The following is a 72,089-nucleotide window of genomic DNA, read 5'->3' on the forward strand; positions in this document are numbered from 1 at the left end:
CTGCCCAGCGCATCATCGGTGGACCACTTCCTGCCATAAAGGACATCTACAGGAAGCGGTGTCTGAAGAGGGCTGGGAAAATCATCAAAGAACCCAGTCATCCAGCACACAGACTCTTCACCCCCCTGCCCTCTGGGAGGAGCTACAGGAGCCTCCGGACTAAGACCACCAGGTACCGGAACAGCTTCTTTCCAACAGCTGTCACACTCCTGAACTCTGCCTCCTGATACCTAAACAAATAACAATGGACTGTACCCTAACACACACAAATAACACACAGACTTAAACACCACCCAACACCACTTACCGGCACTTACATCTGTTGTATATACTGCCCATTATTGTATATACTGTGTAAATATTCTACCTGTTCATAAGTACATACTTACCCCCCTTCATATTTATAACCTGTTCATAGTACTTTATACCCCTTCATACTTATTCATAGTACTTTATACCCCTTCGTATTTATAACCTGTACATTCTTGTTTATAACCTGTATAACCCCCTTCATGTCTATACCCCCTCATATTTTTAACCTGTACATACTATACTTACTGTACATTGTAACATACATATTTATATTTCTGCTAAGCACTTCTGGATGGATGCAAACTGCATTTCGTTGCTTTGTACCTGCGACGTACGCAATGACAATAAAGTTGAATTCTATTCTATTCTATTTTCATGTCACTACCAAAAAACTGAGTTTTAGTCCATAGGTGGAGCCTTATTTTGACCTCACGGCTGCATCCCTGTCCATCATGGCCACATGGTGAGCTGTTAGATCCTGTTGTTTTCAAGTAAATGCCCCCCCAATGTCTGAAAATCAGTGTGGAACACTATGAACCATCACTTCCGAAACACACAATTTCTGCATATCAGTAAATGTTTTATGTTGTAGTAAAATATTATGATTTTATATGTGTAAAAATGTTGAAAGCTGTGTTTGCTAACCATGTACTTGATAGCAGTTTTGAGTTGCTCAACCTTGGCTAAAAGAATCTCTACCATGAGATTTGATCACTACTACTGGAATATGAGGTATCTGACCACCAAGATCATCATCTAAAAGGGTACATAGTTTTCTACAAGGATCATCAGCTTACCTTCTATCTGGACACAACTGTTTGACAGGCCCATACCTGGACCCTTTTTCAGAGTCAGGGGATGTTTTATGGCATCGCAGCAGGTCACATGAGAGCTGTGCAGCACCACAAAGGCAGCATACTAACTTTACATAGATAAAGACATACAGTTCATAGAAAACTAAACTCAGATTTTATTTTTATAATATCCATCCATCCATCCATCCATTTTCTAAGCCGCTTCTCCGTCAGGAGATTATAATATCTCATTCATGTAATAACAAGGGTAAAAACCAGTTTAAAGAAAGAGTCTGAGAGCTCTGCTGCATTCACACCTGCACACAGGAAAACCATTTAAAAGATAGTTCAGGTCTTGGTCACTTCCTTTATAAACACCACTAAAAATACAAACTAGCCACAGAGTGCAGCACTGCAGTCGTGATCCTGCAGAGAGAAACACAGCAGCTCAGTGTTTTACTGATGACTGTATAGATTAGAGATGTCTCAGAGTGATTATGATGATCTGATCTGCTTTGAGGAGCTGAACAGAGCAGATCAAGACGAGATGGTGGTGGTTGTGTATGAATGTGTAGATGCTGTTAGAGGCCGTGACCCAAACTCAGAGACGGAGGACACCAACACAAAGAGAATCCTACAGACAGGTAGGATAACACTGATGTACTTTATGGTACATATTCAGTAAGTATTCGTACTGTAGTTTTATTTGTATTGTGCTGTATGGGACGTATTCTTTGTGATCAACTTTAGGCTAGTTATGTAGCTTCTGTGTTTTTGGTCAATGTATAATCCTAATTTAATGGCCATCGTACAGGTGAACTTTGAGTTACTTTATCCATTTTAATGAACAAATTTTGGTTTGTCAGTGCTAGGCCTGTGCCTTAGACAGTTAATTGGCTTAAATAAAAAAATTAAAAAAAGTTTATTGATTTGCTACATGCCAAACTGTTGGTAAGCTCCTTGGTGGCAAGGCACCAAGGGTGGATGGGATTTGACCAGAAATGCTTAAGGCTGGATGTTGTGGGACTGCCTCTGCAATGTTGCATGGACCTCAGCAACTGTACAATTGGACTGGTAGACTGGGGTGGTGGTCCCTAATTCTAAGAAAGGGTACCGGGGGTGTTTGCCAGCTACTGGGGTATCACTTTGCTCAGCCTCCCTGGGAAAGTTTATGCCAAGGTGCTGGAAAGGAGACTCCTACTGATAGTTGAGCCTCAGACTGAGGAGGAACAATGCAGATTCCATACCAGCCTAGAACAATGGACCAGCTTTTCACCCTCACACAGATTGTGGAGAATGCATTGGACTTTGTCAACTCAATCTACATGTGTCTTGTAGACTTGAAGGCTTATGAATGTGTTCCCTGACATATCCTGTGGGAGGTCCTCTGGGAGTATGGGGTGCCAGGGCCACTACTCCAGGCCATTTGGTCTCTGTATAGCCTGAGTGAGAGCTGTGTCTGTATACTCTCACTCACACTCATTCAGTGTGAGAGCTGGACTCTGCCAGGATTGTGTCTCATCTCCATTCCTGTTTGTGATATTCATGAACAGGGTGTCAAGGTGTATCCAAGGTCAGCAGGTCATTATGTGTGGAGGCCAGAGGGTGTTGTCTCCACTATTTGCGGATGATGTCCTTTGGCCAGATAGTGAAGCTTCATTCGTTACTCTAGAAAACATCCAGTGTCCAGTGGTGGCATGCTTTATAACACTGCTACTGATGCTTGGCATTGAGCATAGTAATCATAGTGATTTTATGACACTCCCAGTGCACAGTTTTTTGCTGATGTTGCTTCCACATGCAGTCGAACTCTATATTGAGTGGTCCTACTCTGATTGCTTTATGGCTGAGCTGGTGTTGCTCCTAAACACTTCCATTTCACTATAACAGCATTTATAGTTGTCTGGGAACCAGTGACTGCTGTTGGCAGCCTCAGGCGACAGATGGAGGGAAAACAGGAGATGCAGGTGACTCCAGTGAGGTCACGAGAGCCTAGTCAGTGTTTACCTGGGCTTAAAACTTGATTACTTGTTATGACTGAAGCATCTCTGTATCTGTTCTCCATAGAGAGAAACACTGCAGGAAGCAGAAACCACAGACTGACTGCAGTGCATCTGGGGCTGCTGTGTGTTCTCCTGCTGACTGCCATCACACTGATATGGTTCATGTTCACTGCAGAGAGAAACGACTTACAGACCAGTTACCCCAACATGACCACAGACAGAGACCAGAGACAGAGAGAAAGAGAATTGGAGAGGAAGCTTTCTGAACTGGGTAAGTGATTAGTGACTGAATACAGCACCATGCTAACACGTGCCTAGCTTGCTGCAAACATCCCCCATCTTACTGGCCATCATTTCCGTATTTAAACCAGAACAGGCACAGCACTAGGGGGTCCCTTGTTAGCAGCCCTGAAAATGTTTGTTGACATTTTTCTATCAGTTATCTAAAGTTAATTAGCCTACCAGTTCATAAATCTTTTACACCTTGTATAAGATCTGCATTCACACAAATTACCTGTGTACCCGAGGCCATATTACAGAAACATCTTTTTGACTTAAGATTTGACAGATCAATTGTTTTTTTTACAATTTTGCAAGTCCTATTTTATATTATCTTGCAGCATCTTCTCAAGTTATGAAATCTTAAGCTACTCATTGTGCTAAACTGTGCTATTAGTCACTGCATAAAATGATAGAAACAGATGGTTAAAATAGACAATAAGACACCTCATGTTGTCTAGTTAGGATGTTTCTGTAATATAGTGTTCTCATCTGGATATAATGCATAAGACTATGAATTCAGTCCTAACTGGAGTTGTCATGTTGACTAAACAGATAAGATGAGAAGAAGAGTTGTTTGTGATAGAGGATGTTTGTGATGCAGCCGCTGGTATATACACATGCAGTGTGTTTAGTTTTGAAGAGCAAAAGTTGCTGCAGATTTGAAGGCTAGTCTGAGCCCATTTTCACACCTAGTTTGTTGGCTGAAGTCCACCCTAGAGTTAAGGGTTTTGTTCATTTGGTTCAGTTTATTTTTGCCCTGCAATGGTGGTTATTTTTGGTTTTTGACTGATCAGAAATTTGTCAGGGATATAAATGGTAGGTTTCTTTGGTGTTTTGTTTCAAGCTTTCATCATTATATAAATCCCAGATCTATCACTCATGTATTTTCATGCTCATTATAATGCACTAAAATAGACGTTAAGCATAGTAATAATAAATCTCACTCCATTTGTTACATCTTCTTTATGAACAATTGGTTTAATCACATGAGTTTGAATTTACCAATCAGGCGCAACCTACCAAAAATAACGTGTTTGATTGGCCTGTACCGAACAAGGCAGGTGTAAATTCTTAATGATTTTGCTTCATTTTGGTATCTTCTCTGCACTCATTCATCGGTAGATGACCCATTTCATATGTTTTACCACCAATGTAGAAAAACTCTGGCACTGCCCAGAGCAAAGATCATCATCATCATCATCATCATCATATGCGAATGCTACTAACAGTACAGGAGCTTTTACAAACAGTCCTTTAGACTGCTGACTCATATGGTGCAGGAGTGATGGTTAAATATGCAATGCCGCACAGTGAAAAGCCCACTGCAGAGAAGACCAGGCAGTGTAGCAGCACAGCATTATGAAGATCCTTCAATATAGATAACTTTGAGGTGTGGGTAGAGCTTTAGCGTAGCCACTCAGCAAGAAAATGGTAAAGCTCACTGATGGCTTATGAAGATTGTAATGCTGTGTGATTTCAAAAAGAGAGACCATAAGACCTATAGGGGCACCAGAAGGTCAAGCCTCAGAGCATGTCATAATCTGGGTCTCCTTCCCACCAGTTACTAATTATATTTTACAGATTCCTACTGATTATTTGAAAACAATGAAATTGCACTGAAATCACTTCAATTTGTCATACTACAGCCACATTGTTTTTATCTCGCTGAAAACATTCATTTCCAACTTTTGAACATGGATTCTAAACATGTGCTTTTGTATTTTGAGAGTGTTGGCTCAGAATGCGAGGTCATTACAAAAGCCATTTTATTAATGCACCTCAGTTATCCTGTCAGTCAGAGGAAAGAACAAAGTTTTCTTTATGAGCAGGTGAATCAGACTTGTGGGTAGTGTTTCAGCTGTGTTGCTTTGGTGATGCTTCCTGTGATGCTTCCTCTAGTGTTTTTTATGCTGGTTTGTCCAGTGTGATGTCTTCTTGTGAAGTTCTAGTGAAAGTCTACATATGTTACCAATTATGGGTCGTCATACTCAGCCAGCAGTGCTGGGATTGTTACTTGGAAAATGTATTATCGACTAGGTGTTAAAAATGCAAAACGGTACAAACAAAATAATACAATCTGATTATTTCTCATTGCTTTTGACCTTTTAAAACTGAAATAAAGACCAGATAAAAACGGTTTTCAACAACATGCCCTTTATTTAAAGCAAGACAAAAATGAATATTGTACTGTTTTAGAAAACAATATGAGGCCATGTATGAAGAACCTCTACACAATGATATGCATAACCCTGAATACTCATATAGGAAAATGTTCACTCGACCTGAGTCAGGATGTGGTCATAAAAAAAAAAGCTGCTGAAGGGTGTTGATTGGGTTGCAGGCAGGTCAGTTGTGGACATGTGGAGCAATGCTGTTGTAATATATGCAGAATGTGTTTTAGCATTGTCTTGCCAAAATAATCAAGGCCTTCCCTGAAAAAGATGTCTCGATGGCAGCATATGTTGCCAAAACATACATATATCATTCAGAATTAATGGTGCCTTCACAGATGTTCATGTCGCCCATACCATGTGCACTAGTGCACCCCATACCAAGGGGGCACTGATAACAAGCTAGGTGCTGGTCTTTAGCACAGAGGACACAGTGTCTATGATTTACAAAAAGAATTTAAGTTTTTGATTCATTGGACCACAGAACACTTCTCCACTTCCCCTCAGTCCATTTTAAATGAGCTTGGGCCCAGAGAAGGAAGCAGCATTTCTGGATTCTGTTCATACATGTTATGGGAAGGCAGGGAGGTGGACCCAAGTGAAAAAATTAAAACATGTGAGAAAGGGGGTCAAATACATTTGAGGCAATGAGGTGTGAATTTGGCACATTGTGGTCGAGGTGACCCAGAGCCAGGTCCGTGGAGTTACCATTCCACCACCAGGAAGCACAGGTGACAATGGCTTTGTGTTTTTTTTTTCCTTTGAGTAGTTTTGAAGCAATTGCTCTTTTTGGCTTTTTCCATCCCTCTCTCTTTCCATTTCTTTTTGTTTCAATACCCACCCTAGGCTAAGTACTGTACCGGTCACCCCTCTACAAGAAGTGTGACAAAGGACTGCTGTTTGCCACAGCCTTAAGTAGGGGTCCACAGGTGTGTCAGGTTGGGCCTGAAGTTATGGCACTTTGTCACTGTCGCAGGCTGGGCCACACAGGATACAGGATAGCAGTGAGCTAAAATTGTCAGTAAATTTCTGTAGTGTTATGACTGTTTTAACAAAATTGGAATGTTCTATTATTTGTTTTAATAAAATAGACATGAAAAGATATAGGGTCACTTAAATAAAAAATGATTAGTCTAAAGTCCAAGTTAGTTAAAAGCTTGAAATATGTTTTCAAACCTGACTTGTTAGAATGATCCATATATTTTAAGAAGTTGCAGTAGCTGCACTGTTTAAACTTGGGCACAATTTGCTGAAACACAAGCAGATTTATGCATCCAGAGTGAAAGTGTACGCAGAGTAATAGATTCTCTCTGAGCACAGAGGAGCCCTAATGTGTCTAATAGTGTGTAGTTTGATTGTAGGTAGGAAACATTGTGTTATTATGTGTTTGTCTCTTCCACCTAGTTATTGTACAGTACTGAGATGCAGAGTAGATGGCACAGTGCTGACCACTGGGTTAACAGATAACTAAACTGTTATTTACTTCAGCCCTCAGTTTGCAGCTTCCCAGTAGAGTATGAGCTCTAACAGAGCATGTGCTATCAGATACAGTACACATATATAACACAGTAAAACTGTTTAAAACCTCATTTGAATTTAACGGCAGATAGACAACAAGAGCAACTTAAGGCTACACTACGCTGGTGGAAATGCGTCATTTCATGCAATTTGCAAAAGAAAATTTTGTAACATGTTCTGCTATAGACCCCTTCCTTGAGGAGATGAATCTGATGATTGCAAGTCCTTTTGTGACGTGGAGCGAGGAGGCGGACGCACGTGCTGAGATAAGCGAGATTTATTAAGGGCAAATCCAAAATCAGGGTCGAGACAGTCCAGGGTCATAGAGCCAACACGGATAGATCGGGGGGGGGCAGACATCCCACATAGCATACAACACCAACAAAGCAAACAAAGAGTCAAACAAAGACCAGCAAAGACAAGGGGCAAACACGGGGCTTAAATACACAGGGAAAACGATGGACAGGTGGAAAACAGGTGAAGACAATCAGGGGCAGAGTCATGAAACAAAGGGGCTAAACCAAAACAAAACTGCACATGGGCTAAACCAAAACATGAACACATGGACAGGACTGGGAGGGGCCAATCGTGACACCTTTGAAAGAGAAACCAAAGAGAACTCTGTCAAAACTTGGAATAGTTCAACTTACCTTATAAGTAGATCTCTCTCATGAGCATGTGCGACTGAAGGCGGAGCTTTTTGAAAATGGCGGCAGGCCATTGCTAGCAAACTTTTCAGCTAATTTATTTCTATCCCGCTAGCTTAGTCTTAGACAGCATAAAAAATAAGTAACCATTTTTAGGTTTTTTCTTTTCTTTATTTCTTATCTAATTACTTTCAACAACTCCAACACTCTGGAGCACTGCGAAATATTCACCTATATAGACGACTGCTTTGATAGAGTTATCATGAGCAAGTCAAATAAGACACCATCCACAAAGAGGAGCCGCCCCGAAGAATCCCCAGGAGCGGCCACCCCACATACCAGCAGCACGGTGGAAGTTCTGGAGTCCATCAACAACAAGCTATCCAGATTTGAAGCGCGCCTGGGTCTAGTGGAAACACTCCACCAAGAGTTTCAGGCCTTGCGGGAGTCAGTGGAGTTCAGCCAGCAGCAGGTAGAATCACTCGTTGCAGAAAATGCGGTTCTTAGAGAGTCGGTGAAATCGCTCGCCGAGGGAATGACCGGGCTCTTGGAAGAAAATTTAAAAAATTAAAGAAACGGTCCTTGATCTCCAGTCCCGCAGCATGAGGGACAACCTAATATTTTCAGGAATCCCGGAGAAGGCAGACGAAGACCCGGTAAGTACAGTCAAGGCATTCATACAAACTCACCTAAAACTTCCAGAGGACACCGTTAAAAACATCGGCTTCCACCGCGTTCCCCGCCTGGGGGGTAAACGGCCGGATGCACGAAGACCCAGACCGATCGTGGCTAAGTTTGAACACTTCAAACATAAAGAGCTGTTAAAGAGCCGCGGCCGGGAACTGAGAACGGACTTTAGTATTAACGACCAGTTCCCCAAGGAGATCCTGGAGCGACGCAACGTCCTGTTCCCCATCTGTAAGAGTTTCATTCAAGAAGGCTGTCATTGCAGTGGATAAACTCTACGTTAACGGACAACTCTACCGCGACATTAATATCACACCATGGCTGTACTAATCAGGTGATCTGTATCAACATCGACGCCTTTATCCTAATACTTATAATATAATAATAATAATAATAATAATATCATATATCACTTTTCGACTAGTATAATAAGACATGTCTATGAAAGAATAATTAATGCCGGTTTAATAAGCAGAGTGCCTTAAATAATTTAAATGTATCAATCCAGACATTTGTCAGAATAAGAAAGTACTAAATTTCACATCATGGCGTGAAAAGGCAATAAAAATTTTAGAACATGTTATTAAAGATGGAAACTTTGTCACATTCCAGGAACTTATATCAGAATATGGAATAAACAACAGTAAATTTCTTGAATATCAACAATTGAAACTCATCATTCAAGAGAGATTTAATCCCAACCAACTAAATTTGGAAATATCAACATGGGTAACAATTTAATTTATGTACCCCTAAATTATTATCAAAACTTTTGATTATTGTTAAAATTTGATGACTCAATCTCCCTCCCGATAGCCAAATGGGAATGTGATCTTTCTATCAGTCTAGATCAAAGCTTTTGGACAGAAATATGTTCAAATATCTTCAAAATAAGTAAAAACCCCAACTTACAACTTATACAATACAAAGTCCTTCATAGCATATATTATATATCATAGCAAGAAACGGGTGAGGGATGACCTTCCCACCCTTCCACCCCCAGTGAAGTGTTGAGTGCAGGAGTTGGTGTATATGAATGTGGGGTAGTGTGTGATACTATGGTGTAGTTAAAATTGGGGGGACAGGTGTGGGGGCAAACATGGGCAGAGCCCCGGGCCACTGGTCTGCGGTGTCCGTCTACACCGTCCCCTCAAAAGCCCTAAATAGAGTAAGGGTGGTTTGTTGGTTTCACTGGGAAAAAGCATGTGCGACTGTGCCCCACTGCCCTCCCTCCCCCTCCACTCGCTGTTTTAGATGTCCTGGTTATGCACTCGTTGTGAAGTAGAGCTGCGAAATCAAATGGTTTTGTATGATGTGAGGACAGACTTGATTGCAGACTTGGATCTTGAGGGATTGCCAACTTCGATCTTGTTACCAGTGCCTTCTGAATTTTATACATTGTAACTTATTTGTATTATTTATTACATTACTTAGTCAGATGCTGCTTGACTGTGCCATTTGTAGCTTGTTTTTCATTGTGTTCCTATAATCCAGAGAGTTACAGCATGCAAACAGTTGTGTAATTGAGGGAACATACATATTAATGTGGCCACAAGAGGTCACCATAACTCACTGAGTTAAGCCAGGCATTACTGGGGTGTCTCCTGCTGTAGTGTTGTTTATAGCCATATATAGCTCCAACAGGAACTTCAGAGTGAACCATGCCTAGATTACAGTAGAGAGGGTTAGCCACAGGACGTTTAAAAGTTTAAAAGTAAAAAGTTTGGGAACAAGTGGAGTTTGAGTTTTTTGTTTGACTTAATTAATTAATTAATTACAGTGTTGCACTAATAATGCATTATTGTTATGAATGTGTTTTGGGCTCAACTCATATTCTGTCTGAACAGAGAGACTCATTAACCAACAGGAATGGATCTACTTCAACTCCAGTATTTACTACATCTCTACTGACAAGAAGAGCTGGGATGAGAGCAGACAGTTCTGCACAGAGAGAGGAGCAGACCTGGTGATCATAAACAGCAGAGAAGAACAGGTGAGAGTCTTGTGGGGTACATTTAAACAAAGCCTCTAGCATCATACTTTCTTGTTCGTTAATTGATTTTCTATACACCGATCAGGCATAACAGTATGACCACCTCACCTTGTCCATTTTATCAGCTCCACTTACTATATAGGTGCACTTTGTAGTTTCTACAATTACAGACTGTAGCCCATCTGTTTCTCTGCTTACTGTGTTTAGCCCACTTTTACCCTGTACTTCAGTGGTCAGGACCCCCATGGAAACTCACAGAGCAGGTACTATTTTGGTGGTGGACCATCCTCAGAACTGTTGCTGGAGTTTTATCAGTTCCACTTCCCTATACAGCAAGTGGAGCTGATGAAATGGACAGTGAGCATAGAAAGAAGGAGGTGGTCATTATGTTATGCCTGACCGGTGTGTGTGTGTATACACATACATACAGAAGTCCTGATAGGTAAGAGGAAAACTTTAAAGTGCATTCCTGAGGTGAAGTTCCACTTTATTCATTTTTTTATGCATCTAAAACATTTTCCACAAATTATTTCACAGTATTGCTTGGGGGAAATAAATAAATAAATAAATAAATAAATAATATATATATATATGTAATAATAATAATATATATTTATACACACACACATATACATATATACATACACACACACATATATATATATATACACACATATACATATATACACACACACACACACACACACACACACACACACATACACACACACACACACACATATATACATACATACACACACACACACACACACACATATATACATACATACACACACACACACACACACACACACACACACACACACACATATACACATACATATAAACTGCTCAAAAAAATAAAGGGAACACTCAAATAACACATCCTAGATCTGAATGAATGAAATATTCTCATTGAATACTTTGTTCTGTACAAAGTTGAATGTGCTGACAACAAAATCACACAAAAATCATCAATGGAAATCAAATTTATTAACCAATGGAGGCCTGGATTTGGAGTCACACACAAAATTAAAGTGGAAAAACACACGACAGGCTGATCCAACTTTGATGTAATGTCCTTAAAACAAGTCAGAATGAGGCTCAGTATTGTGTGTGGCCTCCACGTGCCTGTATGACCTACCCACAATGCCTGGGCATGCTTCTGATGAGTTGGTGGATGGTCTCCTGAGGGATCTCCTCCCAGACCTGGACTAAAGCATCCGCCAACTCCTGGACAGTCTGTGGTGATTCGTGGCGTTGGTGGATGGAGCGAGACATGATGTCCCAGATGTGCTCAATCAGATTCAGGTCTGGGGAACGGGCGGGCCAGTCCATAGCTTCAACGCCTTCATCTTGCAGGAACTGCTGACACACTCCAGCCACATGAGGTCTAGCATTGTCCTGCAGTAGGAGGAACCCAGGGCCAACCGCACCAGCATATGGTCTCACAAGGGGTCTGAGGTTCTCATCTCGGTACCTACTGGCAGTCAGGCTACCTCTGGGCTGTGCGGCCCTCCAAAGAAATGCCATCCCACACCATTACTGACCCACTGCCAAACCGGTCATGCTGAAGGATGTTGCAGGCAGCAGATCGCTCTCCACGGCGTCTCCAGACTCTGTCACGTGTGCTCATGTTCACATGTGTGAACCTGCTTTCATCTGTGAAGAGCACAGGGCATCAGTGGCGAATTTGCCAATCCTGGTGTTCTCTGGCAAATGCCAAGCGTTCCTGCACGGTGTTGGGCTGTGAGCACAACCCCCATCTGTGGACGTCGGGCCCTCATACCATCCTCATGGAGTCGGTTTCTAACCGTTTGTGCAGACACATGCACATTTATGGCCTGCTGGAGGTCATTTTGCAGGGCTCTGGCAGTGTTCCTCCTGTTCCTCCTTGCACAAAGGCAGAGGTAGCGGTCCTGCTGCTGAGTTGTTGCCCTCCTACGGCCTCCTCCACGTCTCCTGGTGTACTGGCCTGTCTCCTGGCAGCGCCTCCAGCCTCTGGACACTACGCTGACAGACACAGCAAACCTTCTTGCCACAGCTCGCATTGATGTGCCATCCTGGATGAGCTGCACTACCTGAGCCACTTGTGTGGGTTGTAGAGTCTGTTTCATGCTACCACGAGTGTGAAAGCACCACCAACATTCAAAAGTGACCAAAACATCAGCCAGAAAGCAGAAAGGTACTGAGAAGTGGTCTGTGGTCCCCACCTGCAGAACCACTCCTTTATTGAGTGTGTCTTGCTAATTGCCAATAATTTCCACCTGTTGTCTATTCCATTTTCACAACAGCAGTGAAATTGATTGTCAATCAGTGTTGCTTCCTAAGTGGACAGTTTGATTTCACAGAAGTTTGATTTACTTGGAGTTATATTGTGTTGTTTAAGTGTTCCCTTTATTTTTTTGAGCAGTGTATATATACATATACATTTATATACATACCTATATACATATACACACAAATGAGCTGTTTTTGTTTGTTACAGATGCATAAAACATGAATAAAGAGGAACTTCATCTCTGGAAAGCACTTTAAAGTTTTCCCCTTATCCTTCGGGTCTTTCGTACGTCTGTGTCTGCTTTAGTAAAAGGTCTTGATTAGACTGTGATAAGCTGTTAGATGTGCTGATGTTGTAATAGGCAGTTAAGTGTGAATTAAATGTGTTATAGTGGTCATCTCACTTCAACAGGACTTTATTTATAAGTTCAGAAGAGGTCATTGGGCTTGGATTGGTCTGACTTACAAAGAAAGTGAGAAAATCTGGAGATGGGTGGAAGGCTCAGCAACGACCATTACGTAAGAGATCACTGAACTGAACTGATGATGCAGTTTCTGACTCACTACTCACTGCTCTGATAAACACATTAGATACTCTGACTGTCTTTCAGGTTCTGGACTCGTGGGACAACTGGTTCAGGACTTTGTGTCATAACTGGCTATGGGTCTGATCCTATACTGAACTGGAATAATTATTACTGTGAGAGAGAGTATATCTGGATCTGTGAGAAGAGAGTATTTACTTAAACAATTTACTTAAATGTAAAATGAATAAAAACTAGCATATGAATCTTATTTTGAGCATTTTCTTAAAAACTCACTGATAAGATTGAAGGAGGCATGAACAAGCTGCAAGCTCAATACCACTGAAACTTTACCTTTAAATCTTCACATATTTGATCCTTTTTTTTTTACTACTCATCACTAACTTATTTATCAACAACTAAACAGTTGTCATAGGCGATTACTACTTTTTACCAGAACATTTCCCACGTAATGATTAGTCTGCTACCTTAGATGTGTTGAAGCTCTTCACTATAAAAGAAGAAATTTAAACACAATTTTACTCATTTTAAGAATTTGGTGTTTTGGAAGGTTTTTAAGACTATAAAGCTAGACGTCTGTCCCATTGCAAGGTGGAGCCTCCATGGATTGGACTTGTCCTTCCAGCAAATCCCACAGATGTTTGATCAGATTAAAATCTGGGGAATTCCGAGGCCTCTCCAACTCTTTAAACTCCAACATGTTCCACAAACCATTCCTGAACTGTGTCTGCAGGGTGGCTAGCTGGCTGTCCATTTGACATTTCAAGGCCTCTAATTTCTTGAACTTTGTGTCATGTTCCTCAAACCATTCCCGACCAATGTGTGCTAGCTGGCTGACAGTTTCTGACATTTATGGCCCGAGCTGGAGGCCTTACTCTAATACTCAGTTTGCCACTGTCCCAAGTACATTTTTCAATATATTTCAAATTCAAAGCATGTTCACATGCAAGCTCACTGCTACAAAAGCAACTGAAAGCTTGACCAAGGTAATGGCGGATGCTGAATGACTGCTAAGTAATGATTGGAGAGATCATTAAGTGGATGCTCAGGAAAGATTATAATAAAATTGATTTTATCTTGTTGAAAACATTTGTTCCTAACTTTTGAACAGTGATCCTAAAGATTTGTATGTATTTGTTTCAACATTTATGGCTGGGGATGTGAGGTCATTACACAGATGTTTTTGTATATACACAGTTAAATTCCCCTGTATGTCGGAGGAAACGAAGGTTTCATTTTTGAACAGATGTCTCAGACTTGTGGGGAGTGTTTCGCTGTTCACTCTGAGCGGTCATGACCACAAAAAGAAAACAAATCTTGTTGAAAGTGGTAATTTGGATTAGAAACACTGTCCTAGAAGGTCATGTAATGAGGGCAGTATTCAACAGTTTTAAGATGTATCATATAATGTATTACATATGTCCAAAAGTATCCAGACTCCCTTACTACGAGTGCACTTTGCTATGCTAACACAGACACACCCAGCTTGTACAGTACAATCTCCACAGAAAAAGCAATAACCAATACAATTGAATACAATGGAATATTCTGGAACAGCAGCACAGGAGCCATCGTGCCAAATGCCAAGTGTCAGTGGTAGAACGCCACAGCAATGTCCCTTACTAATGCTCTGACCCTTACTAATGCTGTTGTAGCTGAACACCATCAAATCCTCACAGCAATATTCCAACACATAGTGTGAAGCCCTTCCAGAAGAGTAGAGGCAGTAACTGCACCAAATGGACCAAACTCTCTATGAATACCCTTAATTTCAGAAGTAACATTGGATGGGTGCTGAATGCTGTAGAAGACATGAACACGGTTAGTGGGGGTGCCAGTGGGCTACAACAGCCACAAAATTTCAGAATTCTTTAACTTAAAAAAAATGTATTCTGGGAATATAGGATAGTTTCTTGTAAAATGCCTCTCAACATTGGAATTTTTATGAGGCTATTCAGCTTCTCATTGGCCAGGTTCTTGAATTTTTAACAAGAATCTGGCGAATGCGATACTGATTTCAACTTTGTGACTTGTGTTTTTCTTGTTGTAGATAAAAAGCATCAGGAATCCAGCCGAGTGCTTAGAAATGCAAATAACTCCATTTGTCTCTAAATCTAAATGTTTTGTGCCTTTTTGCTAGCTTTTAGCTAGATTGGTATCTGTGCTGCTATGGTGCTCGGCAGTCTACGCACCAACCTTCAGGGTTAAAGGGTGAATTAGCAGTTATATATTAACTCCAGTGTTTAAGGCCATTTATTATTAAAACTGTGTTTGAATGATCAGCAGGGCTTCATTTTACTGTAAAGGAGGATTATTTTATGTTTACTTTATTCTGCCGCGGAGCTGCAACAGGACATTAAAGGAGCAGCATCTTGCCGAACACTGGCCTAGTGCAAAGGCCGTCCCTGGACATAGACATGGAGAGCGTATACAGAAACTAAACTCAGACTGCATTGTAATACTCTACATTTAACACAGCCTGAGTTTAAGAACCAACCAAAGGAAAAGACACTGAGCACAAGAACTCTAGTCAAATATCAACCACACCCAGGAAGGCCGTTTTAAGACAGTTCTAAAAATTCACTTCCTTAACTGAAGCCATCAGAGTGATTATAAATCAACTGTACGGACAAAGAAGTGTAGCTGTACAGTAGCGATCTTATAGATAGAGACACAGTGAGTCTTTTATTAGATCAGAGATGTCTCAGAATGTTAATATCAGCGATCAGGAGCTGGACAGAGGAGAGCGAGTGGAGATGGTGGTTGATATCTATGAGAGTGCAGACACTGTTAGAGGCCATGAGCTCAACACAGAGATGGAGGACACCAGAACCAAGAAGATCATACAAACACAACATTCAGGTAGCAAAACGTTCAATTTTACAAATTTATTTTTAGAAATAATGATGATCTATCAAGTAACACAATTACAGCACAGATAACAATGTAAGTCGGTGTTGTACTTACTGGGAAATATTCATTGTGTCTGTAGCCTTTGTATTTATGGCCAATACAAAAAGGGTCCTAAAAGAAGGAAATAAGTCAAATTCTAATTTTACACTACAGGAATCAGATGCTACAAACTGACTGTAGTGTGTCTGGGGCTGCTGTGTGTTCTCCTGCTGGCTGCCGTCATAGTGCTATGGTTCAAGTTAACCACAGAGAGAGACCAGTTACAGGCCAGTAACACCAACCTGACTAGTGAAAGAGAACTGGGTAAGTGATTGTTCAACATGAGTTCTTTAAGTAAATGTGTTATTCAAATCTGAGAAGAGTGATGTCAAGCAACTAGTGGCGAAAGGATGAAGTTGAAATGAAATCTGTTGGTGTATGGATCTATAGCCTGATCCGCTAACTTAAAATGAGTGGAATTAGTTTATTTTGCCATTCAGATATGGAATAGAAATTTGACAGTGCATCATTTTGAAAATCAGTTTTAAATATAGCAGTACTGTTACACCACCTAACTCTAGTGATCAACATGTGCCTGGTACTCCTCCTGAGCCACCTAAAATGGTGTGAAATGCACCAGGATTTCAGTAGGTCACTGACCAGTTTGTTGTACCTACACTTGTTGTCCATTTAATCAGGTGCACTTTGTAGCTCTACAGTTACAGACTGTAGTCCATCTGTTTCTCTGCACACTTTGTTAGCCCCCTTTCAACCTGCTCTTCAATGGTCAGGAACCCCACAGAGTGGGTATTATTCAGGTGGTGGATCATTCTCACCAGTGACACTGACATGGTGGTGGCGTGTTAGAGTGAGTTGCACTGCTCTGAGTGGATTACAGTAGTGCTGCTGTTTAACACCTCAGTGTCACTACTGGACTGAGAATAGTCCACCAACCAAAAATATGCAGCCAACAGCATCCTGTGACCACTGTTGAAGGACTAAAGTTTGACTAACACAAACTGTGCAACAGCAGACGAGCTACTCTCTCTGACTTCACACCAACAAGGTGAGTGGACAGTGTTTGGACACAGTTTTAAAAAAAACTCCAGCACTGATCTCAGACCAGCATACCCGAACAAATACAACAAAAACAGCTCAAGTTAATGATGTGAGTCAGTGTAAACAACTTATAATGGTCGTGGTTGGCTTTAAAAAAAGGTAGCATAAAAGACTAAAGAGAGTTTGTGCTTCAAAATTAAATGGCCAGGAGGTAAAGTCCTGCATTCCTATTGGTCGGAAAGTATTTTCTACTTTTCTACAGACACATAGCAGAAAAGTGCAGCGCCTTGAAATACAGTTTCCAGAATTATTTTGCCAAGCATCGCTGAGAAGCTATGTCTTAATATTTCAACATTGAGTACCAAAAATTAGGGTAACAGTAATACAGCTTTGAATGGCAGTAGTAGTAGTGCGTGTCTGTACATTTTTTCCCCCCACAATTCCAACTAAAATTGAAGAAAATAAATAAATAAATAAATAAATAAATAAATAAATAAAAACAGTACTACAGAAATGCCAACAACTTCAGAAAGTCATCAAATCTTGACTAAGCAATGCCTGGCACGAGGAACAGGGATGAAACCCAAAAGGAAGCTGGAGTTGGCTAAGCCTAAACAACAAATGAGAGTGGCAGCATGGAACGTATTGAAAATGTATGAAACGGGAAGATCGTGTGAAGGAGATGAGACGTTATAGCGTGAACATTCTCGGCATCATTTTTGTAAACAGTGGGCACACTAGATTAAAATAGACTAGCTGAGTACTAAAACTAGCTCAGCTGACTAAGAACAGCCACTAGTTTCAACTGAATTTAGACAACAGAAACCAAAACGACTGAGCTGAACCAAGTTTGCAGAAAAGACAGCAAAATTATGGTGAATAAACAAAGCTGACTTCTTAATTCAAATTTTCTTTTCCACCTTAAATGGTGCAGCAGTTCCATCTGGATCATCAAGATGAAACAAGAAATTTGATTGACGCTAATGAATACAAGGCAACTTCGGCGCTTGTTTTACTTTTTTACCTTGTTTTATTCTCCAGCTGTTGTTGGCCACAGCCACACTGTACATAAGCGGAGTTTTCCTTTTGCCAACGGCTCGTTTGCAACCCAGCCCATGTCGGAGTCTTTCAGTTCTCCCAGCTCACACACACACACACACACACACACACACACACACACACACACACACAGCAAAACAAACTAAAATGTAATAAATAATAGAAAACAATCTAAAACTAACATGAAAAAAACATTTCTTAAAACATGTTACAAGATCACAATCCACAGCAGCTCATCATCATGAAAGTGACCCTCAGAACAATTTAAGTGTTAAGTCATTAATTCACTGTTAATCCTCGTTTATGAGTGAATGAATGTGTTTACTCTCAACATCACAGTAAATCTGCTCCACTGACTCCTCATCACTCCTCTGATACTCACACTACATACTCTCTCTTTCAGGCTCTGGGTATGTGGACAACTATACAGTCATGACTGGGTGTTCGTCTGATCCTGTACAGAACTGAAACAATTATGCCTGTAATGAATGGTATATTTGAATTTGTGAGAAAAGAGTATGTAATTAAATCACTTTTACAGATTTGTGTTCTGATGATATCTCTTGAGTTTCTGATGGAGAGAGGATGAAAGACTGTATAAAAACATCCCTTTTAAGAATCTGGCTTCCTTTCTGTAATTATTCCTTTGGGCCATTTTATCTTTCTATCTTAAACAAAAAGTGTTGAAAAAGAAGAAAAATGAAAAAGTCTTGTGTAATGAGTCCCACCCAGAGGGAAATTCAAATGTTTTTTTCCCCAAAAAGATAAACCAAGTGCACCACCAACACAGGCTTAAAGACAACCCAAATGCAGAAGTAATGAGACACTAGAACACAGACTAGGAGTTAAAGAGTACCCCCGGAGTGGGGATCGAACCCGGTCACTCTTACTTGAAGGCAAAAGAGGTGAAAAAGGCTGAACGGGAACCTGAAAATGGGAAATTTGAATTCCCACCTAAACAATACGACAAGAGGGAGAGCAGAGGCCTGCCAGGGAAATAGGCTATCATAACATGAAACATTCCAACTGAAGGTTCCTTAACTAATCATTTCTTTAATTTCACCCCAAGCAAAGACAGGGGGAATATAAGACTTTAACCCAACTCTTCATTTCTCTTTCTCTTTCTTTTTCTTTGAAGTACAACCAGAGCAGCAGCTTGAGAGAATGAGGATAGTTCTCAAGAAGAAAAACCCACGCATCTCTACCCAAAAAACCAGCCAAGTCATTTATAAGAACTTTCTATGAAGACTGAGCAAGACTGAAACTGAGCCTTGCTCTTAAATAGGCCGTCAGCATGTGTAGTGGATGTCCCCTGATTAGGATCAGTCCCACACCGCCCTCTGGTGGCCAGTGCTGGTCGAGCTCCAGGTCCTTACCCTTACACTATGTGCTTCAAAAGATCTTAAACCAAGTAGATATTGCGGCCAGATTTAAGAAACAATGTGATCCGATGTCATAATAATCGGAACTTGGCTGAAACTTATTTTAAGCTATGGTAAAACCTCACTTAATACAAAATCCCATGAAATGGGTGTTTGAACAAGCTCAATCTCAAACCAATACAAACTTGCTGAGCTTTTCCTAGATTATGGAAGTGTATAATAAACCATTGGGCCTACCGGTAGGCCACGTTAGGCCATTGAAGGGGTTAAAGCCACAGTGGAGTAGAAAGCTTCATAAACTCTGTTGGACACTATAATGATAAAGGTGAATTAAAGATACTGTAGTAAAACTCCAGCAAAAAGAAGCTTCTTCATATGAATCATGTGCCATGCATTTTATAGGCTCTCACAGCCCCGATTTGTAGCAAGCATTAATCTTGTTAAGGCTAAGCTGTTTATTATTAGAGTTGTGTATCTAACATATTTGCATTTACCATCTGCAGAGACACAGATATCAGCTTTTTCGGGAGAGATAACACTTAAGCTACACCCCTGGTGGCATAGCTGCACAGAGCAGTTAGATTTGGCAGGCTGTTCTAAGTAATCCAATTTCCTAGTCACCATTTGAACAGCTGTGTACAATGTTAGTCAGCATTAAGGCTTTTAAACAGCATTCTTCAGTTCAAGTCCTGAAGGGCCAGTGCTTGAAACCTAGTCTAGCAGTGAGACATGCAATAAAGAACTTGCCCAAGATAGGCTGAAATACTTTGCATTGTGATTCTAGAAACCCTAATAAAATCTGTATTTCTGAGTGGAATTATGTTTACAATGCTTGTAATTATGTTCTAAATATGGAATAGTGCATTAAAAGCTGTTAACAGTGCTAACCTGTAGCACATCTCACATACTCCCAATGAAATTCTTAGACACAGACGTATAACTTTATTTATTCATTTTGCTAAAGTATTTTTTACTGTACAACTCCTCTGAGAAGGCACTGAATTTCTAAAAATTTCAGAGTGTCTGTGAGATTTTGTGCCCATTCAATCAAAAGCAAGGGTAATGTTAATGCTATGGCATACAGAGATTTTAGAGAATATGCTTTTAACTTTCTGGCAACAATTTGCAAAAGAGCATTCCTAAGGTCAGACATTGGTGTTAGATGACAGGTCTTGCTCACAATTGCCATTCCAGTCCATCCCATAGATGCTCTGTGGGATTGAGGTCTTGGCTCTGTGCAGGCCACTGAATGAGTTTGGTAAGGAGGAACTCCAATCTCGTCTTTATGGCACACGCTTTGAACACTAAAGGTACATGCTGGAACAGGAAAGGGCCTTGCCCAAATTTTTGCCACAAAGTTGAAAGCATATAATTGTCTAAAATCTCTTTTCATGCTCTAGCATTAACATTACCCTTCACTGGAACTAAGGGGTCACTGTACACAGTGATCTTAGGCTTGTGTGTAGCTGCTTGGGATGGAAACCCATTTTGTGAAGCTCTATAGTTCTTATGCAGATGTTTCAAGGGGCAGTTTGGAATTCTGCAGTGACATCTTGTCACACTTCTCTCAGATTCCCTTCAGAACTCCATATCCCAGCATACTGGGGCGATTATGTGAGTGCTCCAACATAACCGGAGTCAGATTCGGACTCCAATTCCCAGAGGTCTACAGGAGATCATGTGACTAATGAACTTGACTCATGCTCCTATCAGCATTCACTCACCTGAGTTTTAATATGTTACACCTGTGTCTTAAGTCTTATTCAGTATATAAGTTAGTATTGTGCAGACGCAAGATATTGCATCTCTGATCATACTGAGCACTTTTGTTATGACGACGGTCATCTTGTGTACTCTGACCATTGTTAGGATTATCTGTATTCTGTCTCTTTGTCTTGCCCTTTGGAGTTTTCTGACTTGTGTTTTGACCCATGGACTGTTCACTGTTTTCGATTTTGCTCACTCCCTTGCTTGAGATTGAAAATCTCTTCTTATGATCTGCGCACCTCTGAATTCTACTGCAGTGTTAAAGCTATGCAACAGGATTTTTGCACGCTACATAGTGGTCCTGCTATGGGCTGAGCTATTGTTGCTCCTAGTTGCTTCCATTTCACAATAATAGCCCTCACAGTCATGTCAAGGCTGATCTAGTAGGGGGGGAAATTTCATAAACTGACTTGTGGCAAAGGTGGCTTCTTATAACACTGCCACATTTAAAGTCTCTGACCTCTTCACTGCACCATCACAATACACCTGTTCGCAATGGGTGTGGCTGAAACATCCGAACTTAATTAAGGCTTTCACGTGTTTTTCTATATGGTGTATGTTGATGAGGAATAACAACAAAAGAACCCAAGAAACTATGGATACATTCATCCATCTGTTTCCGTACATTAAGCCCATTAACAAGGTGTCACATATGAATAGATTGATTGGTGGCCCTTACCATGTTTTATTTGCTTCTGTGTAACTGTAACTGCCATATTGTACAGTGCTTGAAGATGCAGCAAATAAACAGTACTGGGTTCCAGCTCTTTCCATTCCAGTGACAGAGGTATTATATCAACCTTATGGTCTGGGTGCCCTCTATTTTGACAAAGCCTTGACAATCCAGCTCAGTCTCAACAGAATCGCAAACACTGGTGGAGAGCTGTCTTTTACAGTACTCTCATCAGTTCTTATAGATCAAAAGTTATGTTCAAGTCACTTCATGAAATTTAAGTGTGGAGTATTTGCATAAGCAAATTTTATGCTGGAAAAGTGCAACAACATCAAGAAAATCATTATCTGGGTTAAATCTTTTTCATCTTCTAGATGATCTGTGCTCATATTTTCAGGTAAAGTGGCACAATATGAAGTTCCAGTTTTACATTAGGTTTATGTCGCTTCTTCTTCTGTGAGTTTATTGACTGCTTGCAAAGTCAAAATGGTACCAACTTTACAATACTGTTTCATAGTTAATATGTAATTAAGCAACGTTATGTGCCAGCAATTCACATAGGTTTAGTTTTTCTTTTTATCGCCGACGCGAGCGGCAGCCTTCCAGCAGCTCTGTGGAGCGGTTCACCTAAAGTGAACTTTTTTCATTCCTTACTTTCCTTTTTCGTCTCTTACTACGTCGTAGTTTGTGTTATGTATCCCATGGATATGGATCGCCAGAATCTGCATAAGGGCTGCAGAAACTTTGTTTACTCCGCCGGCGTGATGCACCCCATTCCAACGGAGCTGAGGTGCAGCTTCAGGGGCTGCAGAGCCGGGGCTAAGCTAAAGGCTAAACAACTGGAGAATCGCTGGAGATACAAGCCTTGTATTCCTGCAGTGGTGATGGGCAACGTGAACTCGCTGGTCAACAAGACGGACGAGCTTGCAGCATTAGTGAGGAACCAGAGGATCTACCGGGAATGCAGTCTCTTCTGCTTTACAGAGACGTGGCTAACCGCTAACATCCCCGATGCTAATGTAAACATCCCCGGATTCGTCACGGTGAGGGCGGCAGAGACTGCGCGCACAGTGGCAAAGCTAAGGGCGGTGGGCTCGCTATCTTCATTAACAACAGATGGTGTAATCCTGGACATGTGACTGTTAAAGAGACTGTCTGCTGTCGGGATGTTGAACTGCTTGCGGTGAGTTTAAGACCATATTACATCCCGCGGGAGTTTTCACACGCCATTGTTGTTTGTGTGTACTTGCCCCCCCGAGCGGACGCGGAGGTGACGTGTGACATCATACATGCGACCATCGCTAGGCTTCAGACACAACACCCGGATGCCTTCGTTGCGCTGTCTGGTGACTTCAACCACGTCACGCTGGACTCCACACTGACCTCATTCACCCAGTATGTGGACTGTCCCACCAGGAAAAACAGGACAATTGACCTCCTGTATGCTAACATCAGTGATGCATACACGGCCATCCCTCTGCCCCCACTTGGAAAATCTGACCACAATCTGTTTTTCCTGCAGCCTCGGTACAAACCCTATGTGATGAGGCAACCATCAACAACACGCTCCTTCAGGAAGTGGTCTAAGGAGGCAGAGGAGACCCTGAGGGACTGCTTTGCATCCACAGACTGGATTGTGCTGCATGACTCTCACAGCAAGGACATTGAGGGTGTAACAGACTGCACAACTGACTATCTGAACTTTTGCATGGACACTGTGGTTCCTGTAAGAACTGTTTGCTGCTTTCCTAATAACAAGCCCTGGATTACAAGTGAGGTAAAGGACCTCTTAAACAAAAAGAAGAGGGCCTTTAAAGACAAGAACCAGGAGGAGCTGAGGAACGTTCAGCTCCCTCTTCTCAGTGCTGCACAGATCTCCCTCCCACAGACTGTCAGCACACCCAGTCCACCCCCCTCTGCCTGGTCCCTGTTCCCAAGAAACCTCACCACAGTGAGCTCAACGACTACAGGCCAGTTGCGTTGACGTCCCACACTATGAAGACCATGGAGCGAGTGCTTCTCCCTCTTCTCAGACCCCAGGTACAGCATGCACTGGACCCTCTCCAGTTTGCCTATCGGGAGAGGATTGGTGTCGAGGACGCCATCACCTACCTCCTCCACCGAACCTACTCTCAACTGTACAAGGGGAATAGTGCTGTGAGAATCATGTTTTTTGATTTCTCCAGTGCTTTTAATACCATCCAGCCCCCACTTCTCAGAGACAAGCTGGTGAAGATGCAGATGGATCCTCACCTGGTGCATTGGATCACGGACTCTCACCTGCAGACCACAGTACGTGAGGCTGACTGACGGTACGTCTGAGACTGTTGTCAGCAGCACTGGAGCACCACAGGGGACTGTGCTCTCCCCCTTCCTCTTCACTCTCTACACATCAGATTTCCAGTACAACTCTGAGATGTGCCATCTGCAGAAATTCTCGGATGACACTGCCATCGTTGGATGTGTCAATGGTGGTCAGGAGGAGGAGTACAGGAGACAGGTGGAGGAATTTGTTGCTTGGTGTCGACTGAACCAACTGCAGTTGAAATATCCAAGACCAAGGAGTTGGTGGTGGACTTCCGTAGGTCTGGACTACCCCTGCAGCCAGTCTCCATTGAGGGGTTTGATGTGGAGACGGTCAAGACCTACAAGTACCTTGGTCTGCATCTGGACAACAAACTGGACTGGTCAACAAACACGGACACCCTGTACAGGAAAGGACAGAGTCTATTTCCTGAGGAGACTGCGGTCCTTTAACATCTGTAAGAAGCTTCTGCAGATGTTCTACCACTCAATCGTGGCCAGCATTCTCTTCTACGCTGTGGTTTGCTGGGGAGGCAACATGAAGAGAAGAGATGCATCAAGGCTGGACAAGCTGGTCAGGAGGGCCGGGGCAGTGGTGGGAGTGGAGCTGGACTCTCTGGTTACAATAGCAGATAGGAGGACTTTGGATAAACTGCTTTCTATCATGAACAATGATAGTCACCCACTTCACACCATCATCATGAAGCAGAGGAGTGTGTTCAGTGGCAGACTGCTGTCGTCACAGAGCTGCACAACAGACAGACTCAGAAGATCATTCATTCCGAGAGCCATCAGACTCTTCAATTCCTCCCATCGGGGATGGGATGCTGCTGCTGACTGAGTTTAAACCAGTCACACTACATGGACATTATTCAACCGCTTAATTATTTATTCACAATTACACTTCCCCAACCTCTTTTACACTCAAGAACATTTACTCATGGTGTAAGGGGGAGCGAGGAGGCGGACGCACACGCTGAGATAAGCGAGATTTATTACGGGCAAATCCAGGGTCGTGGTCAATACAGTCCAGGGTCAATGAGCCGACACGTACACATTTAGGGTATGACATGATAAAGACTTGAATCAACACAAACAAAGACCAGGTACAAAGCTACAAAGGTACAAAGACTGGCAAACGCAAGGGGCAAACACAGGGCTTAAATACACGTAACAATGAGGGACAGGTGAAAACAATCAGGGGCGGAGTTACAAAACCAAAACACGAGCACATGGACAGGACTGGGACGAGCCAACCGTGACACATGGTGTGGCATTCATATATTCACTTTACAGAACAATATTTTTTACATGTACATATTAATAATTCTATGGCACATCAGTCACTTTTATAACCAATGTCGTTTGCACCTTGCACTTGGCTCTGTGAATTTATTTATTGGCTGTTAGCAAAATCTACTGCACTGCTCCATCTACAGATAGTTCTTTACCTTGTACAGAAAGTTTTTATACCCTTATATATTTTCTATTCTTCTGTGTTTAATAGATGTTGAATATGTTTCTTGCTGTATTGTGTTGTTGCTGCTGGATGCCTAAATTTCCTTCGGGATCAATAAAGTATCTATCTATCCATCTACCTTTTTCTCCCCAACCAGATCAAGGTGCAGCTGTGTGCACAATGGACCAATGGGGATATCGATTGCTTGGCTGTGCTCTTCTCTCCACCAATCCAAATGGCTGTTTTCTGCTGAGGGGTGGGCCTTGACAGATAAAGACTCACCTGTGGCCAGTCATGAGGGGGAGCATTTAGTGTGTCAGACTTGTGGCAAACGGTCCTACTTTAGCTGTGAAAATGTAGCCAGTAAGACTGGTCTCTTCTGTTCCCCTCTCTAGCTCTCTCTCCTTCTCTGTTTTCTCCCCTCTCCAGCGCGAGGTGTGGACAGGCAAGTTGGGCGTGCCTATACATATGCATACACAGTAGTGGTTGGATTTTTTTAGACACATCAGTTAAGGGTAAGGATTAGGTAAGGATTAGACTCGGCTAGGCAGGTTAGATTTGTTCCTTTGGTTCTCTTCTTAGGCACCGTCCACCCTTGTGGTTGGTTGGGCTCCATTAATGTTCTTGTATACTGAACAGTTAGTCAACCCTTTTTTTTTTTTTTTTAGATCTATACCCAGTTTCAGCTCAGCTTATTGCACAGTCCCTCTTTCTATATAAATAATGTTCTTGAATCATACACTTTAGCATGTGGGAAGCAAAGTAAAAGCCTTGAATGCAAACGCCACTACTGTGTACTTGTGTCCTTCCCTTCCATCTCCCATTACATGCCATGTTATTTCCCCTCTCCCCCTAGCTACATCTGAGGAGAACGTAACAAGCAGGAACAAATGAGTAGTGCTGCATTAACACTTAAATAACTACTCTTAACTACCAAGGACTACTAGTTAACTACTCAGTAGGTAATAATGACCTAATGATTAAGGTAGTTTACTATTAAGTGAGCAATAACTACTGAGTTTCATAGAGAATTACTTAGTAACTATGGTTTCTTAGAATAACTACTCAAATTACCAATCAATTCAACATTAATCGCTCAATAGCTCAATCTGACAAGGTTTCTGCTGAACTACTAACAGATGTAGTGTATTCCAACACTTCTAACAGTAGTGAAATACACTACAGAGTGTGCAGTCTCTACAATATAATAGATTGTAACCCCCCCATTTCTATTCACAGAAACAAGCATAATCAGAGAAGGCTGGGGCATCACACCACTATACTGATTGGTGTCCCTCATGTGTTTGTTTTGATTTGAAACCTTAAAATGCTAATACACATCTTCATATTTGGCAGTGTGAGCAAATTTGCACATCAGCCTACAAATTGGACAACTGCTAAAACACTTCAATATTCAGTAGACCAGTCTGCATGGCATGTGTTTCTGTGATATGACCTACAGGTGGTACTTGGAGGTTTTGGTCTGGTAGTGGGTGGTACTTGGTCTAAAGTTTGAGAACCACTGATGCAGAAGATCCAAGTAATTTTAACTTTAATCAGGAGATAACTACACATGTGTGAAGATCAGAGATACTCTGCAGCAGAAGTTCCTCAGTAACTTCCTGCCATTGTCTGCATCAACGCATATCACCAAACACAGAGGTATTTATAGAGCCGGCAGTGTCACGTAGACTTATTCAATACTCAAACATCAGAGCAGAATGGAGATTAGCAAGGAGGTATTTGTTAATGTAGCCTATGTTGCAGACAGCGATGAGAATTCATATGATAACGTCAACATTAACGAGGACAGCACAGACCCTCAAAAGACCAGGAGCCAACAAACAAACTCTGTCTCCGTAAATTCTGAAAATAATATAACCATTCAAAATGAAGCTGTTCATCACAGGAATGCTGAGGAAGTGGGTACAACCCCTCATTCACTTACAGCAGCTCCTCAGTACACAGGTAAGCAGAATACAGCTTTAACTTTTCCACTTACGTCTTTATTACTGTAGCTGAATTTTACTATCAATAACCTTTAAGAGGCGTTTCACAGATTTTTTCCAAAATTGAGCATAATATGTAAGCAAAGTCTTTCATGGTAGGATCTTTCAGTTTGAATAGGACCCCAGATTCATTCATCAGACTGCCAGATAGTGAAGCGTGATTTATCCCTCCAAAGAACACATTTCCACTGTTGCAGAGTCCAGTGGCAGTGTGCTTTACTCCACTGCTGCGCCATGAAAACCCATTTACTGAAACTGCTTACGCACAGTTCTTGTGCTGATGTTGCTTCCAGGGGGAGTTTGGAATTCTGTAGTGAGCGATGCAGCAGAGGACAGACTACAGTCTTTGGACTACAGTGCCGCTTCATGGCCAAGCTGTTGCTGCTTCTAGACATTTCCCATTTCCCAGTAGTAGCACTTACACTTACAGTGCCAGAGCAGATTTCGCCAGGCATAAATTTAATGAACTTCTGGCAGAGGTGGCATCTTATCACAGTTCCACATTTAAAGCTACTGCACTCATCTGCATGACTCATTCAGCTGCCAGTATTTATGGAGGTTGCATGGCTATGTGCTTGATTTTATACACCCATTGGCAGTGGGTCCAAATACTTGAACTCAATAAGTAGGAGAGGTGTCCACATACCTTTGGCTACATAGTACACTTACCATACACCACTCACTCCCCCTAATGAAATGTGTACACAACCAATAAGACAGAGCTTAGTCATTATGGTTCCCGTACATAGATACAGTCTGACATGTTATGATATCATATAATGCTCTGATTTTCGCAGTTTTAGCTTTTATGTCTGGACTCTAAAATGTCATAAAACTTCAAAAAGCAACATTTGTTACATGTGTGTTCTGCACTTAACTAGGTCACATTTCAATTTACGTAACATTGGTTAGTAGACAGTTGCAGAGACAAGTGGAGGACCTCTAATAAGAAGCATAAGTTGTATATTTTGGACCTTACATTAATGACTGCCTCCCTGTTGTGACACTTATGGGACAAATGCTATGCTGTAGATAGCAATCCAGCAAAAACAGCCTTGTCTCTTTCAAAACAATACATTATTAATATATCAAATATATCAATCTACATATATATGTACTGAGGTTGCCGTATGAAATCCATGTTGTTGTCAGCTACTGCATTTCACTGCTTAAAAATACAGCACATACCAGCATGCACTCTATACTGGTCTAAACTGGATTTATGCAGGCTTATGCTGGTCTGGTGCTGATTTAGTTCATCATCCAGCATTGTTTTGCTGGTGGACCAGCACACCAGTATCCAGAGCACAAAACCATGTTATTGCTTCCGAAAGAAAATATATATGCCAAAAATTAATAACCAAGGTTCATAGTAAGTCAATAGAAAGAGATTTTATTCCAAGTGAATTTGGAGCATTTCACACAACTGGTGCCATTTTGCTGGTGACCAGACATGCTGTACTATGCTGGTCTCTAGGAGGATTTAAATGCCTAGAAATGATGGATTTCTTTCTAGATTCAAGACATAAGACTTCAGAAAGCAGATGCTGCAGAGAGGCTGCAGTGTGTCTGGGGCTGCTGTGTGCACTCCTGCTGATTTTCTTCACCCTGCTGTGGTTCAAGATCACCACAGAGAGAGACCAGTTACAGACCAGTTTCACCAACCTGGCTATTCAGAGAGACCAGTTACAGACCAGATACAACAGCCTCACTATGGAGAGAGAGCAGTTGCAGACCAGCTATACCAAATTGACTATAGAGAAAGACCAGTTACAGACCAGTTACACCAACCTGACTATAGAAGGAGACCAGTTACAGACCAGTTACACCAACCTGACCATAGAGAGAGACCAGTTACAGACCAGGTACACCAACCTGACCATAGAGAGAGACCAGTTACAGACCAGGTACACCAACCTGACCATAGAAAGAGACCAGTTACAATCCAGGTACACCAACCTGACCGTAGAGAGAGACCAGATACAGATCAGTTACAACAACCTACTTGAACGACTACAGGGCCAAATTAAACAAGTAACTAATGAAAAGGAAGAAATACAGAGCAACTACACCACCATAAGACACCAGATGGACCTTTTGCAGAAGGAGAACAATTGTTCTCGCAAGAAGCTGGCTGGTTTAGGTGAGTAAATATTTTAATTCGGTGACACCAAGAAAATCCACAGCTGTTCTAACATCCAAGTTGTATATTTTAAGTTGAATAGCTTTTATAGCCTCTTTAGCTCCAGAACCAAGAATTAAACGCACCAGCAGTATTTATTGGGGCCTCACAGGGGTTCATACACAAGAGCATAGGAATAATTAGGAAATTTGGGAGGGTGACTTAATGCCAGGAGCAATAGTTCCAGCAGTAGAAAGCATTGAAATTCATGGAATCCTGAGTTAAGATTTTAACAGATATGGCTGGCCAGTTGACATGTCCAACTCCAGCATATCTAATTTTGACACAAAAATCAAACACAACCTATTTGCATATAACAGAGAAAATACCCCCTCCCCCCATACAATAGTAAGCCCCCCATGAACATGACGATGTTGAGCAGCTAATGATGCTTCTACTCAGTCCGCCTTATTACATTCAAATAAGATTGTACATCTTTTGTTGAACCCCTCCAATGAATAAAACATTAACCATTCCACTCTTTTGGGATTATTATTTTTTTCTATTTCTTTTCATTTCTATTTATTTTCTTTTTGTTTTCTTTTACATTAAAACGCCAAACTGCGCTTTATTTATGTTCCAGTCGCCCCTTTCAAACAATGTCATACCATGTTTATTTAATGTCTACAAGAAAATGTCACATACTGTTTATTCATGGGCTTACTTGTAATGTTCAGCATCTAAGTTGGGAATCTTTCCAACACAGTCCCATCAGTCCTTTTCTCCTCTTGGGTACTCACTTATGGATGGCCATCACATCCTTTTGGAATGATGGTTGTGCCCATTGCACCATTCAGGAGCACCAGAAGTTACACAGATTTTGCATCCATAAATTTAATACACTGCAGAAAATGTTTTAACATTAAAAGTAGCATGGTCACACGTACTGCAACCGTCTTATCCAGCCCAACATCAGAAGATTGTAAATTTGAAGACAAAGCCGTACCTGGAAGCCCAGGAGGAAAAAATGCAAACAACTGCGTGATGGAAAGAATCTCAGTTAGTTGAGAAATTAAGCAAAAATTCATGTTTGCCAAACAGACACAGAAAAAGAAACCAGAGTTTGAAGGACTCAAATAAGAAATGTCCTTCTAGTGTCCTCAAATGAACTCATTGCATAGACAAGCAAATGAAGCAGATATGGAAAATAATATTTTCTGTTTGAACAGATACGCAAGACAAGATGGGATGTTTGTACCTTGACTCCAGTGTTTATTACCTCTCTACTGAGGAGAAGAGCTGGAGTGAGAGCAGACAGGACTGCAGAGACAGAGGAGCAGACCTGGTGATCATTAACAACAGAGAAGAACAGGTGAGTGAGTGAGTGAGTGAGTGAGTGAGTGAGTGAGTGAGTGAGTGAGTATGAATATCATTGATCTTCATCTGCATGTTCTATACGGTGTTCCTAGGAATTCATTGCTGAGATTATCGGCAGCAGTGACGTTTGGATTGGTCTGACAGACGATGCCAAAGAGGGGGTCTGGAAATGGGTTGATGGCTCAGTTCTGACCACTAAGTAAGAAACTAAGATTATTCTAATAAACCTGCTGGTGAAGATTACTACATTTAGACCAACACTCTGGCCAAAATTAAGTTAACCATCCATACATCTGTTGTAAATATGCCCACTCGCAGGTATTAAACTGTCACTGCGATCGTTTTCCCTCAAGTAACTGTGGTGGTATCCTCAGGGTACTTACAGTTAGGGAATATAATTATACCATATTCTGTTGCAATTTCAGTCGACTCCAAAATGATTAGCACCCTATATGTGGGCATGTTGTTGGACCACTCCTTCATGCAGAACATTCCCAGATCCTTTATATTTTTGGGTCTTTGCTCCACTTCACTTTGATCGTTCTCACAACCATTTGTACGGATTTTGATGTATGTTTGGGGTCATTATCTTGTTGGAAGGTCCACCCACAGCAAAGTTTAGTTTAGTTTTCTGGCATAAGCAGACATTTGGGCCGATAATCTCCTGGTATGTGGTGGAATTCAATATGCCACTGATTTTGACAAGAGCCCCTGGACCTTTCACCAAACCTCTTATTGTCCTCACTGTACTTGGGGCAGTGAGTACAGTGTTTTTCATACTTTTTTTATTAAAAAAAAAAAAAAAAAAAAAAAACACACACACATTTACTAATCTCAATAAAATCAACCTTCCATCTCATGACAACTCATTGACAACTCTTGGATTGACAGGTTTTACTCATGGTAATGGATGACAAAGGGATATTACAGGTTTATAAGCTCAAATTTATATCCAGGGAAATAGATGTTCATAGATAACAGTGGAGCTACTGGAGAGTAGGAGCAATGAAAAAGATTTTTTTTACCTGTAGATGAAAAAATCATATATATATAGCCCCACATTTTTGAAAGAATACACAATTCTTAAAATATTTCACTCCTAATAGCTAAATTATCAGGAATTTATTCAAACATTTTTGATTCAAACACTTGAATCATTCCAAATATTTGCCAAGGGGCACCAGTAATTATGGAGTTGACCATTTTTTTAGTTGCTTTGACTCCATAGGTTTTGTCTCGACTGCCTGTTTATTTTAATTTTCTCTTTTGAAGTATGAACATGCAACATGCAAATATAGTGTACATTTAAAACTTATTTAAAAAAGATACACTTTCAGACCTTTTACAATTATAACAATGGTCACTGTTACATTTTTAAAAAGGTATATTGTACTTTGGTGAACCTGGACAGTACCTTTTTTCCTGGCAGTGTACAGCAGTGTTGTAGTAGTAGGGATTTATAATTGAAGGACTGATGTAACAGGAATGGTGTAGCACTGCTGTAAGTATAGTTCTGTGTTACTGTGTTGTATTGACTCCATAGTTAATGCAACACACTTCCTCTTATAGGCAGACAAAAAGAGCACAAAATTAGATTTTATAAATTTTTTATTTAGATTTTTTGCAGTATTGTAAGCTCTGGGTGCTCTGTATCTAACTGAGCTCACATATTTAAGCTAAAATGCTGAAATGAAGACAGACTTAAAGATCAGAGGCTGATTGGGATGCTCTGGTTTTTCAGGTACTGGAATGATGGAGAACCAAATGATGGTGGTAATGAAGACTGTGCCGAGTTTTACTCCGATAAGAAGAGATGGAATGATAGGCAATGCGCTAATAAAAGAAGATGGATCTGTGAGAAAAGTTCTATCACTCAGAAAGAGAGTGATAGAACAGATGATCATGCAAGCCTTGTATAGTCAACTGCAAATAACTCATTTTACTTTTCTGCTTATTGTTAAATTTAATATAAAAACCTTTGTCATATCCAGAGCCGGGGCAGATTTAGTGAGTGTGGGACTCTATGCAAAAAGACAGGAATTGGGCCTCCTGGGTGCACATTTTCAAATTAAGCTCTGGGCTTCTGAGTGGCACAGCTGTCTACACTGCAAAAATGATACCTTGGCAAGTAAAATGAACTAAAATCTCTGTAGTATTTCCAATTTTTAGATGGTTATAAAAGTATTATAATTGTATCTCACAATACTAACAGATCATTTTGCATTAGCATTAAATAAATATGCGTAAAACAAGAGGAAATGTATATAGTGAGAATGCAGTAAGCAGTAAAAGTAGCTGAGCATGTTCAGCGCTCTGTTCTGACTGAAAAAAACAAGATAGCTTTGGGAGTAAAGCAACGAACGTTTCTCTTTTTGTGTGTTTCTTTGCTGTACTTGTGAAACTTTAGTTGATTTTGTCTCAACACCCAAAAAAAAAAAAAAAAAAGTGTTTGTCCTAATCCAGTTAACTCAATGTGTAACACTGAATAGTCCTTTATAAACAGGACTGGTGGCATAGGGCTGCACTGAAATGACTAAAAAGCATAAGCCCTTTCACAAGAAATGCAAGTACACGAACACTGTATTAAATACATGCACATACTGGACAGGAGGGGGCGGGGGGCACATCGCAGGGTTATGGTCTGTAGCACCACTGTAGACATTTTCCCACAAATCACTGAATGAAAATCTGCTCACCTCAGAGCGCTTGCTCTCTCAAATGCAAATAGTTTTTGAGGGAAGAAATGAAAAAAAATAAACTGTTCTTCTGAAAGCAGCTGGAAACAGCACCAACTTTAAAGCATGAACTGACAGAAGTGTAATGTTAGTCAGCAGCGGTGAAATTCCAACAAAAAGGTACTTCCCCTCCATTTATTCCATCAAAGTTTTTTTTTCGTTCCAAGTTTATTCCAATAAGTCCTCCTAATTGCACAAGCCCATTTTTCCTTTGCTCATAGTCAGCTGAGAAGCCATCAGGTAAGGTTGTTTTTCTTTTGGACTCGAACACTTGGGTAAGCTGCACAAACTGTACTTGGCCATCATAGTCATTGGTTTAGTGAATGAAGTGTAACCCTGCAACAAAACTGCAGGAATGTGAAAAGGGCCGTATTGCTATGATCAGAAATAGCAGCTACTTTCATTATGTATATTTATAATGTATGTACATATAATGTATATTTCATAATTGGTTATTTAACAGCAATACATTTTTCATAGGCCCCTTGGCAGCTGCCTACCTTTACCTAGTACAAAGACCACCCCTGATCCAAAGGGCATTTTCTGGTGTCTGAAATCTGCAGTATGTCTAGAGTATTTCACTGAGTTTGCCCTCTAATGGCAAATGCAAGATACTGCAGGGCATTTTTCTGAGCATGACAATTTATTTAGTACAATTGTGTGCCTTTACTGCATTTTGCTTTATTTAATTTTTTCTTAGTTTTTGGAGTGATGTATGACTTCTGTATTGCTGTATTCCTTAACAAATAAAATACTTATCCCAACATACTAATATTCAACAGACACTTGTTTCATTGTATTTTTGGACCAAATATAGACTGAATAACCATATTCTAGTTTTCTAGTAGCATATGAATAAGCCCCAAGTCAAGTCACAAGTCAAAATCAACCCAAACATGGTTCACCATTGATAACCTGTGGGATGAGCTGAAGCGGAGAGAATCTGAAGGTTCTGTAAGGAGGAATGGTGACAGACCACTTGTTCTCCAGTCTAAATAAGTATTACAGAGCTGTTATCTTTGCAAAGGGAGGCTGCAAGTATTAAGTGAAGGGATGCCAATAATAACGGTGCACACATTTGAGAAAAATATAAATTCCCTAATAAGATTGTAAACAAAACAATCATACATCAAAGAAAAGGTTAGATTTTTGTTAATTTCAATGAAAATATCTAAAGGATGAATGGTAAAGAATGCTTTACAGCCTGTTTTGCTCTTGATTACCAGGGATGCTTATATTTCTGGAGGGTACTGTATGTTACTGTAAACAGCAAATAAACAGATGGTTGGTTTTATGGGTGGACAGATTAATGGCAGATTCCTGCTACAAGAGGGCAGCGCATTCACTTCATTGAAAACATCAGGCTTTGTAAAATTTCAGTGCCATGTCGCCTCATGAACTTTCGGGACATCTTTGTACTTCCACTACAAGAAAGAAGGATACCAGTAGATCTGCTCTATGATGTGTTTCCACTAATTTAAGCTGCACTGGAATTAACACCACTTATAGGCAACAAGTAACATTGTTGGAGTTTATCTCATGAAAATGAGATATTAAAAAAGTAAAGTGTAGTTTTTCTCCATTCATGTCTCAAAGCATCCACCCAGCATCACGGCTGACTCACTTTAAGGTCCACCCCTCTTCACATCTTGCGGTTTTGAAACATTAACACACAGTATCTCAGGTTTGCCTGTGCACACAAGTGAAAAATGATGATTAAGGATGCAATAGCATGAGTGATAACAGAGAGAGAGATGATGAGACGCTTTTTGTATGCCAAAATTGACAGGTCGAAGCGCCGCCCCTTTTGACCTTTGCCCCCCAGAGGTCACCCCAGTGGTCACATACCTCTCCCATCCTAATACCATCTTTGACCTTAGCCCCCAGAGGTTCCCCCGGAGATCCCATAACTCCACAATCCCAAACACCACTTTTGTATTTATATTTTTAAAGGATATAAACCGATCAATGACGACGTAACTGTTGTGGAAAACATGTGGAAGATAGCATTATAGCATTGGACAGTGAAGATGAGAATGATGGTCAATTTCAACCCTGTAACAAGTCCTTTGAGTAAGTAAAATAATTTGTAGACGTAGAAAAGTATATAAACTCCTAATTGTATATGTTTGTTCCTCTTTAGATTTCAATCACGCCTTGCCACTCTCAGCTCACCGCCTACACCTTCACATACACCTCGGGCCCTGTCGCCCGCCTCAGTGCCTCGGCGCTCCACACAGGACTCTGTTATCGGTAGTTCTATTGTCCGCCATGTTAAACAGCCACACCACTGTCTCCTGTTTTCCAGGTGCTCGCATTTTAGACATAGCCAGGCGCCTCCCCTCAGCCATCCACAGAGGCGATGCCTTCGGGACCATGGTTATCCTGGCTCCACGGCTGGTGAGCCTGCAACAGTTTGGGTTACGTGGACAACTAGTCCTCATTTTGGGAGCAGCCAGCGCTCTACCGGAGGGATGGGCTTCACCCTAGTCGTCTGGGATCCGTTGTTCTCACAGAACATCGAGAGGGCCATCCGCTGACTTCAAAGCAAAGGCCACGTAAGTAGCGCCAAAAATAGAAACGTTACAGCTAATCATGCTAGTGTTACTACTAAAAATAAGTCGATTGCTAGCACTTCTACAAATGCTTATTCTATAAATACAATTGAGACTGTTTGTTCCCCAAATAAAACAAAGCATCAAAAAGCCTGCTCTAGAAACCTCATTATCAGACCAGTTACACCAGTTTGCAATGACCGCACCTTTGGTCTAAAACTAGGACTGCTTAACATTAGAACCCTTACATCTAAAGTCATTATTGTAAATGAAGTTGTATTCTCAGTTCTTACAGGAATTCTGAGTTTCTATGAAGCTTAATAACATTTTCAATTAAAGTAAATAGATTTAGTGCGCATGCGCAAACGTGTTAGTAGCTCCCGTTCATGTTCTTTCGTTTTTGCTCTTAACTTTTCTTTACCTTTTCAATAGTTTATGTATTTTGACGAGGCAATTTAGGGAAGCTGTGCCCTCTCGAAACATGCGAGTAGAGATTGTTTTGGTCTGTTTTTTCGCCGTGAAAGCGCGACTTTCACTCACTCCCCGTGTACGCCGCGGCAATGCAGCATGGCCGCTTTGTTTACACCCGGGACCAGCTGATCGCGCTGCAGCCGGTCGGCATGGCGACCAGGACAACGAACATCCCCGAAGAGCTTTGGAGACAGACGCACAGGGGATGCAGAGGGGGAATTAACCATTGCACGGGGAAAGCGAGGGGGAGACGGCGGAGGCTTATGGAAAAGAAGGGATATAAGCCGCGTCTCCCCTCCATCATCATGGGCAACGTGAGGTCGCTGGCGAATAAGATGGATGAGCTGACAGCATTAGCCAGGAGTCAGAGGGAGTACCGGGAGTGTAGTCTAATGTGCTTTTCGGAGACATGGCTACACCAGGACATCCCGGATGACCATGTTTCCATCGATGGCTTCCAGACTGTTCGGGCCGACCGGGGCTGCACCAAGAGAGGTAAGCGCAAATGAGGTGGGCTCACTGTGCTAGTCAATAACCGCTGGTGTAACCCTGGTCACATTACCATCAAGGAATGTACCTGTTGCCCGGACATTGAGCTGTTGGCTGTCGGACTCAGGCCATATTATTTACCACGCGAGTATTCGCATGCCATCATCATGACTGTCTACATTCCCCCCACTGCCAATCCGACGTCGGCAAGGGACATAATTTTTTCACTACAGCACGTCTCCAAACGCAACACCCGAGTGCCTTTATCGCCATATCAGGTGACTTTAACCATCTCGCTATGGCCAAGGCATTACCACACTTCACGCAGTATGTGGACTGTCCCACCAGAGAGGAAACACTGGACCTGCTGTATGCTAATGTTAAGGACGCATACAGCTGCTCCCCCCTTCCCCCACTGGGTAGGTCAGACCACAACTTGGTTCACCTCAGCTCTTGTTATGTGCTACTGGTGAAGAGTCAGCCTGTGACCAAGCGGACAGTGAGTAGATGGTCTAGGGAGATTTACGAGGCACTGCAGGATTGCTTTGAGGCTACTGATTGGTCTGCACTCTGAGCCGCACGGAGAGGACATCGACAGGCTCACAGAATGTATCACGGACTACAATAACTTCTGTGTGGACTCCACTGTCCCAACCAGGACAGTTAAATGTTACCCAAACAACAAGCCGTGGGTAACAAAGGACATTAAGGCTCTCCTCAACATGAAGAAGAGGGCCTTCAGAGCTGGAGACAGGGTGGAGGTGAGAACGATCCAGAGGGAACTGGGAACAGTCCTCAGCAGACCATACCACTCATCCCCCTTCCCCCTCCTGATAGCCTGCCCCCCTCTTGTGACAGCCCATCTCACACATCCATCCCTCCCCTACCCACCACCTCTACAGTCTCACTGCTGACCAGGTGAGAAGACAACTGAAGAGATTCCACACAAAACAAGGCTGCAGGCCCTGATGGGGTTCAACCCAGGGTCCTTAAAGCCTGTGCTACCCAACTTTGTGGAGTACTTCAACATGTCTTCAACTTGAGCCTGAGTCTCCACAGGGTCCCCATGATGTGGAAGACATCCTGCATTGTTCCTGTCCCAAAGATGCCACGACCCAGTGACGCCAAGGACTACAGGCCAGTGGAACTGACGTCTCATGTCATGAAGACCATGGAGAGGCTCGTCTTGGATCAGCTCCGACCCATAGTCCAGCCTTTTCTAGATCCCCTCCAGTTTGCCTATCAGCCCCGCCTGGGAGTTGAAGACGCCATCATCTACCTGCTCAACCGAGTTTATGCTCACCTGGATAAGCTAACCAGCTCTGTGAGGGTTGTTCTCAAGCGCATTTAACACCGTCTGGCCCACTCTTCTGGGTGATAAGCTCACAGTGATGCAGGTAGATGCCCCCCTTGTGGCCTGGATTGTTGACTACCTGACAGACCACAGTACGTATGCCTGCAGCACTGTATGTCGGACAGAGTGGTCAGCAACACTGGAGTCCCACAAGGTACTGTCCTCTCTCCCTTCCTCTTCACCCTCTACACCATGGACTTCAGCTACTGCACAGAGACTTGCCACGTTCAGAAGTTTTCTGATGACTCTGCAATAGTTGGATGTATCAGCAAGGGTGAAGAGGATGAGTACAGGGCGACGGTGAGGGACTTTGTCGCATGGTGCGAGCGGAACCACCTGCAGCTCAATGTGACAAAGACAAAGGAACTGGTGGTGGACCCGAGGAGAGACAAGGCACCGGTGACCCCTGTGTCCATCAGCGGGGTCAGTGTGAACACTGTGGATGATTACAAATATCTGGGTGTGTATATTGACAAACTGGACTGGGCTAAGAACACTGACACCTTCTACAGGAAGGGCCAATGTCGTCTCTATTTTCTGAGGCGCCTGAGGTCCTTCAACATCTGCCGGACTATGCTCAGGATCTTCTATGAGTCTGTGGTGGCGAGTGCTATCCTCTCTGCTGTTGCATGCTGGGGAAGCAGGCTGAGGGTGACAGATGCCAACAGACTCAACAAATCGATCCACAAGGCCGGCGATGTTGTGGGTGTGGAGCTGGACTCGCTGAAGGCAGTGTCGGAGAGGAGGATGCTGTCTAAACTGCGGGCCATTATGAACAACGCACTTTAAGTGCTGTTTCAGACGGTTTCGGGGCTAGTTTCGGTCGAGGGGGCGTGGCAAACCCCCTTACGTACACACTCACGGCATATAAAGGCAGTCTGGTCACGCTGATCTCCCAACACGCTAACAGCTGTTTGCAATTTACACTCCTATTTACCACGCCCAGTCGCTGAGGCGTCAGCTGTTGTGTGAAGACCCCCTCGTGTGAAGACCTAACTCGGGCAAAGACCTGCGAGTCTACCTGCGTGAGTCTACCGAGCAAGGCTGCCAGTCCTGCTGCCTCCCAAAATGTGCTTCCAACACATCCCTGTTATCTGCGGTATGCACAGAAGGCGCAAAATAACACACAGGCGCCAGAATCATTCTAGCGTAAGGCCACTATGGCAAACCACGCCCACTGCTGCCTCATTCTCAGTTGGGCTGTGGAACTGCCAGTCAGCCGTTAACAAAGCTGAATTTATCGCCTCTTATGCCAATCATTTATCATTACAACTACTGGCTCTGACTGAAACCTGGATTAAACCAGAAAACAATGCTACTCCGGCTTGCACTATCAAACAAATATTCCTTCTCTCATACCTCTCGTCCCTCAGGAAGAGGAGGCGGGACTGGCCTATTGATTGCAAATGGCTTGAAACATACGCAACTGCTACCAACAAATACGTACACCTCTTTTGAGTATTATGCTACGCTGGTTAATACTCCAGCTAAACTTGGCATTATTGTCATCTATCAGCCTCCTGGGCAAATGGGCGAGTTTACAAATGAACTTGATATGCTGCTTTCTTCTATCCCCGATCAAGACTGTCCCATGCTTATTCTAGGTGATATGAACATCCACCTTGACAGTCCGTGCTCCACTGACTTCATATCCCTCATGCACTCTTTCGATCTGGAGCAGGTTCCAAGCCCTCCGACTCAAAGCTGGTAAAAATCTGGATTTATTTTTTACTCGCAACTGTGACACTGACTCGCTAACTGTCACCCCTCTGCACCTCTCGGATCACTATTTCATACAACTCAATGTGTGTATTGAGAAGAAACCAAAAGCTGCTCCAACTATGGTCTCGTTCCGCCGCAATCTTAGAGACCTCTCGGCCGACCAGTACTCCTCACTGGCCACTGATAATATCCCTCCACCAGGCTCATTTTCATCACTCAATGTAAATGATGCCACTGATGCACTCTGCTCTACGCTAAGCTCATGTCTGGATGACCTCTGTCCCCTAACTACTAGAGTCATGTGCTCAAATAAACCACAGCCATGGCTTAAAAATGATAGTCAGGGAACTGCGCTCCAAGCTGCTGAAAGAAAATGGCGGGAAAAACGTATACATGCAGACCTAAAGAACTACCAACTGCTCCTGGCTTCATTCTCAACCTGCCTCACTACTGCACAAGCTGAATTCTATCACAGCAAATTCAACTCACTGACTCCCGGAAACCATTTGCAACGTTTAATACGTTGCTCAATCCTCCACCCCCACCTCCGGCTGCCTGCCTTACAGCCGAAGCCCTTGCCTCTTTTTTCACTGGAAAAGTGGCGGCCATAAGCAGCCAGTTCACTAATGCAACGTGTAGCGGTCCTACTACATGCTCTGCTCCTCTGTATCCCTCGACCAAAGGTGCCATCTTCTCCTCGTTTACTCCTCTCACTGAAAGCGAGGCATGTCTTGTAACATGTAGCTACTACATGTCCACTTGATCCGATTCCTACCAACCTACTACAAACCATTGCACCTGCTATCATCCCAGCTATCACACACACCATCAATGCCTCCATAACTTCTGGTGTGTTTCCAACTGTCTTTAAACAAGCCCAAGTCACACCATTGCTTAAAAAGCCTTCTCACAACCCTGCCCAGGTTGATAACTACAGGCCAGTCTCACTACTACCCTTTCTTTCCAAAACTATAGAAAGTGCAGTCTACAGTCAGGTCTCTGGTTTCCTCTCCCAGAATGACCTCCTGGACCCAAATCAATCAGGTTTTAAAAAAGGGCACTCCACTGAAACGGCTCTTTTATCTGTGATTGAGGCACTAAAAACTGCCAGAGCTGCAGGACAGTCCTCAGTACTCATTCTGCTGGACCTCTCAGCCACTTTTGACACAGTCAATCATGAATTTCTCCTATCTACTCTATCAAACATGGGTATCTCAGACAATGCGCTACTATGGTTCAGATCGTACCTCACTGGGCGCTCATTCAAGGTGTCATGGCATGGAGAGCTCTCCTCAGCCCACTCGCTATCCACTGGGGTTCCCCAGGGATCGGTACTGGGACCCCTTCTCTTTTCTATTTACACCACCTCTCTATGCCGGGTTATCCGCTCACATGGCTTCTCATACCATTGCTATGCTGACGCCACCCAGCTCTGTCATTCCCGTCTGATGACCCATCGATCTCTGTGCGGATATCGCAGTGCCTCTCGGACATATCCGCATGGATGAAGGAACACCACCTTCAACTAAACCTGTCCAAGTCTGAACTTCTGGTTATACCAGCTAAACAATCCATTCAACACAACTTCACCATAACCATCGACTCACTCTCACTGACAAAGGTTGCTAGGAACCTGGGGGTTATGGTAGATGATATGGTATATTTTTACATAAATGGCTGCAACTGTAACAACTGCAATTTCCCCCTGGGATCAATAAAGGAATCTGAATCTCTCAATAAGTTCCATGCCTGCTTTGAGAACCCAAACCCCCCCAGCACCAGACTCACTCCAGCACCTGAAGAACAGCCCCTCAGTGTGACCCAAAATGAGGTGAGGAGGATCCTGAAGATTAATCCCCGCAAAGCTGCTGGCCTGGATAACATTCCGGGGCATGTGCTGAAGTGCTGTGCAGACCAACTCTGAGGTGCTGACCGATATCTTCAACTCCTCTTTAATCCAGCCAGTTGTTCCCATCTGCCTGAAGACCGCCACCATCATCCCAGTCCCCAAGAGCTCCACAGTGACAACTAAATGACTGTCGGCCAGTAGCCCTCACCCCAATAGTCACAAAGTGCTTTGAAAGACTGGTTATGACCCACATCAAAGCCAACATTGACGTCACTGGGGATCCACATCAGTATGCGTACCGGAAAAACCGATCCACGGAGGATGCAATCTCTGCTGTGGTCCACACTGCCCTCCCCCACCTGGAGAGGGAGGATTCTTACGTCCGTATGCTCTTTGTGGATTTCACATCTGCCTTTAACACCATGATTCCCCAGACCCTGGCTTAAAAACTCCATACACTTGGACTGAGCACCTCTCTCTGCAATTGGGTCCTGGACTTCCTGACTAACAGGCTGCAGTCTGTGAGGATCCACAACATCTCCTCCTCCAACATCATCCTCAACACCGGCTCCCCTCATGGCTGTGTGCTGAGCCCCCTTCCTTTACACTGCTCACATATGACTGCTCAGCCATCCATCCAGGCTGTCATATTGTAAAGTTTGCGGACAATACAGTAGTGGTTGGATGCATCACAAATAGTGTTGAGTCTGGCTACAGGCAGGAGATGGAACACCTGGAGAGTTGGTGCAGTGAGAATAATCTCTAATAGTATATCCCCTACACTTTCGATATGTTTGATTTATGACCCTCCCTGTGTGATTTGTGGCCCATGATTTATGATCCTTGATTTATAACCTACATTTATGACCCCTCTGTGACAGGTCAATTTATGACAACCCCCCCCCTCCCATCTCTGTGACAGGCCGGTTTGAGGGACATGTCAGTCTGGTGTGTGTTTTACGACCCCCCCCCCCCCCTTCTACCACCAATACCGGTATTGGGGGGGTAAATCAGTAGGGAGGGGATGTTTCAGTGTGATTCCTAACGTGTGTTAAAAAGTGCAAGAATGTCTAGTCCACAAATCAATTTGAAACATTTAGTCTTACTGAAACTGTTTGCTGCAGAGAAAAGTTTTTTTTTAGTTTTTATTTTGTTAATATTTGCTCTGGTTGTGTGTACAATATTTAATAAGAGTCTGACCAGGTTTGAATTTGTCCAAAGAACACGTTTTCGGTTTTGTTTTTAAAAATGAAAGAGACTGTTACACTATTCACACAATGAATTTGGTTGGAAACACAAACGAGCGAGTTTGTCACACAACAACATCCAAACTGGGTGCAGAAGAGTCGCTTTTGTAGGTGTAGTGTTCAATTGTGCTTTTAAAGGCTACAATAAAAAGGCCACAATAAGGTTCTCAGTTACTAACCCATCAGTTGGAGAGATTCTGAACATTATTTTGGGGTTTTGCCAGTGAAGATACTACAAATTTCTTCCATAAGATTGGTGTTTTTTTCATGGGGAGTTAGAAGAAATTAAAAAACAAGAAATATCCTTTGTAAATTAGCTTTGGAAAGAAAATGCGAAAGTTCCAGCATGCCTGCATGTGTGAGGGTTGAGGGGGTTTGTGCACGATGGGGCGCAAGTGTGTGATGTCTAACCAATCAACTGATCCGACACCGGACAAGAAGGTGTGGCAAATGAGAAAATGGTATATAGAGCCACGTAATAGCGGCCCCAAATACTTTCAACTCCAACATTTGCTGTTCAGAAAAACTGATCAAAGCCATGGACGCCAACATTCTCTGAGTATGCTGCATGTCAGACTTTTGCCTAATATTGTTATAAGAAATTCAAACAGCATCACAATTTGTTTAACAGGATTTTCTTGGTCTAGGTGCATCTGAGGTTGAAACGATCCTTGCTATTAGAAGTATTGAAGGATTCTCAACTTTGAAGGTGTCAGTTTCTTATTTTATTTGTTTGTAGTTGCTGATAGAATTATTTTGACTTGTTACAGAATCTGTGAACACAGGGGGTTATGAGAATCCATTGAGTGAGTCGACTTTATACTGTATATTTTTCTGTGTTAGTTGTTGGTGTATAATACCAACTTATTTTCTGTAGCAGTTCTGACCCGTTTGGTTGAAACAGGCATCTTAACACTGCCAGCATTCGATGCAGCACCCAGTACCTCCGCGGCTTGCGAACCTGGCGCTTTGACTGCATTTAAGCCCTGTTTAACAAGCAGTCCTGGGGGCCTGCCAGAGTGGAAGGAATCAAAGTGCTTACAAGTCAGCTTCCCATGGAAAACGTCCAAGAACGTGTCTGAGTACAAATAACTGCTCGATTTAACACAGGAAACGTCTTTGGTTTGATAATGGCTATAAATCTGTGGGTGAGAAATTAAAGTGAACTTTAAAATGTAATCAACATTAATGGTTGTGTGTAAATGATTTTTCCTTGAACTGTTTACAGATACATACCAGTGACCGTGCTGCATGGGGTGGTGTGGGGCAGACAGGAGCGGCTTCGGAGTTTGACGCTGTGGTCTGGACTGTGGAGCTTTTGAATACATGGGACCAGAACAGTTTCACAGAAAAGCCGGATGATGCTGTGGATACTGGACTAATTAATACAGGACTACATCCAATATCAGAAGTGAGAGACATTGATGAAGCTGATTTAAAAGCAAATCAGGAACACAAACGTCAGGTAAGCAGCTCTTACCTTTCTAGCGACATTGAGTTTAGAACATTGCTTGGTCAACAATCTCATGAAATTACAAAAAATACTATTGAGCAGCATAGACCAGGCACTATTGTGCATAGATTAAACAACATTGTTCAAAAATTAGCGGAAAAGAATTAGAAATTAGCAAAAGAAAATCCTATACTGTCTGAACGGGTATCAAGGCATATACATGTGGTACACGTTATGTGCGAAGAACAAAATACACATTTTAAATCTTTAACAGACGTAATATTTAAACTCAACAGGGTTTTACAGTTAAAAACTTCAACAAAATTATCTGTTGTAGGACCATCTAAGTAGTTATTGGTTGGCAATTTGAAAATATTTTCACTCTTTACATATATTAACACTGTTTCCACGACCAAGATGGCGGCGCGTGAACAACGCGAGGCTCAGCGTCTCTCCAGAATCTGCTTTTTAACGGTTTTCTATCTACTTCTGACTGGACTATTTATCTCGAATTGCTCGGCGTTTCTGTTCTACAGCAGACAGGAGCTTCTGGACATCAATACTCAAACCTCCGACAGTTTTATCGCCGATCTCCGACTCATTCCAGAGATCTCCAGAACACCGGAGGCTGCATACTCCTCCCGGCCGGGCGGAAGTGCACGCAGACGGCGCCGAGAACGTAAACAAAGGCGAGGTAGGCGCGGAGGGCTACGAGCTAAGCTACGAGCTAAGCTAAAGCTTATACCACACCGGCTGCCCTTACCCAGCATTTTCCTCGCCAATGTTCGTTCTCTGGCTAACAAAATGGACGAAATACGGCTCTGCATCACCAACGACAGACGGATTATGGACTCAAACGTCATGATTTTCACCGAAACATGGCTAAACAACGGCTGCCCGGACAACGCTATTGAGTTAGCAGGACGACACACACCGAGCTGATAGGATAGCAGAAGACTCCGGCAAGACCAGAGGTGGAGGTTTGTGCATTTATATTAACAAAGCTTGGTGCACAAACTCTGCTACTACCGAGAGTCAATGCTCACCTAATGTGGAATTTATAATGGTCAAATGCAGACCTCATTATCTCCCAAGAGAAATAAACTGCATCATAATCACTGTAGCGTATGTACCCCCGGACGCTAATGCTAAGCTGGCTATGAAAGAACTTCATGCAGCCATTAGCAAACAACAGACCAAACACCCTGAGGCTGCTTTTATTGTTGCTGGTGACTTCAACCACTCCAACCTGAAAACAGTCCTCCCCAGATTCCACCAACATGTCTCCTGCCATACCAGAGGGGACAAGACTTTGGACCATGTTTATTCCAACCTGCCTGGGGCATACAAAGCAACACCCCTCCCCCACATTGGACAATCTGACCATCTCTCCCTTTTCCTCACACCTCAATACTCACCACTCATCCAACGCGTGAAACCCACTGTGAGAACAATAAAAGTGTGGCCAGAGGGGACAGACGCCGTGCTCCAGGACCGGTTTAAAAACACAGATTGGAATATGTTCTCTGACACAGACTTGGATCAGTACGCCTCATCTGTACTGGACCACATCTCCACCACTATAGACAGTGTCACCACCCAGAAACAGATCACCATGTACCCTAACCAAAAGCCTTGGATGAACCGGGATGTTCGTCTCCTGCTGAAGGCCCGCAACATCGCCTTCAGGTCGGGAGATGCACAGGCCTACAGTGCAGCCAGGGCTGAGCTGAAGAAGGGCATCAAAAAGGCCAAACACCACTACAAAGGGAAGGTAGAAGAACACTTCTCCAACTCCGATCCCCGGCGTATGTGGCAAGGACTCCAGATTATGACAGATTACAAGACCACCAGCCCCTCCCCCGCCTCCTCTGATGTTTCCTTCCTCAACGACCTCAACAATTTCTATGCTCGTTTTGAGGTAGGGAACCCAACAACTGCAACCAAGGCAGATGTGTCTGCAGACCACCAACCACTGACTCTCTCCCACCGACGTAGGAGTGGCGCTGGGCAGGATTAAAGCCCACAAGGCTGCGGGTCCTGATGGCATCCCTGGACGTGTTCTCAGAACATGTTCTGGTGAGCTGGCAGGAGTGCTGACGGACATATTCAACCTGTCCTTGGCCCGTGCTGTGGTACCAAGCTGCTTCAAAACCACCTCCATCGTTCCGATACCCAAAAATTCCAAACCATCACGACTGAATGACTACCGCCCGGTAGCCCTCACCCCCATCATCACAAAGTGCTTTGAGCGGTTGGTCCTAGCACAGCTCAAATCCTGTCTCCCCCCCTCCATGGATGCCCACCAATTTGCATACCGCCAGAACAGGAGCACAGAAGATGCAGTCTCCATAGCATTGCACTCTGTCCTCTCACACCTGGACAATAAAAATACCTCCATCAGGATGCTGTTCGTAGACTTCAGTTCAGCATTCAACACAGTCATCCCCTCAAAACTCATCACAAAACTCACAGACTTGGGTATTAGTTCCCTCATGTGCAACTGGTTACTGGACTTCCTGACCAACCGACCCCAACATGTCCGGTGGGACAACCACTGCTCATCCACCATCACCATAAACACCGGTGTACCACAAGGCTGTGTGATGAGTCCCTTCCTCTACTCCCTCTTCACCCATGACTGCAAGCCTGTCGATGGTTCCAATACCATCATTAAGTTTGCGGATGACATCACGGTGCTTGGCCTCATCAAAAACAACGATGAGACAGCCTATAGGGAGGAGGTGGATCGTCTGGCTGAGTGGTGCGACACTAACAACCTTCTGCTCAACGCTGAGAAAACTAAGGAGCTCATTGTGGACTTCAGAAGGAATGCTGACCCACATCCACCCATCCACATCAAGGGGACGGCAGTGGAGCGTGTGAACAGCTTCAAGTTCCTTGATGTCCACATCTCCAAGGATCTTACCTGGACGACCAGCTGCTCCAAGCTGGTAAAGAAGGCTCACCAGCGCCTCTTCTTTCTGAGGAGGCTGAGGATGAATCACCTGTCCTCAGACATCCTGGTGAACTTCTATCGCTGCACCATTGAGAGCATCCTGACCAACTGCATCACAGTATGGTACGGGTGCTGCTCTGCCTCAGACCGGAAGGCACTGCAAAGGGTGGTGAAAACTGCCCAGCGCATCATCGGTGCACCACTTCCTGCCATAGAGGACATCTACAGGAAGCGGTGTCTGAAGAGGGCTGGGAAAATCATCAAAGATCCCAGTCACCCAGCACACAGACTCTTCACCCCCCTGCCCTCTGGGAGGTGCTACAGGAGCCTCCGGACTAAGACCACCAGGTACCGGAATAGCTTCTTCCCAACAGCTGTCACACTCCTGAACTCTGCCTCCTGACATCTAAATAACAATGGTCTGTACACACAGACTTACACACCACTCAACACCACTTACATCTGCTGTATATACTTCCCATTATTGTATATACTGTGTAAATACTCTACCTGTTCATAAGTACATACTTATCCCCCTTCATATTTATAACCTGTTCATAGTACTTATACCCCTCATATTTATAACCTGTACATTCTTGTTTATAACCTGTATAACCTCCTTCATGTTCATACCCCCTTATTTTTTTTTAACCTGTATATACTATAATTACTGTACATTGTAAGATAAATATTTATATTGCTGCTAAGCACTTCTGGATGGATGCAAACTGCATTTCGTTGCTTTGTACCTGTGACATACGCAATGACAAAGTTGAATTCTATTCTATTCTATATTCCTGTTTACCTATTAAACAAACCACATCAGTATGTGAAATTGTTTAATTATTAGCAAAAAGCAGACAAACAAAAATAATGGGGTCTAAATGGTGTCATAACTGATGCTTGGGAGCAGACATCCATTAGCGAGCACCTGTTATGCGTAAATGATGAGTACGAATCAGCTCAATTTCTTAGAAAACCCGGTAGAAAATAACATGCTACACTTAAACAGAACAGACAGGCACTGGTCTGCAGACAGATTTCCTACACTTGATCCAGGAGCTCCTAACTTTGGTTTACCTAGTGATGCCGTGACGAAGTTGGTGAGAAACGGTGGTGAAATAAGTGGATATATTGTAGTACCGAGAATTAGGTTTAGTGTTGTGCTACACAGGACATTGAATGTATGTGATGCCCCATCCACAGATATGGCCTCATATACTGTCCATGTACATCTGTTAGACATTGTATCGTTCTCCAGGAAGTGGTAGTTTAACGTCTGATGTAAATGCTGTGTTGTCTTCAAGAGATGGTTACAACGTTGACAGGTTTGCAGATGCAATTGAAATAGGTTATGCAGAGTAACAAAAACATTACAACAGATAATAGTTTGGTGTTGACCGTCTCCAAAGCTATGAGTAAAAATGGTGGTGTTTGTCATAATTTCAAATTGGTGTTTTGCGATCTGTCTTGCTCAGTTTCTGAACCCCCATGCTGCACATAACATGTTAGAAACTATAGCCAATGAGATACAGGCAAAGGCTGGTTACATGCGATGATCACAAGGTTGGGTTTAATGACATTGGTCGTTTCGAATACAAGTTTGATGTCAAAATAGTCGTGTTCCACAAGAGCAGTTTGGGTGGTTTAGAGAAGTACCAAAACAAAAAGACAAACCACATTCAGGGACTGTTTCTGCATCTCCATGATGGTCATTACTACATGATCAATTTGAAAGCGTTCATGTCATACATTTGTAAGTTTTGTTAAGGGGTACACTAACGCGAGAGATTGTAGTTGTAAATATCATTGCGATGTGTGTTGACAGATTTACAGTAGCGTGAAGTCTACACAATACTTGATACGTCTGGGTTTCTGACTGCAATCTGATTGTTATGACCAACACAAGATTGCATCCTCATGTGATGACAAAATACTGTAGATCATGCGGTTGACTTAGTTTAACTAAACTAAAACCCCACAAGTGTATGTCAGGACGTGTTCACTGCTGTGAAGAATTAATATCAGATACAACACGAATGTTACATTCAACCGATCAAATTAAAAGAACCAAGTGAATCTTACATCTTTGACTTTGAGACACGATTTGAAAATGGTAAGCATGAAGCTAACTTTGTCTGCTAACTTTGTCAATCACATTTGACGGTAGAGTTCAAAGCGGAGGGGTCAGACTATAGAACGACTCCTCAGAGAGTTTAGAACCCCCAAATATCAAGGCTACACATGCTTAGCACACTATGCTGCCAGTTTTGACAATTTCCTATTACTGGAATATTTTTCAAAAGCAGGCATCGTAGTCAAAGTCACCATGATGGCGTGCATCTCCATGTGTGACGAAGGGAGGATTCTTATGTCCGTATGCTCTTTGTGGATTTCACATCTGCCTTTAACACCATGATTCTCCAGACCCTGGCTTACAAACTCCATACACTTGGACTGAGCACCTCTCTCTCTGCAATTGGGTCCCGGACTTCCTGACTAACAGGCTGCAGTCTGTGAGGATCCACAACATCTCCTTCACCATCATCCTCAACACCGGCTCCCCTCAGGGCTGTGTGCTGAGCCCCCTTCCTTTACACTGCTCACATATGACTGCTCAGCCATCCATCCAGGCTGTCATATTGTAAAGTTTGCGGACAATACAGTAGTGGTTGGATGCATCACAAATAGTGTTGAGTCTGGCTACAGGCAGGAGATGGAACACCTGGAGAGTTGGTGCAGTGAGAATAATCTCTAATAGTATATCCCCTACACTTTCGATATGTTTGATTTATGACCCTCCCTGTGTGATTTGTGGCCCATGATTTATGATCCTTGATTCATAACCTAAATTTATGACCCCTCTGTGACCGGTCAATTTATGACTACCCCCCTCTCCTTCCCATCTCTGTGACAGGCCGGTTTGAGGGACAGGTCAGTCTGGTGTATTTTACGACCCCCCCCGCCCCCCCTGCCCCCCCCTACCACCAATATTGGTGGGGGTAAATCAGTAGGGAGGGGATGTTTCAGTGTGATTCCAAAAGTGTGTTAAAAAGTGCCAGAATGTCTAGTCCACAAATCAATTCTAAACATTTAGTCTTACTGAAACTATTTGCTGCAGAGAAAAGTTTTTTTTTTTTTAGTTTTTATTTTGTTAATATTTGCTCTGGTTGTGTGTACAATATTTAATAAGAGTCTGACCAGGTTTGAATTTGTCCAAAGAACGCGTTTTCGGTTTTGTTTTTAAAAATGAAAGAGACTGTTACACTATTCACACAATGAATTTGGTTGGAAACACAAACGAGCGACTGTCACACAACAACATCCACACTGGGTGCAGAAGAGTCGCTTTTGTAGGTGTAGTGTTCAATTGTGCTTTTAAAGGCTACAATAAAAAGGCCACAATAAGGTTCTCAGTTACTAACCCATCAGTTGGAGAGATTCTGAACATTATTTTGGGGTTTTGCCAGTGAAGATACTACAAATTTCTTCCATAAGATTGGTGTTTTTTTCATGGGGAGTTAGAAGAAATTAAAAAACAAGAAATATCCTTTTTGTAAATTAGCTTTGGAAAGAAAATGCGAAAGTTCCAGCATGTCTGCATGTGTGAGGGTTGAGGGGGTTTGTGCGTGATGGGGCGCAAGCGTGTGATGTCTAACCAAAATCAACTGATCCGACACCGGACAAGAAGGTGTGGCAAATGAGAAAATGGTATATAGAGCCACGTAATAGCGGCCCCAAATACTTTCAACTCCAACATTTGCTGTTCAGAAAAACTGATCAAAGCCATGGACGCCAACATTCTCTGAGTATGCTGCATGCCGTAGACTTTGGCCTAATATTCTGTTATAAGAAATTCAAACAGCATCACAATTTCTTTGTTTAACAGGAACATTTTCTTGGTCTAGGTGCATCTGAGGTTGAAACGATCCTTGCTATTAGAAGTATTGAAGGATCTTCTCAACATTGAAGGAGTCACAGTTTCTTATTTTATTTGTTTGTAGTTGCTGATAGAATTATTTTGACTTTTGTTACAGAATCTGTCAACAAAGCGGGTTATGAGAATCCATTGGGTGAGTCGACTTTATACTGTATATTTTTCTGTGTTAGTTGTTGGTGTATAATACCAACTTATTTCCTGTAGCAGTTCTGACCCGTTTGGTTGAAACAGGCATCTTAACACCGCCAGGATTCGATGCAGCACCCAGTACCTCTGTGGCTTGCGAACCTGGCGCTTTGATTGCATTTAAGCCCTGTTTAACAAGCAGTCCTGGGGGCCTGCCAGAGTGGAAGGAGTCAAAGTGCTGATAAGTCAGCTTCCCGTGGAAAACGTCCAAGAACGTGTCTGAGTACAAATAACTGCTCCATTTCACACGGGAAACGTCTTCGGTTTGATAATGGCTATAAATTTGTGGGTAAGAAATTAAAGTGAACTTTAAAATGTAACCAACATTAATGGTTGTGTGTAAATGATTTTTCCTTAAACTGTTTACAGATACATACCAGTGACCGTGCTGCATGGGGTGGTGTGGGGCAGACAGGAGCGGCTTCGGAGTTTGACGCTGTGGTCTGGACTGTGGAGCTTTTGAATACGTGGGACCAGAACAGTTTCACAGAAAAGCCGGATGATGCTGTGGATACTGGACTAATTAATACAGGACTACATCCAATATCAGAAGTGAGAGACATTGATGAAGCTGATTTAAAAGCAAATCAGGAACACAAACGTCAGTTAAGCAGCTCTTACCTTTCTAGCGACTGATGGGTCAGCAATCTCATGAAATTACGAAAAATACTATTGAGCAGCATAGACCAGGCGCTATTGTGCGTAGATTAAATAATATTGTTCAGAAATTAGCAGAAAAGAATCAGGAATTAGCAAAAGAAAATCATATACTGTCTGAACAGATATCAAGGCATATACATGTGGTACACGTTATGTGCGAAGAACAAAACACACATTTTAAATCTTTAACAGATGTAATATTTAAACTCAACAGGGTTTTACAGTTAAAAACTTCAACAAAATTATCTGTTGCAGGACCATCTAAGTAGTTATTGGTTGGCAATTTGAAAATATTTTCACTCTTTACATATTCCTGTTTACCTATTAAACAAACCACATCAGTATGTGAAATTGTTTAATTATTAGCAAAAAGCAGACAAACAAAAATAATGGGGTCTAAATGGTGTCATAACTGATGCTTGGGAGCAGACATCCATTAGCGAGCACCTGTTATGCGTAAATGATGAGTACGAATCAGCTCAATTTCTTAGAAAACCCGGTAGAAAATAACATGCTACACTTAAACAGAACAGACAGGCACTGGTCTGCAGACAGATTTCCTACACTTGATCCAGGAGCTCCTAACTTTGGTTTACCTAGTGATGCCGTGACGAAGTTGGTGAGAAACGGTGGTGAAATAAGTGGATATATTGTAGTACCGAGAATTAGGTTTAGTGTTGTGCTACACAGGACATTGAATGTATGTGATGCCCCATCCACAGATATGGCCTCATATACTGTCCATGTACATCTGTTAGACATTGTATCGTTCTCCAGGAAGTGGTAGTTTAACGTCTGATGTAAATGCTGTGTTGTCTTCAAGAGATGGTTACAACGTTGACAGGTTTGCAGATGCAATTGAAAGGGTTATGCAGAGTAACAAAAACATTACAACAGATAATAGTTTAGTGTTGACCGTCTCCAAAGCTATGAGTAAAAATGGTGGTGTTTGTCGTAAGGTGCATGACATTGCACATGGTTTGTTCCAGGGAACATGGTTTGTTCCAAGATGGCGCCGAGCATGGCTGCCGTGTTGCGAGCTCCCACTTACTTTTGCAGTTTTTCGTTGTTTGTTTGTCACTCTTATTGCACTGAATGTTACTGGTTTCATCACCTACGACCGACAAACACTTCTGGAAATCAGATCGTCGCTCACTCACAGCAAACCGGACTTCGAGGTCCACAACGCTGATCCTTTGTTTGCAAACATCGGAGAGGCTCCGTTCACCTGGGTTGCCTAGCCATGCTCGCACCGGAGACGCCGGAAAAGAGGCAGGAGAGCCGGTGTGCTTGTCAGGCTGAGACGCCGAGCTCACCGTCCGCCTCTTCCCACCTTACTACTGGCTAACGTGCAGTCCTTGGACAACAAGCTGGGTGAGCTCCACGCACGGATCGCTTTCCAGCGGGAGATTCGGGACTGCAGCGTTATCTGCCTCACAGAGACCTGGCTATCCGAGGACGTCCCTGATCACGCCATCGAACCCGCGGGGTTCTCTCTGTGTGGCTACCCCGTGAGATTATGGGACTGTGTCTAGCAGCGGTGTACATCCACCCGCAGGCTAACTCTGATCTCGCGCTCGGGAAGCTGCACGAGGCTATCAACAAGCAGATGACCGCGCGCCCGGAGGCTGCACTCATTGTTGCAGGGGACTTTAACCGGACTAACTTCAAAACTTTGTCCTACACTTTTCCAGCTCATCACATGTTTCACGAGGAAAGACCGGACACTCGATCACTGCTACACAAACATCCGGGATGCCTACAAAGCCCTCCCCCGACCCCTGTTCGGCAAATCAGATCACTCTTCCATCTTACTCCTGCCAACCTACAGGCAGAGGATGAAACGGGAGCCGCCCACCATCAGGGAGGTGCGCCGCTGGGGTGACCAATCAGACGCTACACTTCAGGACTGTTTTGATCACGTGGACTGGGAGATGTTCCGTGATTAGTCAGACAGCATTGACGAGTACGCAGATGTCACCTCCTTCATACGCAAGTGTGTGGATGACGTAGTGCCCTCCAGATCAGTCCGCGTCTACCCCCATCAGAAGCCCTGGCTGAACCGTGATGTGCGCTCCGCTCTCAGCGTACGCAGCGCTACTTTCAGATCTGGGAATACGGAGGAGTATAAGCAAGCCAGCTATGCTCTCCGTAGAACCATTAAAGCAGCCAAGCGCGGGTACAAAGAGAAAGTGGAAGCACAGTTCAACACAACCAACACCCGGAGCTTGTGGCAGGGGCTAAATAACATCACAGACTACAAGAGAAGCTCTCGCAGTTTGTCCAACACCAGCGCTGTTCTGTCAGACGAGCTGAACCACTTCTACGTTCGCTTCGAGGCAGATCACGCTGTGTGCCTGGAGAGTGCCCCGCCCACCACTGATCCCAACCCACCCTCTGTCTCCGAAGCTGATGTGCGCAGAGCCTTCCAACGGGTGAACCCACGCAAGTCAGCTGGTCCAGACGGCGTACCCGGGAGAGTGCTTAAAGTCTGCTCTAAGGAATTAGCAGGAGTGTATGCAGACATTTACAACACCTCTCTCTCTCTCGATCGTGCCGGCAAGCTTCAAACTGGCTACTATTGTGCCAGTTCCTAAGACAGCCAGCACTACCTGTCTGAATGACTGGAGACCTGTTGCCCTAACCTCCATCATAAGCAAATGCTTCTAGAGGCTGGTCAGGGATATCATCTGCTCCTCACTGCCTGCCACCCTGGACCCACTCCAGTTTGCGTACAGGCTGAACAGATCTACGGACGATGCGATCGCCCTGACCCTGCACACTGCCCTCTCCCACCTGGACAAGAGGGATACGTATGTGAGAATGCTGTTTGTGGACTACAGTTCAGCATTCAACACCATCATTCCCTCAAGGCTCGACATCAAGCTCCGGGATCTGGGTCTGAACAGGACACCGTGCAGCTGGATCCTTAACTTCCTGACGGGTCGACGGCAGGTGGTAAGGATGGGCAATATCACATCCTCATCTCTGACCCTCAACACTGGAGCCCCTCAGGGCTGTGTGCTCAGTCCGCTCCTGTACTCCCTGTACACCCACGACTGCACAGCCAGACACAGCTCCAATGTCATCATCAAGTTTGCTGACGACACAACGATTGTAGGCCTGATCTCCAACAACGATGAATCGGCCTACAGAGAGGAGGTTAACATCCTGGAAAACTGGTGCCAGGAGAATAACCTCTCTCTAAACGTCAGTAAGACTAAGGAGCTGATCGTGGACTTCAGGAAGCAGGAGAGAGTACACCCCCCCGATCTCCATCAATGGGACTGCGGTAGAGAGGGTTAGCAGCTTCAAGTTCCTTGGTGTTCACATCAGCGAGGATCTGACAGAACACACTACACGGGTGGTGAAGGCCCAACAACGCCTCTACTTCCTCAGGCGGCTGAGGAGGTTTGGTCTGAACCCCAGCATCCTCAGGACTTTCTACACCTGCACTGTGGAAAGTATCCTGACTGGCAGCATCACCACCTGGTACGGGAGCTGTACCGCCCTCGAGAGGAAATCCCTGCAGAGGGTAGTACGCACAGCGCAATACATCACCGGAGTTCAGCTCCCAAACCTTCTGGATTTATACATCAGCCGCTGCCTGAGGAAATCTAGAAGGATTATGAAGGACCCCTCCCACCCAAGCCACTGCCTGTTTTCACAGCTGCCGAGTGGAAGGAGGCTTAGAAGCTTGAAGACCAGAACTAACCGGTTCCGAGACAGCTTCTTCCCCCAGGCGACCAGACTGTGGAACAGAGAGTAGAACAGTGTTCTGCCCTACCCACCCCATTGCCACCCCATACGAACTCAATGCACTCTGCACTTTACCCTGCACTCCACTTACTTTACTTTATACTGCACATTGGGACTCATTCTCTACCATGCACTTTACTCTAAGTCACCTACTGGACTATCTCCGCACTTACATTCAGTGGGAACTTGCACCCAAGTTTTTCACTCACCTGTACTCCTGTACTCTTGTGATGTGACAATAAATCTGATTTGATTAGGTGATTGATAGGAACAGAATGAACCTCTTTTGCCCTACAAATAATTTCAAATGTGTTTTGCGATCTGTCTTGCTCAGTTTCTGAACCCCCATGCTGCACATAACACGTTAGAAACTATAGCCAATGAGATACAGGCAAAGGCTGCTTACATGCGCGATCACAAGGTTGGGTTTAATGACATTGGTCATTTCGATTACAAGTTTGATGTCAAAATAGTCGTGTTCCACAAGAGCAGTTTGGGTGGTTTATCATCAGACTCTGGTCTGCTACTCTGGTCTGCTCTCTGCTACTGTCTTGCTGCTGTTGCTGGTGGTGTGCTGATTGCTAGCTCTCTTTAATTTACTTCAATTTCTACATTTACCCCTGTTTTCTTCCTCTTTCACCCTTCATACTTACTAATCCACCTTTAGCCTGCTTCCACTTTGCTCTACCCACCTATTAATCCACTCTTAGCTCACTTTTACAGACTTCTTCCACAGGTTTGCTGGATTAGCTGTTTGCTGCTGCTGTTTGGTTTGTGTTAGTTTGTAATTTCAACTGAAACAAGGTGAGTGCTTTTTTGTCATGGCTACTGCTGGGTTTTTCTCTTGTTCAGAGTGTGGCATGTTTAGTTTAGACCCCTTCTCCACCGATAGTCATAATGATAGTGGTGTTTGTTCAAAGTGCAAGCTAGTTAACTGCCTGGTAGAGAAGGTGGACAAGTTAGAGCTGCGTATCCGGGGTTTAATAAGGGATAGACAGCAAGGGTCACTGTTAGCAGCCCCGGGTACACCAGGGAGAGCTAGTACCCCCTCGACTCCGGCCTTAGAGCCCCCACAGCAGGGCGAATGGGTAACGTCTCGGCGGCATAGTCGAAAGGCTAAGGCTAATGCTACCGCAAAGGCCACAGCCAGCCCACCTGTACACCATGCTCCCCCAGTTCACGTGTCAAACAGGTTTGCCCCGCTCAGTGAAGCACCCGCTGAGGAGCCTGTTAAAGGTACTCTGGTGATAGGAGATTCTATCGTCCGGCACGTGAAATTAGCTACTCCTTTAGGGGCACCAGCGGCTAGAGTTATCTGCTTACCGGGAGCCAGAGCACCGGACATTAGTGGCAACCTTAGGCTGTTAGCAAATATTCGAGGATAGTTATTCATGTAGGGGCCAATGATATTCGTCTGCGGCAGTCTGAAGTAACTAAGGCTAATATTAATGAGGTGGTTAAACAGGCCCAGACGCTGTCCGAGGAGGTAATCTGTTCTGGCCCCATCCCAATGAGGCGTGGCGATGAAGCTTACAGCAGGCTTTCTTCGCTGAACCGCTGGATGTCCAAGTGGTGTACGGACAATCATGTGGGCTTTATAGACAACTGGCTAATGTTTGAGGGCAAGCCTGGTCTTTTAGGTAGGGATGGTGTCCACCCCACGCGGGATGGTGCTGCCTTACTTTCGTGCAGCATAGCACATAGTCTCTTAGTTAGTCGGCAGAGTAGCAGTAGCCTTAGAAGCTGCTGACAAACCGGAGCCGGGACCAGGCCGCAGACAGAGAGGCTTAACCGACCGTCTGTGAGCTGCAGAGAGACGTTACCTAGATACCAATGTATTCAGACTGTGTCTGTCCCCCGAGTCAAACATAAATGTCAAAAAACTCAAACAGTAAATCTAAATAACCTAACGTATATTAAACAATCATATCCAGACTGTAGCACTAGCACTTCAAAACTAAAGATTGGTTTACTTAACATAAGATCTCTAAATTCAAAAGCAGTAATAGTGAATGAAATCATAACTGATCAGAAATTTGATGTGTTGTGCCTCACTGAAACCTGGATTAGACCCGATGAATATTTAGCATTAAACGAAGCCACCCCTGCAGGCTATAATTATATACACAACCCCAGATCGTCCGGTAGAGGAGGTGGGGTCTGCATAATTTTTAGAAATTCACTAGCTGTCAATCAGAAACACTATGATAATTTCACTTCTTTTGAGCTTCTTTACATCAATATAATTAATCCAATTACAAAACAGAATGCATTTTCTTTAATTAATATTTACAGACCACCAGGACCCCATGTAGAATTTTTAAAAGAATGTAGTGATTTCGCTGCAGATTTAGCAGTTTGTAGTGATAAAGTAATTATAGTAGGAGACTTCAACATTCATTTTGAAAAAGTTGATGACTCATTAAAAAAGGCTTTTGCATCAATTCTAGACTCAGTTGGTATTGCTCAAAATGTAACAGGACCTACGCATTACTGTAATCATACTCTGGATCTGGTTTTGACCCTGGGTGTTAGCATAGATAACCTAGATATTCTCTCAAACCTCAGATCATTATCTTATTTCTTATAAACTTCATCTTAGTCATAATATACGTACATCCCCCAGCTACTCTATGAAACGTTCAATAACGCCCTTTACCGCTCAACAATTTACTGATAACCTTCCTGATTTATCAACCATAGTGTACTCTCCAGGTAACCCAGCAGAACTAGACAAACTAACTGATTGTTTAGAAAATACCTTCCGGTCTACTTTAGATGGTGTAGCACCACTTAAACACAAAAAACAGAGACAGAAAAAACTTGCGCCGTGGTATAACGACCAAACTCGTACTTTAAAGCAATTAGTACGAAATTTTGAGCGAAAATGGCGATCAACCAAACTGGAAGTATTCCACTCTGCTTGGAAAGACAGTATTGTTGAATATAGAAGAGAAATTAATAAAGCCCGCTCAGAGTATCTGGCCTCTCAGATCGAGATTAATAAAAACAACCCTAGAGTTCTCTTTAGTGTTATTTCTAAACTGACTAAAAATCAGGCAGGTACTGATCCTCAGATTCCAGCAATCCACACTAGCAATGCTTTTATGGACTATTTTGATAATAAAATCGAAAATATTCGGGACAAAATTCAACAGATAAATAGCACATCTTGTCTGTCATCTGGTGTGGCTGATATAGAACAAAATCCAGCTACCGAAGTCAGGTTGGAAGTTTTTAACCCACTACATCAGTTAGAACTGGAGAAAATTATCTCCTCATCAAACTGCACAACCTGTACACTTGATGCAGTTCCCACAAAACTATTAAAACAGGTATTACCAGACATAATTAAACCACTATTAACAATAGTAAACTCATCATTAAACCTGGGGCATGTTCCCAAAGCCTTTAAACTAGCAGTAATTAAACCTTTGATCAAGAAACCAAATCTTGATCCTAGTGTACTATCTAACTATAGACCTATTTCAAATTTACCATTTATTTCTAAGATTTTAGAAAAGGCCGTGGCCCAACAACTTGGCTCTTATCTGCAAAGAAACCAGATCTATGAAAAATTCCAATCTGGATTTAGGCCTCATCATAGCACTGAGACAGCTCTAGTTAAGATAACAAATGATCTGCTTCTTGCCGCTGACCAAGGCTGCGTTTCTTTACTGGTACTTCTTGATCTGAGCGCAGCTTTTGATACAATAGATCATAATATCCTCCTAGAAAGATTAGAGAAAATGGTCGGTATAACTGGAACTGCCTTATCGTGGTTCAAATCATACTTGACCGATCGTTTTCAGTTTGTGAGGGTAAATAATATAGCCTCCAATTATACAAAGGTTAGATATGGAGTTCCACAAGGCTCTATCTTAGGACCGTTATTATTTACGTTATACATGCTCCCCCTGGGCAAAGTTATTAGAAAACAATGTTAATTTTCATTGTTATGCAGACGACATGCAGCTCTTCATATCAGCCAAACCTGATGACAAACAGAGAATAAAGAAAATGGAGGATTGCGTAAAAGATGTGAAATCATGGATGTCACACAACTTTCTTCTATTAAATAGTGATAAAACAGAAGTTCTTCTATTAGGCCCTAAAGCTGCTAGAAATAAATTATCACACCTAATGTTGAATCTGGCCGACTTCTCAGTCACACCTGGTTCAACAGCTAAAAATCTTGGCGTTATCATAGATTTAGATCTAGCATTTGATAAACACATATCTAATGTTACTAAAACAGCTTTTCTACATCTCCGTAACATCGCCAAGCTAAGAAATGCTTTATCCTTACATGACGCAGAAGAATTAGTACATGCCTTCATTACGTCAAGGCTAGACTACTGTAATGCGCTACTGTCAGGATGTTCTAGCAGTAACTTAAATAAACTTCAGCTAGTTCAAAATGCTGCAGCCAGGGTCCTTACTAGAACTAGAAAATTTGACCATATTAGTCCAGTCCTATCAGCTCTTCACTGGCTTCCAGTCAAATTCCGCATAGACTATAAAATTCTCCTGTTAACGTATAAAGCCCTACATGGGCTCGCTCCTGAGTATCTGAGAGACCTTATCTCCTATTATGAACCACCACGATTACTTAGATCACAGGGTGCTGGCTTCCTAGTAGTTCCCAAAATTCAGAGAAGCTCTGCAGGAGGAAGAGCTTTCTCTTATAAAGCGCCCCAACTCTGGAATAATCTCCCCGATAATGTTCGGGACTCAGACACAGTCTCAATCTTTAAGTCTAGACTAAAAACTTACTTGTTTAGTTTAGCTTTTGGTAGTTAAATGTTAATTCCCTTTAGATAAGGCTGCAGATCCAGGGGTTCATGGACATAGTGAATTGTGGGTAAACTGAGATGCTGGTGCTGCTGTCACTCACTACATGCAGTCACTCAGGTTTGTGGACGGTGGAGTGGGTGAATGCCAGTGTCTCAGGGAGCCTCCGTGTCTGTTACCTTCTGGCTCTCTCCCTTTAGTTAGGCTGTTATATTCAGACCTGCCGGAGTCATTAGTCACACTCTGATAATTTTTTACATTTTCTGTTCTTCATAAATCCAGTCTAAACTAATTCCTAAATCTTTCCTTCCTCCGAGTTACTGACTGTCCACCGGTCCGGCCCAATACTGATGGATGTCCCACCCTCAAGTCCCCCTGCCCCCCTGATTGACCAGACTGATGGAAGTTTCTGGAACGCAGCTTCTCCACTACAGATCACATCCAAATCTATATGAACTCTAATTGTTTCCACTGTTGATTATACACACCTGAATATATTAGAACTGCGTGGATGTAAAATTGACTTTTCAATGTTTAACTTATAAGTTGTCTGACCAGTGGTAGGATGGTCCCCCCTTTAGATGTGAGTCTTGGTCCTCCCGAGGTTTCTTCCTCCTCCAGCTCTGAGGGAGTTTTTCCTTGCCTCAGCGCTCACGGGGGTTCTGTATATTCTGTATATTATGTTCAGTGTTTTGTCTGATTCTCTGTGCTGTGATTCCCATTTTTGTAAAGCTGCTTTGTGACAACATCAGTTGTAAAAAGCGCTATATAAATAAATTTGATTTGATTTGAGTTTAGAGAAGTACCAAAACAAGACAAACCACATTCAGGGACTGTTTCTGCATCTCCATGATTGTCATTACTACATGATCAATTTGAAAGCGTTCATGTCATACATTTGTAAGTTTTGTTAAGGGGTACACTAACGCGAGAGATTGTAGTTGTAAATATCATTGCGATGTGTGTTGACAGATTTACAGTAGCGTGAAGTCTACACAATACTTGATACGTCTGGGTTTCTGACTGCAATCTGATTGTTATGACCAACACAAGATTGCATCCTCATGTGATGACAAAATACTGTAGATCATGCGGTTGACTTAGTTTAACTAAACTAAAACCCCACAAGTGTATGTCAGGACGTGTTCACTGCTGTGAAGAATTAATATCAGATACAACACGAATGTTATTCAACCGATCAAATTAAAAGAACCAAGTGAATCTTACATCTTTGACTTTGAGACACGATTTGAAAATGGTAAGCATGAAGCTAACTTTGTCTGCTAACTTTGTCAATCACATTTGACGGTAGAGTTCAAGAGTTCAATATCAAGGCTACACATGCTTAGCACACTATGCTGCCAGTTTTGACAATTTCCTATTACTGGAATATTTTTCAAAAGCAGGCATCGTAGTCAAAGTCACCATGATGGCGTGCATCTCCATGTGTGACGAAGGGAGGATTCTTATGTCCGTATGCTCTTTGTGGATTTCACATCTGCCTTTAACACCATGATTCTCCAGACCCTGGCTTACAAACTCCATACACTTGGACTGAGCACCTCTCTCTCTGCAATTGGGTCCCGGACTTCCTGACTAACAGGCTGCAGTCTGTGAGGATCCACAACATCTCCTTCACCATCATCCTCAACACCGGCTCCCCTCAGGGCTGTGTGCTGAGCCCCCTTCCTTTACACTGCTCACATATGACTGCTCAGCCATCCATCCAGGCTGTCATATTGTAAAGTTTGCGGACAATACAGTAGTGGTTGGATGCATCACAAATAGTGTTGAGTCTGGCTACAGGCAGGAGATGGAACACCTGGAGAGTTGGTGCAGTGAGAATAATCTCTAATAGTATATCCCCTACACTTTCGATATGTTTGATTTATGACCCTCCCTGTGTGATTTGTGGCCCATGATTTATGATCCTTGATTCATAACCTAAATTTATGACCCCTCTGTGACCGGTCAATTTATGACTACCCCCCTCTCCTTCCCATCTCTGTGACAGGCCGGTTTGAGGGACAGGTCAGTCTGGTGTATTTTACGACCCCCCCCCCGCCCCCCCTGCCCCCCCCTACCACCAATATTGGTGGGGGTAAATCAGTAGGGAGGGGATGTTTGTGTGATTCCAAAAGTGTGTTAAAAAGTGCCAGAATGTCTAGTCCACAAATCAATTCTAAACATTTAGTCTTACTGAAACTGCAGAGAAAAGTTTTTTTTTTTTTAGTTTTTATTTTGTTAATATTTGCTCTGGTTGTGTGTACAATATTTAATAAGAGTCTGACCAGGTTTGAATTTGTCCAAAGAACGCGTTTTCGGTTTTGTTTTTAAAAATGAAAGAGACTGTTACACTATTCACACAATGAATTTGGTTGGAAACACAAACGAGCGACTGTCACACAACAACATCCACACTGGGTGCAGAAGAGTCGCTTTTGTAGGTGTAGAGTGTTCAATTGTGCTTTTAAAGGCTACAATAAAAAGGCCACAATAAGGTTCTCAGTTACTAACCCATCAGTTGGAGAGATTCTGGACATTATTTTGGGGTTTTGCCAGTGAAGATACAAATTTCTTCCATACCCCTCACATCAACACCGTGTTAATGAAGTCTGAAATTAAAGATTTTTTTTTTTTCATAGGGAGTTAGAAGAAATTAAAAAACAAGAAATATCCTTTTTGTAAATTAGCTTTGGAAAGAAAATGCGAAAGTTCCAGCATGTCTGCATGTGTGAGGGTTGAGGGGGTTTGTGCGTGATGGGGCGCAAGCGTGTGATGTCTAACCAAATCAACTGATCCGACACCGGACAAGAAGGTGTGGCAAATGAGAAAATGGTATATAGAGCCACGTAATAGCGGCCCCAAATACTTTCAACTCCAACATTTGCTGTTCAGAAAAACTGATCAAAGCCATGGACGCCAACATTCTCTGAGTATGCTGCATGCCGTAGACTTTGGCCTAATATTCTGTTATAAGAAATTCAAACAGCATCACAATTTCTTTGTTTAACAGGAACATTTTCTTGGTCTAGGTGCATCTGAGGTTGAAACGATCCTTGCTATTAGAAGTATTGAAGGATCTTCTCAACATTGAAGGAGTCACAGTTTCTTATTTTATTTGTTTGTAGTTGCTGATAGAATTATTTTGACTTTTGTTACAGAATCTGTCAACAAAGCGAGTTATGAGAATCCATTGGGTGAGTCGACTTTATACTGTATATTTTTCTGTGTTAGTTGTTGGTGTATAATACCAACTTATTTCCTGTAGCAGTTCTGACCCGTTTGGTTGAAACAGGCATCTTAACACCGCCAGGATTCGATGCAGCACCCAGTACCTCTGTGGCTTGCGAACCTGGCGCTTTGATTGCATTTAAGCCCTGTTTAACAAGCAGTCCTGGGGGCCTGCCAGAGTGGAAGGAGTCAAAGTGCTGATAAGTCAGCTTCCCATGGAAAACGTCCAAGAACGTGTCTGAGTACAAATAACTGCTCCATTTCACACGGGAAACGTCTTCGGTTTGATAATGGCTATAAATTTGTGGGTAAGAAATTAAAGTGAACTTTAAAATGTAACCAACATTAATGGTTGTGTGTAAATGATTTTTCCTTGAACTGTTTACAGATACATACCAGTGACCGTGCTGCATGGGGTGGTGTGGGGCAGACAGGAGCGGCTTCGGAGTTTGACGCTGTGGTCTGGACTGTGGAGCTTTTGAATACGTGGGACCAGAACAGTTTCACAGAAAAGCCGGATGATGCTGTGGATACTGGACTAATTAATACAGGACTACATCCAATATCAGAAGTGAGAGACATTGATGAAGCTGATTTAAAAGCAAATCAGGAACACAAACGTCAGTTAAGCAGCTCTTACCTTTCTAGCGACTGATGGGTCAGCAATCTCATGAAATTACGAAAAATACTATTGAGCAGCATAGACCAGGCGCTATTGTGCGTAGATTAAATAATATTGTTCAGAAATTAGCAGAAAAGAATCAGGAATTAGCAAAAGAAAATCATATACTGTCTGAACGGGTATCAAGGCATATACATGTGGTACACGTTATGTGCGAAGAACAATACACACATTTTAAATCTTTAACAGATGTAATATTTAAACTCAACAGGGTTTTACAGTTAAAAACTTCAACAAAATTATCTGTTGCAGGACCATCTAAGTAGTTATTGGTTGGCAATTTGAAAATATTTTCACTCTTTACATATATTCCTGTTTACCTATTAAACAAACCACATCAGTATGTGAAATTGTTTAATTATTAGCAAAAAGAAGCAGACAAACAAAAATAACAGGTCTTAAAAGGTGTTGGGAGACAACAATCCGTGCGTTGGCGACATGTTTGGGCACAGATGCGTATTAGCTATCGATTGCAATGTTTAAATGAGCGAGTCTGATACTAGTTTTAATCTGCAAAACACTCAACACGGTGTAAATGTTAATGATTATACTGTACATGATGGTTTACAGATCACATTGAATACAATGCACAGCCTACCAACATGCTGTAGATGCAGTGATAATTATGGACATTCCATAGATTTTATGTATAATACTGCCATAACTGATGCTTGGGAGCAGACATCCATTAGCGAGCGCCTGTTATGCATAAATGATGAGTACGAGTCAGCTCAATTTCTTAGAAAACCCGGTAGAAAATAACATGCTACACTTAAACAGAACAGACAGGCACTGGTCTGCAGACAGATTTCCTACACTTGATGCAGGAGCTCCTAACTTTGGTTTACCTAGTGATGACGTGACAAAGTTGGTGAGAAATGGTGGTGAAATAAGTGGATATATTATAGTACCGAGAATTAGGTTTAGTGTTGTGCTACACAGCACATTGAATTTATGTGATGCCCCATCCACAGATATGGCCTCATATACTGTCCATGTACATCTGTTAGACATTGTATCGTTCTCCAGGGTGTTGGCGTGGTCAACATTACTCTAGGAGGTGGTAGTTTAACGTCTGATGGAAATGCTGTGTTGTCTTCAAGAGATGGTTACAACGTTGACAGGTTTGCAGATGCAATTGAAAGGGTTATGCAGAGTAACAAAGACATTACAACAGATAATTGGTGTTGACCGTCTCCACAGCTATGAGTAAAAATGGTGGTGTTTGTCATAAGGTGCATGACTGCACATAATCAGGTGATTGATAGGAACAGAATGAACCTCTTTTGCCCTACAAATAAGTTCAAATCGGTGTTTTGCGATCTGTCTTGCTCAGTTTCTGAACCCCCATGCTGCACATAACATGTTAGAAACTATAGCCAATGAGATACAGGCAAAGGCTGGTTACATGCGCAATCACAAGGTTGGGTTTAATGACATTGGTCGTTTCGAATACAAGTTTGATTCGAAAATAGTCGTGTTCCACAAGAGCAGTTTGGGTGGTTTAGAGAAGTACCAAAACAAAAGACAAACCACATTCAAGGACTGTTTCTGCATCTCCATGATGGTCATTACTACATGATCAATTTGAAAGCGTTCATGTCAGTAAGTTGTGTTATAAGGGGTACACGAACACGAGAGATCATAGTTGTAAATATCATTGCGATGTGTGTTGACAGATTTACAGTAGCGTGAAGTCTACACAGTACTTGATACGTCTGGGTTTGACTGCAATCTGATTGTTATGGCCAACACAAGATTGCATCCTCATGTGATAAAATACTGTAGATCATGCGGTTGACTGTTAGTTTAACTAAACCAAAACCCCACAAGTGTATGTCAGGACATGTTCACTGCTGTGAAAAATTAATATCATCAGACACATGAATGTTATTCAACCAATCAAATTAAAAGAACCAAGTGAATCTTACATCTTTGACTTTGAGACACGATTTGAAAATGATAAGCATGAAGCTAACTGTCTGCGCAATCACATTTGACGGTAGAGTTCAAAGCAGAGGGGTCAGACTCCTCAGAGAGTTTAGAACCCCCAAATATCAGGGCTACACATGCTTAGCACACAATGCTGCCGGGTTTTGACAATTTCCTATTACTGGAATATTTTTCAAAAGCAGGCATCGTAGTCAAAGTCACCATATGTGACGAAGAAGTATACAAACAGCGCTACATAGACTCATACTCGTTCATTCCAATGCGTGTGGCTAATACAGCATCGGCGTCAAATCTAACATGTTCAGAGAAGGGACAGTTTCCACACAAATTTAATCTGACGCAAAATGAGAACTATGCGAGACCATTCCCTGACAAGGTGTTTTTACAGCTATGACCGAGTGACAAGGACAGAAAGCAGTTTGAGTGGTACAGCACAGTTTCTGGTGGTGTGTTTGATTTCAAAAAGGAGTCGTTTATGGCAGGAGTGATGCTTTACTACGTGAAGCTTGCATAAAGTATGATTTTATTCAGTGTACAAAGCTAGACCAGTTTAATTATACAACATTTAGCATCATGTTGCATGGCTGTGTACAAGACACATTTTCTTCCCAAAGACACACTAGCACTGACAACACGTACATTAACCAACAAGACATTTGAGAATGTTTCAATTGAATGGCTCGAGTATGTTAAGAGTACCAGGAGGTGTTGATGTGCACCACGCACTAACTCATGGTGAAATGAAGTTGTGTGCGCGTTGTGGACGGGTTTTATGAAAAGGATGGTGTACGAAAAGCCTTAGAATTTAACAGGTGTATGCATCATGGTCATGAATGTCGTTAGTCCGAACCAGCCCCATCCGATGTCAAAAGTGTTGCACGGCGAATTGTGAACACAGTTTAACACCAAGGTTGAGATCCTTGTTCAGGCATATGGTTTAGATGTGGAAGTAAAATGTGGGAATGCAAGTGGGCCAACGCTAAGAGAGATGATTTGGGTGTAGCCACGATCATGTCTAACTACACACAGCCTGAAAGATTGAAACCAAGAGATGCGCTCTTTGGTGGTAGAACCAACGCATATAAGCTGTATTACAAAGCAAAGGAGGGTGACATATTTGGACTTCACTAGTTTGTACCTGTTCTGTCAGGCAAGAAATAACCTGTAGGTCATCCACAAATATTTTTCAAAAACTTTCAACCTCTGGAGGAGTACTATGGTTTAGTCAAGGCCACCATACATCTGCCAAGAAAACTCCTACACCCAGTGTTACCATGCCACTGCAATGGTAAGCTAAAAAATGTTCCCACTGTCACACTTGTGCCGAGCAGGAAAACCAACTACAAACTTGGTGATGACGACAGATCCATCACAGGGTCTTGGGTTAGTATTGAACTGGTGAAGGCTCTTGAGAAGGGTTGTAGTGGTACAAATTCATGAGGTTTGGCCTTTTCCAGACAGTTCTGAGAGTATGTAAAGTTTTTTTTTTTTTTTTTAATAAAACACACACACACACACACACACACACACACACACACACACACCCACCCACACACACACACACCCCTTACCAGTGTCAGTTGTTGACCGATCCAGAACACATGTTTTCACAGCACATATTTGGTGACTGATAAACAGTTCATTTGTCTGATACCACAGCGCTGATTCAGTGGTGCTATTCTGTTGGAGACAGCTGCCCAACATGTAAAAGCACTTAGAAACAGTCACAACAGCACACGCTTGTTTAGAACTGTACAAGCTGATGGATAGATTAGGTGACAGACTTTTGTACAGTAATACTGACTTATTTTTGTTTCTCGTGAAGGTGACTTGGAACCCCCTCTGGGGCCCTACTTGGGTGATTTGACAGACGAAATTGGTGGTGACTGTTACATTAGAGTTCTGCTTGGGAAGGCCCACGACATACGGTTATTGCACAGCAGTCGTTAAACCATGCATGAAAGCAAAAAGGTATCACCCTAAACTCTGACAATTCAAGAGTCATTAGACTAGACACACTGATTGGTCTTGATCATTGTGGTAAATCGTGACTGTAGGCGACACACTGGCTCATGCAGATGGCATCGTGAGAAATAAAAAGAACCTGACAGTGTTCCACCACTGACTTGTTTTTCAAAGCTGTATAGAACAAGCGGGTCCTGTTGAAAAATCAGACAAACACTCCCTTCTGGATACTCAAAAAGGTGTGCATCACTATCATGGGGTGGGAGATGTTGAAGGGTTTGATTTTAGATTACATCCTATTTCTTGTGTAATAAGTGGGCCATCAAATTCTGGAAAAATATTTTTTGTAAAACAGTTGAATGTATTGATGAAAATGTTAAATATTAAATTTTGTTCAAGGGATAACCTTGAATGATTATCACTTAACAGGAATAATTTGTTAATTATTGATGTGATTAAACATTAGAAAGACTACATAGAAACCTACCACTTCTCAAACTTAAAGCTAAGCCAGCACTGAGACATGTTATTTTACAAGTTCATTAGACGCTGCTTAACTCTGAAGTGGCTCTTAAAATGTACGGTACCATACCCCTCACATCAACACCGTGTTAATGAAGTCTGAAATTAAATTTGCTGATAAAGATGTTTCACAAAAAAAAAAAAAAAAAAAAAAAAAAAAAAAAAAAAAAGTGATCAGAAAGGGGGTTTTCTACCATTGTTAAGTATTGCTTTACTGTTAACAAGTTTGATAAAGCAGACGCGTACGCTGAGAAAACGTTTTTGGTACCACAACACCAGTTGGACAAGTTAAAAGTGAGAACTCGTGGGGGGGGGGTGCCATCAGACAAGTTGCAGAAAATGACTTGGATGTGTCTTAGAAATATTTTGAGCAGGAATGATCTTGATGCTCATGAGAAAGCCAAGCTTTATGCTGCTGTTTTGCAGAGATATTTAACCATTGCTAAACGGGGGATTGGAGACCAACACCAACATCGTCATTACCACCCACAGATCATGTTAATAAGGATGTAAATGATGATCAGACTGATGACAAATTATGTAAAGTCACTGATCTTAGTATGCCCGCTATGCCCAAGCAAATAGTGAGGATGTGCTGGGAATGACTGAGGCCCCTGTTCAGAATGATTTCAACTCCCACCTCCAGGAGAGCTTCTCATGTGCTGGGGGAGGTAGGGGACATGGAGTCTGAAATGGACCCTGTTCAAAACCTCCATTGTGGAAGCTGCCAGGCATAGCTGTGGCAAAAAGCTTGTGCATGCCTGTCAGGGCAGTAACCCAAGAACCTCCTGGTGGACAGCAGTGGTGAGGGAGGCCGTCAATCTGAAGAAAGAGGCCTTTAGGGACTGTTTGGCCCGAAGGACTCCTGATTCAGCAGATAGGTACTGACAGGCAAAAACGGTGGCAGAAGCAAAATCCAGGGCATGAGAGGAGTTTGGTGAAGCCATGGAAAAAGACTTGTTCAGCTCCAAAGAGTTCTGGTCAACTGCACGGCACGTCAGAGAGCACGTCACTGCGGTAAAGTTTTTTGTGCTATCAACTTCTAAAACAAGAAGTGGTAAGCGGCTGAAATATCATGGCTTCTGCTGGTTGTTTCGTCTGCGGAGAGTGTGGCATGTTTAGCCTAACGCACTTTTCCGCCTCTAGCGATAGTGTTTGTCCTAATTGCCAGCTAGTTAGCTGTTTGGTGGAGAAGGTCGACCAGTTAAAAGTGCATATCTGGGGATTATGAAGGGATAGGCAGCCAGAGGCAGCGTTAGCGGCCCCGGGTACCCTAGGGAGAGTTAGCACCCCCTCGACTCCGGCGTCAGAGCCCTCACAGCGGGGCAAATGGGTGATGACTCTGCGGTCTAGCCGGAAAGCTAAGGCTAATGCTAACGCTGAGGCCAAAGCTAGCCCACCGGAACACTACGCTCCTCCGATTTGTGTGTCAAACAGGTTTGCTCAGTGAAGCCTGTTAAAAGCACTCTGGTCATAGAAGACTCGATTGTTCGACACGTGAAGTTAGCTACTCCTTTAGGGGTGCCAGCGGTTACAGTTTGTTTATCAGGAGCCAGAGTGCCAGACATTAGTGGCAACCTTAGATTAGCTGATAAGAGATATTCAAGGATAGTCATTCATGTAGGGGCCAATGATCTCAGACTGCCGCAGACGGATAACTAAGGCTAATATTAAAGAGGTGATTAAACAGGCCCAGACGATGTCTGATGCCGTAATCTGCTCAGGCCCCATCCCAATGCAGCACGGCGCTGAAGCCTACAGCAGGCTTACGGCGTTAAACTGCTGGATGTCCAAGTGGTGTTCCGAAAATCAAGTGGGCTTTATAGACAATTGGTTATGTTGAGGGCAAGCCTGGTCTTATAGGTAGGGATGGTGTCCACCCCACATGGGAGGGTGCTGCCTTACTTATGTGCAGCATAGCACAGTCTTTTAGTTAGTCGGCAGAGTAGTGTAAACCGCTGCTGACCGTCCAGAGCTGGGACCAGGCCGCAGACAGACTGCGTCTGCGATCCACCTTGAGGAGTCACCCAAGATCAACTTTGAGACTGTCTTTGCCCTGAATTAAAACTAAATTTAATCATTTAAAAATAAATAAATAAATAAATAAATAAATAAATAAATAAATAAAGTCCGCTTAAATAACCTAATCAACATATACATGTTCTGATGATAGCACTAACACCTTAGATCTAAAACCTGGACTACTTAATATAAGATCACTAAAC

At 42.8% G+C, this 72,089-nt stretch overlaps 1 protein-coding gene and 1 pseudogene across 1 annotated transcript; both read left to right on the top strand.

Moving 5' to 3' along the window:
• Window positions 1-705: 705 nt before the first annotated feature.
• LOC108413582 lies at window positions 706-33,798 on the top strand. Its single transcript, XM_017686174.2, has 17 exons — window positions 706-1,750; window positions 3,174-3,380; window positions 10,262-10,407; window positions 13,100-13,206; window positions 13,299-13,430; window positions 15,955-16,094; window positions 22,749-23,107; window positions 23,215-23,836; window positions 23,953-24,360; window positions 24,461-24,564; window positions 24,669-24,772; window positions 26,257-26,272; window positions 27,543-27,795; window positions 29,353-29,979; window positions 31,188-31,330; window positions 31,428-31,534; window positions 33,077-33,798. The coding sequence occupies exons 1-17, from the start codon at window positions 1,588-1,590 to the stop codon at window positions 33,252-33,254; spliced, it is 3,816 nt and encodes a 1,271-aa protein (XP_017541663.2). The 5' UTR covers window positions 706-1,587; the 3' UTR covers window positions 33,255-33,798.
• Window positions 33,799-57,239: 23,441 nt separating this feature from the next.
• LOC119261975 lies at window positions 57,240-64,801 on the top strand (annotated as a pseudogene).
• The last annotated feature ends 7,288 nt before the right edge of the window (window positions 64,802-72,089 follow it).

The sequence above is a fragment of the Pygocentrus nattereri genome, chromosome 22, assembly GCF_015220715.1.
Source record: "Pygocentrus nattereri isolate fPygNat1 chromosome 22, fPygNat1.pri, whole genome shotgun sequence".
Lineage (NCBI taxonomy): Eukaryota > Metazoa > Chordata > Actinopteri > Characiformes > Serrasalmidae > Pygocentrus > Pygocentrus nattereri.

Excerpts from the sequence above, each read along its gene's own strand:
- LOC108413582 (XM_017686174.2), top strand. The coding sequence starts at position 1,588 with ATGTCTCAGAGTGATTATGATGATCTGATCTGCTTTGAGGAGCTGAAC. Across the intron at positions 10,408-13,099 it reads TAAACAGCAGAGAAGAACAG|GACTTTATTTATAAGTTCAG; the intron begins GTGAGAGTCTTG and ends TCACTTCAACAG. Across the intron at positions 23,108-23,214 it reads ACATCCCCGGATTCGTCACG|ACTGTCTGCTGTCGGGATGT; the intron begins GTGAGGGCGGCA and ends ACTGTTAAAGAG.